Source organism: Camellia sinensis, chromosome 13, assembly GCF_055761805.1.
Source record: "Camellia sinensis isolate YWXY chromosome 13, ASM5576180v1, whole genome shotgun sequence".
Classification (NCBI taxonomy): domain Eukaryota; kingdom Viridiplantae; phylum Streptophyta; class Magnoliopsida; order Ericales; family Theaceae; genus Camellia; species Camellia sinensis.
The window spans coordinates 116,656,437-116,728,525 of NC_138973.1; the positions used below are offsets into that span (position 1 = coordinate 116,656,437).

At 37.1% G+C, this 72,089-nt stretch overlaps 1 protein-coding gene and 1 long non-coding RNA gene across 2 annotated transcripts in view; one reads left to right on the forward strand and one right to left on the reverse strand.

Annotated features, from left to right (window-relative positions):
* The window catches only part of LOC114303925 (uncharacterized), a 4,160-nt gene extending 3,767 nt beyond the window's left edge, over nucleotides 1-393 (forward strand). Inside the window, exons 7-8 of the long non-coding RNA XR_014349444.1 lie at nucleotides 1-32; nucleotides 128-393. The exon at nucleotides 1-32 is cut by the window's left edge and continues 208 nt beyond it. This is a non-coding gene — a long non-coding RNA (uncharacterized LOC114303925). The remainder of the gene's footprint in view (nucleotides 33-127) is intronic.
* Nucleotides 394-28,677: 28,284 nt separating this feature from the next.
* LOC145805975 (uncharacterized) lies at nucleotides 28,678-31,015 on the reverse strand. Its single transcript, XM_082901508.1, has 2 exons — nucleotides 29,851-31,015; nucleotides 28,678-28,842 (listed from the first exon to the last, which is right to left on the reverse strand). The coding sequence occupies exon 1, from the start codon at nucleotides 31,008-31,010 to the stop codon at nucleotides 30,342-30,344; it is 669 nt and encodes a 222-aa protein (XP_082757634.1). The 5' UTR covers nucleotides 31,011-31,015; the 3' UTR covers nucleotides 28,678-28,842; nucleotides 29,851-30,341.
* Between the last annotated feature and the right edge of the window lie 41,074 nt (nucleotides 31,016-72,089).

Genomic DNA, 72,089 nt, shown 5'->3' on the forward strand with positions numbered 1-72,089 from the left:
GAGTTCATGTTGCTTAGCCTGTTCCATTTGTGGTATATTTTTTTTCGTAAATACTAATTTCATTAACAAATTTATATTAACTTAATATAATTTCAATTACCTTTATATGTTTATCTTTTGGATGCAGATTTCGCAAGTTATGGATGCTAGCCGAGAATATTTATACAAGTGAGGTTGAGAATTTGGGAACTGATTTTATTTTGATAATTTGTTTCTCCGGAAGATAGATATCAGTATGGCTTTTCAGAACTTATTGTTGGAATAATTTTCTTTTAAATTTTTTTTGCTTTAACTTTGTTAGTGTGGTAAAATATTTTATAATTTTGGCAAGGGATTTTATTGCAATATAAATAAATTTATATTTCAATAATAAATAATTGATTGTGGTTTGAATTTTTTGTTGTTGATGTGATGATCCTATGGTGGTAATATTGTTTATTATTATGAAAATATTACAGGATGAATGGATGTCAAATTAATATAATTTGTGGTAGTTATAGTAGCTTTGCAAAGTGGCATTAAAATAAGTTTCAATAGCATTTATATCCATTTAATGGCACAAATGAATTGGATTTAGTAACATTTTTTGAATTTTTAAAAATCAATTGTGACATAACAAGCGTCATTAAAAATCCATATCGTGGCATTTTTTAGATTACAAATCTTTTTTAATGGCACTTGATAGTGTCATAAATAGTGTCTACCATGACATTAAAGTGTCACTAAAAGTTTTTAGCCTTGATGGTGTAATGACACTTACAAGTGTCACTGAAGTGCCACTAACTCTTTTTTTTAATGACACTTGATAGTGTCACGAATAATATCTATCATGACATCAAAATGTCATTGAAAGTTTTTAGCCATGATTGTGTAGTAACACTTGCAAGTATCTACTGTGGCACTAGTATTTACCGTGACATGGATATAAATGGCACTTGTTCAAAATGCCACAAGACTAAAAAATGGCATTAGAAAAATAGTTTTGTGACACTTTCAAATGTCAGTAAACTAAGAAAATGTTCATTACGTAATGAATTATTATCTTTTTGGAATCAAATTTTTTGTCTCAAAAAATAAACTATTTTGAGATCAAATTATTTTATCCTTAAAAGTCTATTTATTAGGGGCATTTTCAAAATTTTGTCGCTAAAAACCTTATTTTTTACTTTTTGAAACAATCTTTTAGCGACTATTCTGATGATAAAATTGGTTCTTAAATATCTTTTGTAACAAAATTTTTACTTTTAGAGACCAAAACATTTGATCTCTAAAACTTTTACTTATTGTAGTGATGTTTAGTGCTTACCTGATACCATGGTCTTTTGCTCAAATCACCAAGTATCTTTTGCTCAAATATCAGTAAATATTATCCCCATCATTCTGAAATTTGAAACCTAACTTTAAAAAAGTTATGTAGATGAGAGAATTGTTATGTACGATTTTTTAAATTGAATGCATACAGTGATATTAAATGATAGTTAAGAGAGGTGTTCATGCAATGAATAATCCCTTCAAGACTAACAATAAAAATTTACATTGGGTATTTGACATAGTCATGAAGGGTGATTTGAATATATGTAATTTCAAATGATGGGTATCGATTATTTTGAATGATAACATTAAGAGTTGAACTCAAGACGTCATTCGTCTCAAAGTTTGACATTAAGAGTTGAACTCAAAACATCGTTAGCTTTAAAGTTTGACTTTTTAACTATTTGACTATTAAATCTTTGCATTGATTTCAACCCTAATTCATTAACTTAATGTACAATTCATGTCGAGTAAAATATTCCCATGCCTCATATATTTGCTATTTAGATTACGAATTTAAAGTTACAAACGATAAACATTCAATACTAATCTGGAGAAGGTGAATATACGTGTATACTAATACAAAAATTTGGAAGAGAAATTGATATTATAAAACTTTTATTAATCTTTCTCTTTCTTCAAAAAAAATATTGTAATAAGTTGATATATCAATTATAGTGTATCATGTATAGACATAGAGAGTGAAAGGAAGAAAGAGATAATATCTAATTTTAAAATAAAAATCTAAAGAGGGCAAACCTACATAGTTTGGAGATAGTCAATAGTAATCCTTGGTTGGTATCATGTATCACGCTTTACCACCAGCTAAGTTGATACTTGGTTTTAATTCTAAGATGGTCATTACATTTTCTTTCTTGGGCTAGGATTATCAATGATGTTCTTACTGTGATAAATAAAAATAAATAAATAAATAAATAAAAAAGAAGTTCAACACATTTAAATGTATGAAAATAATAAAGTTGATATAAAAATTCAGAATATTAGGTAAGATGCCAAAACAAAATACTAGTTATTTAGCTAGCGTTTAGTAACGTTTACGTTTTTAATTTATGCTTACAAAATTTGTATAAACTAGTTTTTGTTTATTTTTAAAAAAAAACATAAATTACAAACACGTTTGGTTTGAACAAAATATTTAAAAAATTTTAAAAATATAAACTAAAAAATATGTTTGTTCATACTTAAAATATTTATATTTATTTTTTATTAGTTATGGCAATGGGATTACACACATTATAATTGAAAAAAAAAAATTAATTGGACAAAAAATAATTGAAAAAAAAAATTATTTGAAAAAAAAATTGTTAGACAAAATTTTAAATTTCTATTTAAAAACCAACGTAAACTCATTTTTTGAGTTTACGTTTTTTCCTTAAATTTACAAACTGAGACAACCATATATATATATATAAAAATTATCAAACAAGTCTTTATGACAGTTTTTAAAATTTTTGTAAATATAAACTGAAAACTGAAAATGAAATGATTACTAAACAGACCCTTAATATTTGTATTAACTAATTGAATAATCCATCAAAATTTTAAATAATTGACTAAAATTCGAACAAAAGATAATAAAAATTAAAAAATCGATTCTTCGCGAGGACGAGTTTGGTGAGTGAACTCAGCGATCCGAGACTCGGACTCGACGTCCCTTCTATGAGATTGTCCGAAACATCGACGAACTGGAGCGAAACAGGCTGATTCAAATCCTCCAGCAAGTTTCCGGCGATTGAGTTGTAGTGCTAATCGAGAAAAGTCAGATTTCGGCAACCGGAGATCTCCACCGGTATGACTCCGGTGAGCCGATTCGATCCGAGGTCCAGAAAACTCAGTGTAAGAGGAGCTAATTTAAGCCCACTAAATTATTTAGGCCCAATAGCCCAAGATTAGTGGGCCCGAATTTATCGCAAGTCCAAGATTGGTGGGCTTGGATTTATCGCCGTCAAACGGGCTGAATGGCTTTAAGCCTCGAAAGGGTTCGGATCCACGAACCTAGAGACTTACTCAAGCCCGGACTCGAAAGGGTTCGGATCCACGAACCTAGAGACTTACTCAAGCCCGGACTCGAAAGGGTTCGGATCCACGAACCTAGAGACTTACTCGGGCCCAGACTCGAAAGGGTATTAAGCAAGCCTAGAGATCCGAGGCACTCGGACTCGAAAGGGTTCGGATCCACGAACCTAGAGGTCCTAAACACTTGGCTTCGAACGGATTCAGACGCAATCTAGAAGTCGCTCCGTTAATGAGTCCCAGAACACTTGTGGGCTCGGAGCTTTCCGGGATCTACGCACCAGAACCATGGGCGTAATGGAGTTCGAACAAAGGACCCGATCCCGAGGACGGTGAGTGGAGATAAATTCACTCTTCGGTTAAACTAGCCTATACCCAGGTCGAGGTGGCACGACCACAGGGGGGTCCATGAGACTCGGCAATATTTTGCGGCAGGACGTCCTCTGGGACTACCCCTGACCCTTTGGGATGATTGGGGATCATTGGTTAGGTGTGGCTAAGAAGAAGGGTTCGCCGAGGGACTGATCTCCTCTTCGGGGTTTTCTCATCCTCGGAGAAGTCACCTCCTCGGAGAAGTCACCTCCTCGGAGAGGTCACCTCCTCGGACAAGGTGGTTAGAGAGAATATCCCCCATGTGCCTTGCACATGGGCTCCATCCTACATCATGAGGTGCCTATAAATAGCACCAACCCATAGCTTTACAAGGGATGGATTTTGGAGATTTTTAACTCTTGGGAAAGAACTAATTTCCCTTCTCCATTATCAACCTTGAGAGTGAAAGTGGGAGATCAATGGGAGAGCCTTGCCATTATTCTATTCTCTAGCCATTTTGCCTTCTTCTTCACCCAATCTCTTATCTCCATCATCTCCTTTGTTGTTGTGTTCCTAAGTTGAGATTATTGAAGAATCTAAGCCTCTCATCATATTCTAGAGAATTCGAAGTTGTTCTTCAAGGATCTTCGAAGATCTTCGAATTTTCCAACTCCTTTCTTGAACCCTCTCCTACATTTTGGCGACTCTGCTGGGGAGGCGGATTGGTTAATGGTCTCAACGAGATCTGGAATCCACACAACTCCAACAAGGATGGCGGGAGAAGATGAAGTTCACCAACAAGGATCCTCTAATGGTGGTGATGACAGAACCACGGCTCCAGATCAACCACTTTTGCTTGAAGCCATTCAAGGACTTCAAAATACTCAGCAGGAGATTCTTACCACTCTTCAGAATCTCACTCACACCATGTTGGTGATGAGTTCTAACTTTGCACCGGCGCCAAACGGAAATCAAACTGGTGGTGGAGTTATTCCCGCCGAAGCGCAAAATCAAATCCAAGGAGAAGTAAGCCCCAATCAACCTGTGGCTCATGGCAACACAGCCACAGTAACACATGCTCAAACCACAGTAGGCGGCAGCAGTTTGCCCATGCCCGGGCTCCATGGCGTGCCGAGCCAAGATCCAATGGTGACTAGGGGAGTTTCTGGTGTAATGAATGGCACTCCAACGACCGCTGGTGTCCAGGAAAACATAAGGAGCATGATGGCGCAAAAGGGAGCTATGCCCGTACCTAATCTTGTTACGCCACCAGTGAATGTTACCCAAGCACCAAGCGGGCCTCCTTTGGTGCCGACAACAAATCTGCAAGCACAACCCGGTATAGCGGCGCCGTGCGGTGGACTCTATGGGCCTCAATTCAATATCCCATCACCAACTGGCTTGTCTATAGGCGCTGATGGCCAGTATCGTCAAATGTCCTCACCAATGATGAATTCGCAGCACCAGAATGGCCAAGACGCCCCTAGCTCAGTCTTCGGGTACATAAGCCAAGTCCCGGGAATACCACCATCAAACTCTCTCCCTCAACAGTTTCTCACTCTCGCCGATGTGCAGGCTATGTTCGATCTCGAACGGGGCAAGAGGACCTTACCCTCTTTGCCTGATCCAGACGTCAAGCCGCCTTACCCCATTGAGATGCTAAGCTATCCATACCCTGAGGGGTATACAGTGCCGAAGTTCATCAAGTTCGACGGCAAACAAGGAAATGCCCGAGAACATGTTATGCGATTCATCGAGACTCTAGGTATTCATGGTTCAAACCACGTCCTCCGACTGAGAGAATTCTCTAAGTCCCTCACCGACCGAGCATATAGTTGGTATGTTAATTTGGCCCCAAACTCTGTCCGAAGTTGGGAGGAAATGGTTAACAAATTCCACTCCAAGTTCTTTCAAGTGGCGGAGAAGGTGACCACACTTACATTGTGTAAAGAGAAGCAACAAGAAAGTGAAGACATCCTTGACTACGTCAAAAGGTTTCAGGACAAGGCCGTAGATTGTCATGAAGCAGTCGAGGAGAGTTATCTGGTTCAAATCTGTCTAGAAGGGGCATTGAGCAGGTACAAAATGTTTCTAGTTAATCACAAGCTACCCACCTTCTCGGCATTAATGGAAGCAGCTCGGAACATTAGCATTCCTCAGGCTCAGGAGTCCGGATTTAAGGCCAGTTACAAGACTAGTTTCAAATCGTCTCGTGGACCTATTGTTGCTGCTGCCTCTGCCCCAGATACCCGAAATTCACAAGGAGGAAGTCATAGAGGCCAGAAGAGAAAGCAATATAATGGTGAAAAGGGGAATGTTTCTTATCCATGTGGAATCGAGGAAGTGAAAGCTCTAGTTAAGGAATGGGTGGCTGACGGAGAGCTAAAATTGCCTTATGTTGAAGAAATGCCATCAAAAAAGGACCGTGAGAGCCCTGAATTCTGTGTCTACCATCGTACATTGAAACATCCGACAGAGAAGTGTTGGACTCTCAGGAAAATCTTCAGAGATAAAGTCGAGGCAGACGAATTGAGGTTCAAAAAGCAAGGGACTCAAGACATCCGAGAACAACCATATCCTCAACACCGAGACAAGGGCAAGAATGTTGCTATGATAGCTTATGAAGGCCCGATGATCGAGGCTATCGCCAACCTCGATGACGATGATTGTTATCTGGACGACATCCTCGAGCCAGAGGGTGAGCAAGTTTACTATGGAAGTGCTCTCGATCCAGAGGGCAGAACATTTATGACTCATGGCGAAGATCCCTTTGATCCAGAAGGAGGAGAAGAGTACTACGGAAGAGGAGGACACCATGTTTATGTGGCATCTTATTTTGAAGAGATCGAGGAGATGGTTAACTACGAGCCTCCAAGAGTGGAAAAAGATCCGGATCACTATGCCAAAATCTTGCAAGACTGTGTAAAGTTCAAGCAGTTCTTTGACCAGCTTGGACTTTCCAAGGAGGCAAGAACAGAAATCACCAAGTCTATCATTAATATAGCCGAGGCACACCATGAGGAATGCATGTCGACTGAGGGATCTATCCCGAGGAAGGCAAAAGAGCAATCTAGTGCCATTACTTTCTCCGAGGTTGATCGGAAGTATCCTTTTTCTCACAATCGCCCGCTTTATGTGACTGCTTTTATTAACGGGGTTGAGTTCAAAAGGGCCTTTCTAGATAGTGGAGCCTCTATCAACATTATGACTCGCGCTACTCTAGAAAAGGCCGGAATCTCTGAAGAACGCATTGTGAAGCAGTCGATAGTCATCACTGGCTTCGGTGGAGAAAGGAGAGTTACTATCGGATGCGTAACAGTTGATTTAGCCGTTGGAGAGATTCGCTCGGCCACCAAGTTCCATATTATCGATTCTGAGGCAAATTATCACATCATTCTAGGGAGGACCTGGATGCATAGATATGGGGCTGTACCATCAAGTTATCATCAGTGCGTTAAGGCTAAATGGGGAAAGAAGACGGTGACAATTCAAGCTACAGAAAGGCCTTTTGAGATCCATGAAGCTCATTATTCTGATGCCATCTACTTTACTGAATTGGTTGTCGAAGAAGTTCCCACCACCTCTAAGCCTCGAGGGGTCAAAATTCCTCGTTGGGAAGATATCAAAGATGACAAGGAGCCGATGGCAGAGTCAAGTAAGCGGGCAATGTCTAGAACAGAAAGTCCGCCTATTCCTCGGAAGGTGATGAAAGTTCGAGAAGGAGGCAAGATGGTGTACTATTTATGAAGGTGCGGGGAGTCGGTTTCTTCAGTCACCGACTCCGAGTCAAAAGAAGAGCCTCCTGACAATGATATAGTAATAAAGCCTGAAGTGGCTCCAGAATGTATGCAAGATGGGCCGAAGCCTCAGCCCGAACAACTTATTGAAATAGATCTGAGTGATGGACAAGATGCACCGAGGCCGGTATTCGTAAGTTCGAGCCTTAGCCCAGAGAAGCGGGAACAGTTGTTAAAGTTGATAAGCCGATACTCAGATGTGTTTGCTTGGTCATATAAGGAAATGCCCGGATTAGATCCTGACCTAGTCTCCCACTATCTTGATGTGTTCCCAAACTCCAAGCCAATTAAGCAAGCTGCTCGAAAATATCATCCAGATCTCGAAGAGAAGATTAAGAAGGAGATTGAAAAACTTCAACAGGCTGGTTTCATCCGGCCAATACAGTACCCCACGTGGTTAGCAAACATCGTGCCAGTAAAGAAGAAGAATGGCCAAATCAGAGTATGTGTAGACTTTCGAGATTTGAACAAATCTTGCCCGAAGGATGAATTTCCTCTTCCTCACATCGACACCCTCGTGGATACTACCTCGGGACACCAGATGTTCTCATTCATGGATGGATTCAGTGGATACAATCAGATTAAGATGGCTGAAGAGGACGCAGAAAAGACTGCTTTTAGAACACCTCTCGGAAACTTCTTCTATACAGTCATGCCTTTCGGACTCAAGAATGCCGGTGCAACTTACCAAAGGGCTATGACTGCAATCTTTCATGACATGATCCATCATGAGGTGGAAGATTATGTTGATGATCTAGTGGTGAAATCCAAGAAAGAAGAAGACCATCTCCGAGACCTTGAGAAGGTATTCAAGAGGTGCCAGAAATTCAAAATGAGGATGAATCCTCTCAAATGTGCTTTCGAGGTGACGGCCGGGAAGTTCCTCGGGTTTCTTGTACATAGGCATGGTATCGAGGCAGATGAAGACAAGGTCAAATCTATCAGAGCAATGCCTCCCCCACATTCTCAGAAGAAGTTAAAGAAGTTCCTCGGGAAGGTGTCTTATATTCGGAGGTTTATCCCAGCACTGGCAGAGATCTCTGCACCTTTCGACTCTTTATTAAAAGAAGATGCCAAGTTCGAGTGGAACCAGGAGCACCAAAAGGCCTTCGAGAGAATCAAGGCAGCCTTGACCTCGCCTCAGACCATGATAGCCCCGCAGCCCGGGGTGCCTCTAATGTTGTACTTAACTTCAACCCCCAAGTCCATAGGGGCATTATTGGTCCAAGATGTAGATGGAGCAGAACGTCCGGTGTATTACATCAGTCGGAAGATTTGAGGAGCAGAAGTCCGATATACTCCAGTAGAGAGACATTGTTTAGCTTTGGTATTCACTGCCCAAAAGCTCAGACATTACTTCCTAGCACATCAGATTCAGATTGTTACTAGAAGTGATCCAATCCGATACCTCCTCAGCAAGCCTGCTCTAACCGGGAAGGTGGCAAGATGGTTGTTAGCATTGGGTGAATTCGAGATCACATGTGTAGCCCCCAAGGCGATCAAAAGCCAAGCCTTAGCTGATCTCCTTGCCCAATTTCCAAGTGGTGACTATGAACCAGTGAATGAAGAATTAAGAGGAGAGGTGCACGCAGCTATGGCTTCCGAGGAAAGCTTCTGGACATTGAGCTTTGACGGAGCAGCAGCCGGAGGGAAGGAAGGAACCGGGATAGTCCTTACAAGCAAAAGTGGGAAAAAGTTATATTTGTCTTATAAACTGGATTTCCATTGTTCGAATAACGAAGCCGAGTATGAGGCTCTTATTTTAGGCTTGATAGCAGCTGAGAAGCACAGTATCAAGAAGATTCGGATCCGGGGGGACTCAAAGCTGATAGTGAAGCAAGTTTCAGGACAGTTCGTCTTAAAGGAGCCTGCCTTGGCCACATATCGAACAACAGTCCAAAGGCTTCTTGACAAATTTCAGAAGGTCGAAATAGAGCATGTGCCTCGTTCCGACAACAAGTTTTCAGATGCCCTCGCAATATTAAGGGCAAGAGTTGACATTCCAGAGGAAGAGGCAACAATTGTTATCAAGAAGAGAACAGAACCTTCAATAATACCCGAAGACAAAGACCTTCCGGAGGACTGGAGAGGAGAAGTCCTCGAACAACTCAGAAGCAAAGTTTGAAAACTGACTATGGCCAAGCTTGCCCAATTCACAATTATTCAAGGTGAACTTTACTTCCGAGGAGGTACCGGATTCCTAGCCCGGTGTGTTGGCCAACAAGAAGCAAGCTTCCGACTACAACAGATTCATGAAAAAATCTGCGGGGATGGGGATATCAGTCTGTACAGAAAGATCCAAAGACATGGCTATGATGGTATATGACGACCACAACCCGAGCAGCTGGTGAAAGCTTTCCAAATGATCTTGCAACTCTAGGGGCAAATGTCAACATTCCGTAAAAGAAGTCTACCTATGACATTTACAGTTTGCATTTACTGCATTGTCCATGAAGTTCTATCTTTCTTATGTTATGAAGAAATTTATTTCCTCCATATTATGTATCTCCATTAAAAGTTATTTTCTCTACATTGTATATCTTCATTGTGTTATGTTGCTTGAAACAGTTTTTAATTTTTGTTGCCCCTCAAAGAAGAAAAAGGAATGGTAGACTCAGTTACCAACCTGAAGGGAGTTTTCTTGACACAGTAGAAGTATACTTCTACTCGGACCTCCGAAGAGCAGCCATGGCTTCCATCAATGCAAGCTTTGAGGGTCTTTCTTGCTGAAGTAGAGAGTGCGCATCCACTCGGACTTCCGAGAGACAGCCTTGTTTCTGCTCGGACTTCTGAGGGAGAGCCTTCCGAGGGACAACTCTTGCTCTCATTAGTGCGGGTCCGAAGAACAGCCCTTGATTTCATCAATACGAGCTCCGAGGATCTTTCTTTTCAAAGTAGAGTGGACTCTTACCCGAACTCCCAAGGGACAGCCTTTGCTTCCATTAGCTGCCAAAGTAGAAGTGCACATCCACTCGGACTTCCGAGGGACAGCCTTGTTTCTGCTCGGACTTCTGAGGGAGAGCCTTGTTTCTGCTCGAACTTCAGAGGGACAGCCTTGCTTCTGCTCGGACTTCTGGGAGACAATCTTTATTTCTGTTGGTGCAAGCTTGGTAGACTCGGTTATCTTCCAGAGGAATCTTTCTTGCCAAAGTAGGGTGTGTGCTACCTTCGGACTCCCGAGGGACAGTCTTGCTTCTGTTCAGACTTCCGAGGAATAGCCCTTGCTCTCATTAGTTCGGGTTCCAAGGGCCCCGAGGTCGTGGATTTCAATCAAGAATTCATTTGCCTGAAATAGCAAAGCCGACAACTGAGACAAACAATATTAATTTCAGATCATGATTCAGGCATTATCAGAATGGGGCAACATCAACAAATAATAATTATCTATTTAAGCTACAACAATTTTATTACTCTGAGCAAGTTCATGAAAATGCAACAATCAAGTTTTTGTCTCTCCGGGCTGGTTCTTCTCAAGCCGACGTAAAACTACAACGGTCACACAAAATTTTGGCATCAGCTATGTATTTCTCAAGCATCCACAAGTTAAACAAACAACAATATATCATCTTTATTATTCAACGAGGTATTTCATCATATCAACAAGTCCTACGATGAATTCTACATCAGGAGTTCGAGCATGATATCTAATATTCTTGGGGTTGCAACAATCAATCATTCGATAACAAAATTTATATTCAACAAGAGGAAGAGGGAGTCGAATTTCATACTCACAAATTTGGGACTGTTAGAGGGGTGAAGTCTGAAGCCGATGTTGGAATTCAAGTTGAAATCAGAAAGGTTTTATAGACTGTAATCAACAGGACTGAGCTAGGCTGGGCAAGACCACGCACGTTGCGTTGAGTGGGCGAACGTGCGTGGTCGGCGTTGGACAGTTGAGGACGAAGGCAGTGTTGAAGACGTAGCGGAGTCGGTGTCGATCAAGATCAACAAGACTGGGCTAGGCTTGGCAAGACCACACACGTTGCGTTGAGTGGGCGAACGTGCGTGGTCGGCGTCAGACAAGTTGAAGCCGGAAGCAACGCTGGTACCACAGAAGAGTCAGCAACCACACACGTTGCGTTGAGAGGGCGAACGTGTGTGGTTTGCATTGGACCGTCGAAGCCGGAGGAAGAGTTTCAGCAAAGAGAGGCCGATGGTAGGCTGGTTCGGTCTTGGCGCAAGGCATCAAGCGTGACATCATTCCTATCACATCTCCACCCTTGACATCAATATTTCAATGCAAGCATCAAATATTCTATTTATGTTAGATTTGTCAACATGAGTTCAAGATTTGGTAACAGTGGTTCAAACACATAAGTGAGCAGTATAGTTCAGATCCCAAGTGAGGATTCAAAATGTATTTTATCAAGCATTATCAACAGATATTTATGTTCAAACTCGGTGATTCAGCTACTCTGTAAAACAAAGATTAGCAAAATGCAATATCAGAGCATTTCTTTTCTCTCCATGACCAAGCACTAGCTATTTAGAAGTCAGGAACACAAATCCCAAATTTATTCTTTGCAAGCCCAGGTTCATGAGCAATAAAAAAAAAAAAAATACATATATACATATTTATGTATCAAAAAAGTCTACAAAAAAAAAAAAAAAGTTAAATTTGATTTCTTAATTCTTATTTCTTTTACTTGGAGAAATACTTGGAGAAGTGAAAATATAATTATCAATATTCTAAGTTGTTGTTAAAAAAAAAAAAAAAAAAAAAAAGTCTACAAAAAAAAAAAAAAAGTTATTTATTTTTTTTTTATTAGTTGTCAATTTTATCCGTAATTTACAGTGAGTCCTCAGTTTTTATCCATAGATTTTATCAAGGCTAAATATTCTCGAAGACATAATGTGAAGCATGGCTGATAAGGTGAAATTATGCATGTCCGAGAAAATTACAATTTCTCATACACGCAAGGGGCAAATGTAAGAGGAGCTAATTTAAGCCCACTAAATTATTTAGGCCCAATAGCCCAAGATTAGTGGGCCCGAATTTATCGCAAGTCCAAGATTGGTGGTCTTGGATTTATCGCCGTCAAACGGGCTGAATGGCTTTAAGCCTCGAAAGGGTTCGGATCCACGAACCTAGAGACTTACTCAAGCCCGGACTCGAAAGGGTTCGGATCCACGAACCTAGAGACTTACTCAAGCCCGGACTCGAAAGGGTTCGGATCCACGAACCTAGAGACTTACTCGGGCCCAGACTCGAAAGGGTATTAAGCAAGCCTAGAGATCCGAGGCACTCGGACTCGAAAGGGTTCGGATCCACGAACCTAGAGGTCCTAAACACTTGGCTTCGAACGGATTCAGACGCAATCTAGAAGTCGCTCCGTTAATGAGTCCCAGAACACTTGTGGGCTCGGAGCTTTCCGGGATCTACGCACCAGAACCATGGGCGTAATGGAGTTCGAACAAAGGACCCGATCCCGAGGACGGTGAGTGGAGATAAATTCACTCTTCGGTTAAACTAGCCTATACCCGGGTCGAGGTGGCACGACCACAGGGGGGTCCATGAGACTCGGCAATATTTTGCGGCAGGACGTCCTCTGGGACTACCCCTGACCCTTTGGGATGATTGGGGATCATTGGTTAGGTGTGGCTAAGAAGAAGGGTTCGCCGAGGGACTGATCTCCTCTTCGGGGTTTTCTCATCCTCGGAGAAGTCACCTCCTCGGAGAAGTCACCTCCTCGGAGAGGTCACCTCCTCGGACAAGGTGGTTAGAGAGAATATCCCCCATGTGCCTTGCACATGGGCTCCATCCTACATCATGAGGTGCCTATAAATAGCACCAACCCATAGCTTTACAAGGGATGGATTTTGGAGATTTTTAACTCTTGGGAAAGAACTAATTTCCCTTCTCCATTATCAACCTTGAGAGTGAAAGTGGGAGATCAATGGGAGAGCCTTGCCATTATTCTATTCTCTAGCCATTTTGCCTTCTTCTTCACCCAATCTCTTATCTCCATCATCTCCTTTGTTGTTGTGTTCCTAAGTTGAGATTATTGAAGAATCTAAGCCTCTCATCATATTCTAGAGAATTCGAAGTTGTTCTTCAAGGATCTTCGAAGATCTTCGAATTTTCCAACTCCTTTCTTGAACCCTCTCCTACACTCAGATTCGTCAAATTCGCAATCTGCGGTGGAATCGAACCAGCGAGTTTGTTTTCATGGGCTCAGCGACGAGCATTGCCGATCTCCGGCGGAATTTCGCCGGGAAAATTGTTGGAGAGAAGCAACAACTTGTTCAATTTCGGTGTAGGGATGAATTTATTATTATTTTTTTAAAAAAAATAAAATATTAATTCATTTTTTTTTTTTATTGAATTACACAGAATTTGAAGTTTAGAACCATAGACATTTATTTAGACCATAAATTTAGCCCAAGGCATTAGTAAAACAAATGATATTTTACATTTCTTTGTTTTTATTAGTTAGTTAATTGGGCACGAATCAGACAAAATCCAACCATTGTGTTTACTTTATGAGAAGTGTAGTGGTGGATATGGTGGTGGTGGTGGTGTGGTAAAGGTGGTGGTGGTGTGGTGTTCCTTTTTTATTTATTTATTTATCCAAACCCAACGAGGCTCATCTCTAATCCTTATATTTTCAATTTCAAATGGGTTTGTAAGACGCAATCCAATTGAAACACTACAGAATTGAATTAGTTAAAATGTGTTTCAAACATGTAAAATTGGACGGATTACAATTGCGAATTATGTGTGCCACCTCTACCCAACACTCAAGCCCGTTTGATCACATGAAGATGTAGAGTTCTATAAAATATTATCATAATATATAACAAGAGAAAGCCTATAAAAATTATCTGAATTATCTACTTGATCATGACATTTGGTTTAGTACTTGTGTAGTGTGAGATTTTGATTTCAACTCCTATGAAGAGGAGTTTGATACATGTTATTAGGCTTGTTGAGCTTCATGAATTGATTATTAGATTTTATTGACTTTCTAACTATTGTGAACTACTAATCTATCAAATGATATAAATATTTCTAATAATGTAATTTATTCTCCTCTCTATTGACAAAAAAAATAAAAATAAAAATAAAAAAGCTATCAACTAGACATCTATGCATTTTTTCTTTTTTCAATTAACAAAACAATTATTTACTTAAAAAAAGAGTTTACAAGTACATAAAAACACTATTATATCAATAAAAGGCCATTGCCATTACCGATCCTTGGGTTCTTTCAACTGTTGGGCCAAGAACAGGTCTGGTGGTATAATCACATAGTCATTCCTGTGTGAGAAAATTGGGCCTTTTGGCACCTTTTTCTTTTTAGGGGTAATTACCCACATGTCTTGCTATAAGGATCAGTGCACCATTAAATTTTATAAGTATTTGTATAGATAAAAAAATCATAATAATTACACTTAATTCTTATTTAGTCCTATCAATTCATGACTAAAAGTTGGTTCCATCAGAATCGTTGTTGAAAATATTTTTTTTGACAATTTTATGAATCTGTCACTAAAAATTGAAAATTAGTGACTTTTTCTTTAACAATTTTCTAAATCTATCACCAAAAAACAATAATTAGCGACTTTTTTATGACAATTTTTAAAATGTCGCTAAAAATAAAAATTAGTGACATTTTTTTATTATAAAAATCCAGCTAAAAAAAAATTAAAAACAAAACTTTTTAGTCAAAAGGACTTGTTAATACAACCATCTTCCTAAGCCTTCGTTTGGCAATGACTTTTTTAGTTGGTTTTTTGACTTTTTTAACCTGGGACTTTTCAGTCAGAAGTCAATTCTCGTTCTTTTTTTGAGTTGATGGGCCTTCTGGTACCTTTTTAAGGATGCTAACCCTGAATTTTCTATTTTTTGAATTTTGTGATAAATTAAAGTATTGCTATTATATCCCCTTGCTACTATTATTAGGGTTGTATAAAATACCATCTAATTTGTTAAAATCATCTAATTTGCATCGATTTATTCGCTAATTGTGGGCTGGTTTGATCAGCGGTTTGAAATTTATAATTTACCTTCGAAATAGTCCCGCCCTGCCATAGTTAATACGTATATCATTTTTTTTCCCCAATGAAATATCAAAATAAAAATCAGTGTAAAAGAGATGTGAGATATGTGAAATTAGTGTTATGTATATGAAAAATATTATGTAAAATCAGTTATGCAAATTAATGTTATATATTATGTAAATGTTTGATAATTGTTTAAAGTTATTCTTCATTCAACTAATAAGTTGAAACTGCTCAAACAATGGTTTGGTTACGGATAGTAAATTTGTCAATCCACCATCCACAGTATGGTTATAATTTTATGCTCAAACCATACCAAATCGCATCGGACACACCCATAATTGTTACCCTTTTTCACTTGTTTCTTTTTCTCTTTTATATACATAGTAAGTAGCATAAAACCCATACTATATACGGTCTTAGCAGTGATCCAAATTTTTATTTTAAAATTAAATTAAATTGAACTATTTTAATTTTTAATTTAACTAAAAAGAAAGGAAAAAAAATGTTGGTAAATTCAAGTTGAAGGGTGTGGTAGGCATTAGGTCCAAGTTTTGGTTTTTGCTAGTTATAAGGGCACACGCTTGTCATTTCCTCATTGTTTAGTCCAAACATGTAGTGATAAACATAATTTTTTTTTTATATTTTTACCTTTAATGTGTATTTTATGCTAAAAAAATTACAAAACAAATATGTTTTTAACAAAATTAATATATATAGATTTTTCTTTTCGACATCTTTCAAATAAAATCAATATTGAATATGAAATTTAAAAAAAAAAAGAAAAAGAAACTTAATAGATCGATTTTTGGCTTAAATAAAACAGCGAACAACATTTTTCATAAAGTACGCGCTCGAAATTGTTTTCAACAATTTTAAATAGATAAATCTTTCAAAAAAAAATACATGGAATAAAAAAAAAAAAAAAATCCATCCAACATGAATTGCCAAACATAAAATTATTAGTTATTGAAGTTTTAATACCACAAACGATTTGAATATATAATTACAAACAATTTGAAAGACGATTTAAATCGATAATATATGTTTAAAACTTCAATAGGTCATAAGTTTATATTTGGTAATCTATTTTGGACGAATTATTTTTTGATTCCATGTATTTTTTTGAGATATATCCAGTCAAAATTGTCAAAACGATTTCGAACCCTTACTCTTTGAAAAAAAATATTATTTTGCTGTTTTGATTAACTGAAAAATTAATTTATTAATTTTTTTAACTTCAATTCTACAAATTCATATCTATGAATTTGAATTTTCGAGATCTTTCAAATAAAATCAATATTTAGTATAAATTAAAAAGAAAAACAAAATTGATAGATTGATTTTTCGATTAATCAAAACAATGAAACTATATTTTTTCAGAAATTAAGCACTTGAAATCCTCTTCGACAATTTTAAATGGATAAATCACCCAAAAAATACATGGAATCAAAACCAAATTTGCTCAAAACAGACTACCAAGCATAAAATTATAACATATTGAAGTTTTAACCAGATAGATACATGTTTAAATCATTTGAACACATTTGTTATCTATTTAATCGTTTATGGTGTTAAAATTTCAATATATCATAACTCTATGCGCGGTAGTCTGTTTTGGACGAATTTTTTTTTATTCCATGTATTTTTAAAATTTTTTTTTTTTAAAGATTTGTCCATCTAAAATTTCTAAAGAATATTTCGAACGGTTATTTTTTGAAAAAATGTTGTTTCAATATTTTGATTAACCAAAAAATCAATCCATTCATTTTTTAACTTGAGTTATAAAAATCAATTTTTAACAAAATTAAAATCTACAAATTTATATTTTCGAGAACTTTCAAATCAAATCAATATTGAATGTGAGATTTTTTTTTTAAATTAATAGATCAAAATTTCGATTAATCAAAATAGTGAAATGATATTTTTTTTCAAAAATTAAGCGTTCGAAATCGTCTTTGACAATTTTAGATGGATATCTCAAAAAATTATATGGAATAAATTATTTGATCCAAAATGAACTACCAAGTCTAAAATCATGTCCTATTGAAGTTTTAAACAGATAGCAATATATTTAAATCGTTTGTAAATCTTGAGATAGCTGTTCAAATCGTTTATGGTGTTAAAATTTCAATAGGTCATAACTTTTTGTTCAGTAGTCTGTTTTGGACTAAGTTTTTGTTGATTTGAGATATATTCATCCAAAATTGCCAAAAAAAAAAAAAAAAAATTGAATGCTTGCTTTTTGAAAAAAAATGTCGTTTCATTGTTTTGATTAACCAAAAAATCAATCTATTAATTTTTTTAACTTGAGTTCTACAAATCCGTTTTGATTAACCAAGACGGACTATCGAACAACAAGTGATGACCTATTAAAGTTTTAAACAAAGATAGTTATCTGTTCAAATTATTTATGGTGTTAAAAATTCAATAGGTTATAACTTTCTGTTTAGTAGTCTATTTTGGATGAATTTTTTTTGAATCCATGTATTTTTTCAAGATCTATCCATCCAAAATTGTCGAAGACAATTTCAAATGCTTACTTTCTAAAAAATGTTGTTTCGTTGTTTTGATTAACCGAAAAATTAATCTATTAATATTTTTAACTTGAGTTTTACGTATCCATTTTGTTTCACTATTTTGATTTACCAAAAAATCAATCTATTAATTTTTTTCACTTGAGCTTTCATAACAATATTGATATATGTAAATTTGTATTTTTGAGATTTTTCAAATAAGATCGATATTGAATATGAAATTTAAAATAAAAAAAAAATTTAATAGATTGATTTTTTAGTTAATCAAAATAGTGAAACAATATTTTTTAGAAATTAAGTCCTCAAAATCATCTTCGGCAATTTTGGATAGATAGATCTTCAAAAAATAAATAGAATAAAAAAAAATCGTTCAAAATAGACTACCGAAAGTAAAGTTATGACTTATTGAAGTTTTAAATATATAGTTATCTATTCAAATCGTTTGTACATCTTTAGATAACTATGTGTTCATCATTTATATAGTATTAAAATTTCAATAGGTCATAAGTTTATGTTTGGTAGTCTGTTTTGGACGAATTATTTTTTGTTTCCATGTATTTTTTTTAGATTTATCCATCCAAAATTGATAAAGATGATTTTGAATGCTTACTTTTAAAAAAAGAAGTTGAAAAAATCAATTTATTAATTTTTTTAACATGACTTTTATCAATCCATTTTTAACAAAATTGATATATATGAATTTATATTTTTGAGATCTTTCAAATGAGATCAATATTGAACATGAAATTTTAAAAAAATAAAAAAAAATAAAATAAAAAAAAATAAAAAAAAAATTTAAGAAAATGATTTTTCGGTTAATCAAAACAGTGAAACAATATTTTTTCATAAATTAAGCTTTCAGAATCATATTTGACAATTTTGGATAAATCTAGAAAAGATACATAAAATGAAAAAATAAAAAAAATACTCTGTGGGCTCTAAATCGTCTACCGAACATAAGATGCATGAATAATACGATTTCGATGCTCTCCATTACATGTTTGTGAGACTATGGAAGCCATGAACACCCTGTACATGTTGGAAGAAAACTTGCAATTACCCAAAAATTAGTTGAGCAGGGTCCAAACACCCGTTATCAAAAAAATATTTTATCATATTTATTGTATATAAGTAAATCTGTGAGTCGTGAGTTGACATCTTGGAAGGTACCTTCTCCCCTATTTTTTTGAACTTCCAAACTTTCATTAAAGAGGCAAATGGGATACATCTGAAGACAGAACAGAAATTAAAGCAACAGGGGGTTTGGCAACCCAATTAAAGGGTAAAGAATTTGTGAACAAAGCCTTTGCTATCCAATGGGCAGCACCATTGTTGTGTCTGCTAGTCCAGGAGAATGAAAGGGAAGACAGAGCAGCATACTCAGAATGTCCAGAATTACAGCACTAGATTCCCATGCCAAACGCACTGCAGAAGCCTCAGCTTGCGGAGCAGACGTGGCTTTGATGAGTTTAGCACATCCGTCTATAAGGTTTCCTTTTGAATCTCTGAGGATCACAGCAATAGCAGCTGAAGAAGAAAGCTTGCAAAAAGCTGGATCACAATTGAACTTAGCTCTACCACCTGAAGCCTGTTGCCGTCCTGACATGTGATTATTATTAGAATCACTTGAGAACTGAGGGGGTGTAGTAGCATGGTGAAGAAGATCCCCTCTTTCCTTCCAAAAGCGATTGACTTTTTGAAGAGTGACATAAGGATCCACCAAGACATGATTTTTTGAAGAGTGACTCAACTCATTCTTGGACTTCTAGATAAACCAGGCAATAGTGGCAACTTGACTGATGAGTTGTTTGGCTTCTTCCTTAGTGATGGCGCGCTGCATTTGGACATTGGTCCATTGGGCCACGTTACGAATGAAGCCTGGATCCATTCTCATATTTAAATAGCCACCAAACCAAGCACTTCTAGTCCAGGGACAATCAAATAATAGATGCTCCACTGACTCATCATTCCTTCGACCAGGAATGGAATTAGAATTTCATCATCACAGGGGTCAAAAGAGAAATAATATTTTTTTACCGTATAGACAAACATGTTGGAAATTTCCTAAAAGTTTCAAAATTTTATTTGTATTTATTTATTATTTATTATATTATTTGTATTTATTTATGTATTTCTTTTAGCAACCATTTTGTTTGAATTTTAAATTTATATTTTATTTCAAAAGGAATTGGTGTATCTGTTTCTAACAGACACTATAGAGCCTATCTATATAGGACTCTAACTCAGGAAAAACACAACAACGTATTTTGTTTTGCTTTCTCTCTCTCTCTCTCTCTCTCTCTCTCTCTGCTCTTTACTGTATTTTTTATATTCTATGTTTTTGGACAATTGATACATACTTGACAAATCCTTCTAGTACAACTGTGCATTCTGCTAGATCCTGTGAAGTTTTGGGTTGTATCTTGGAGTCGTTTGTAATTGTTAAAACCTGCACTGAGGGAGCGCATAATTACTTTAGGACAACGTCTTTAATATGCCTCTCATAATTACATAGGCTATTTTCTGAAACATTTTTCTCATCATCTTGTTATTTTGTTATATATATATATATATATAGTTTTATCAAATGGTTAAAAACTTATTTTCAGAATCTGTTTTGATTAATGTTGTTATTCTGTTTAATATCAGTGTTTTGCAAAATTGATTTAGAATAATTATTGTTCAATTCTCACAACAATCTAAAGTCATTATTCTGTAACATATTTAATCTTTACATTATTTGTGTTTTACAATTTAATCAGTTGGTCTTTAAACCTGAAAAATTAATGGACAAAATTTTAAAAGATGACAAAAACAAACAAAATATTGGTTGACCGTATTGGGTTTCATGTCTAACATAGAAGATCAGGATTTTGTTAGATCCTAGTTGTCACTCGAACAAATTGAATTTCATTGTTACAACATAATCTTTAGTGTTTGTCCGACCATATGTATGTTGTGTATCAGTCAACCACCTCGGCTGCAAAAGAACTATGAAAAAGTTTAGAGGTCGAATATAGAATTGTAGATGCTGGTATAGACACCCCATTTTTGACCAACCTTGAGACTCAGACGTCACCAGTTGAGCACTTGGTGATATTGCATAATGTGCTCGTTCAGAAGTTTCAGAGTCTTGGCTGCGAGCCCTGCCTCCGGACTTCCGAACCCTCTTCTGTGCCTTGCCTCGGTTTGCGAACCAGACTCGGTTTTCTCTGTTTCTTTTCCTGAGGGGAGGGAGAGGTCCCGTAGACCATCTCTCAGTGGCCGTGGGCTACATTTTATGGCTGTAGGCCATTTTTCCCATTTCGGAGCCCGGTTCCCGGTTTTCGGGACCGTTGGCCGTGTGCCTCGATTCGGGACCGCTTAACCATCTCCATTTGCTCTGATTTTTGGCATACATCTTATTTTCTCCCTTTCAAGGGACACTGGGGTCGGAGAAACCCACTTCGTGGCCGAATGCCACTTTCGGTGCTTTAACAGCCCATTTTCGGGACCCTGAACTGCGTGTTTTGGCCCCCGGGCATTCGTTTTGCATCAGTTTTCGTTCATTTTTGGCAGGTGCCTCTGTTTTATCACCAGGAAGGTCACTGGAGGTTGGGAGGCCAGCAATTATCTTGGCAACCAGTTATATTCCATTTTCGCCCTCCGACACCCGTTTTTCTCGCTTCCGAGCCAATGTTGAACACCTTGGGGCCACTTTCTTCAAACCCAAGCCACATATTTGTGTTGTACACACATGGGAGGACCCTAAAAGTTCATGGCCGGCCACTAATTCCAATTGACCCTTTTGAACCCCTCCTTCCGAGCCAATGTTGAACACCTTGGGGCCACTTTCTTGAACTTTCAACCACATATTTGTGTTGTACACACATGGGAGGACCCTAAAAGTTCATGACCGGCCACTAATTCCAATTGACCCTTTTGAACCCCTCTTGAAAATGGCTTGTCCTCTCTCCTGTTTTGCAGTTTCCAAATTCGAACCACAGGGTTGTGATGAGGAGACCTGGGAGGCCACCTTTTTGTGGTGGCCGGCCATTAATTGTTCTTGGCCTTTTTGACCCTTGGCCGGCCGGCTAGGGGAGGTGGCCGGCCGGCCACCTGCAGCAAAATTACCTGGCCGGCCATGTTCCTCTCTCCTTCCACTTTACAGCTGTACAGTTGTTTCCCCTAGAAAATATCTATATCCGGGGGATATTTTGTGGGGGAACAAGGAGCTTGATTTTGGGCTCCACTCTTTCCTAGAGTCTTCTCTCCCTCTCTTGCGTATTGCTGGCCTCCCAACTCTAGAAAAGGGGTTACAAGAGTTGCTTGGAGGAGATAGATACATATCACCCCATTTCCTTCAAGTTTTGGGCTCCATTTCTTCATCATCTTCAAGCTCTACCATCACCACTCCATTCCAGCAGAAAAGGAGGGGATTCCAGCAGCTTAGAGTCACCAAATCTGGTCCAAGAAGCAACAAAAGTGTTGGTCTTCAAAGGTAAGTCCAATTGCCCTCTTTTCTAGCTCATTTTTGCACCATCTCTAAGCTATACATGCTTGCTGATTTGAGCTCCGACCAAAACTGAAAGTGGCCTTATTTTAAGCTCATTTTCTTGTTTCATTAAGGGCTCAACCCTGTTTGAGGCCCCCATATTGCACTTGCTTCAATATCCCCTTGTATGTCAATTTTCTTGCATGCTTTGGCAACCCATTATGCTTCCATTTTTGGGCGTTTTACAGAACTAAAAATAGGCTTATTTTGAGCCCCTCTTCAACATTGAAGAAGGGCTTATCACTGTTTGAGGTATATTTTATACACTTCATGTTATATCCCTCTTTTGGTCCCCATTCTTGCATGCTTTGGCAGCCCATTATGCTTCCATTTTTGGACGATTTACAGGCCTAGAGATGGCCTTATTTTGACCTTCTTAACATGTTTTATTAAGGGTCTTTGCTTGTTTGATGAATATTTTGCATACTTTGTGTTATAGCCTTTTTTGGGCCTCATTTTGCATTGCATTTCTAGCATGTTTGTATACTGTTTTTGGGTTTTTACAGTTCTGTAAATATGCTTATTTTTCGTCCCTCTTCAATGTTGTAGAAGGGAATTTTTCAGTTTGGGCATTTCATATATCACTTGCCTCTTTGGCTACCTTTTGGCCCTTTTTCTTGCATAAGAGCTTAGCCATATCTCTGTTTGTTTTTAGGGTTTTTACAGTTCTGTAAATGTGCATATTTTGGGCCCCTCTTCAATGTTGTTGAAGGGCCTTAACCTGTTTGGAGTTAGCAGCTGTGAGTTGCTTCATAACCTCATGTTTAGGGCCATTTTTTTGCATGCCATTGTTGCCCTATCCTTGCTTGCTGTTTTGGCCATGATTTGTACTGTAAAAATGCTTAGTTTGAGGCTGCCTTGCTTCTGTCTTTTCATCTCATGTACCAATTATGCACGCTTTGTATAGCTGTAGTTCATTCTATGCGCCTAACTTTGCATTTCGGGAGAGATTCCATGCATCAGGTGTGTTTTCGCCTCATTCCGGGGCTGTTTTCCCCCACATTTCAGTGCTAAAATTCACTTAACATGTTTATATGCTATTTCCATGCCATTGCATTGCATATGCCATTGCCTCGGTCTGCATGCCCGTGTGCATGCATTTCGAGGCACTTCATTTTCATCCATCGGCCTCTTACGTGAGTGTGGCTAAGGCTCTCTCATGTTAGTATAAGTCCATGTTGCATTCTATATGCCATTTTCCATGCCATTGCATTGCGTATGCCATTGCCTCGATTTGCGTGCCCGTGTGCACGCATTTCGAGGCACTTCATTTTCATCTATCGGCCTCTTACGTGAGTGCGGATGAGGCTCTCTCATGTTAGTATAAGTCCATGTTGCATTCTATATGCCGTTTCCATGCCATTGCATTGCATATGCCATTGCCTCGGTTTGCGTGCCCGCGTGCACGCATTTCGAGGCACTTTATTTTCATCCATCGGCCTCTTATGTGAGTGTGGCTGAGGCTCCCTCATGTTAGTGTAAGCCCATATCATATTTCCATGTCATTTGCATTGCGTATGTCATTTTCTCGGTTTGCGTGCCCGTGTGCACGCATTTCGAGGCATCTCATTTTCATAGCATTGTGCATGCTAGGCTGTATCTTAGTTGCATTCATGCATGTCATGCACATTGCATTGTGTTCGGAATAGGGGTTAGCCCGGGCGCGGGAAACGAGGTGCGTTTCGTACTCCGAGTGACGGAACGCGTCTCAATTCCCCAGTCACCGACACTCCGGATCATCCATGATGGAGTTAGGTTTTGTTGTGTTTTCATGTACATTCATTCTACATTGAATTGTGCAATTCGGCTCCTCAGCCATCATGCATCGATATGCGTGATTGGTGGCACAAGGATCGAGGCATGCATATATTTGTGAAATACATTGCTATGCCCCTTTCTTGCTCTCTGTTGCAGCAAAAATCAAGAATCAGTAACTTTTCAGAGTTTGGCGCGCATTTCAAGAAAAAGTGCAAACAGAGGCTAATCGGGGCATCGCCATGGATTTCCGCGCAAAGGCAACCTGCACATGCATCATTCATCACCCGGAGAAGAGTCAAGGCAGTCCCTGGCTTGCATGCCAGTTTATTTATTTTTTTAGTTAATTTGTTAATTAATTAGGAATTTGTACATTATTTGGACTGTACTATTCTTTTATTCGGGACTGTATATTTATTCGGACCTTCCGAGCGAGGGCATAATTGTAATAAGTGTGCGTGTGTGTGATGTATGTCTTCCAACCCCACGTCTTTCTTCCCTTTTATTTATCCGCTTATGATGGTTAGATTAGGGCATGTTTCAATTAGCATACAGTATGACAGCATGTTTGCATTCATTCATCTGTATTGCATGCACCGGGCTCGGCGCATCATACTAACTGCATTGTACTTTTAATTCCAAATTGAATGTATGATAGTTGTAGCATTTCATATGCCATCTTAGAATAGCCGAGCCTGCTATAGTTTGCATTTTTGCATGTGTTGCATTAGGCATTTCTGTATACTTAGGATCATGCATGATTTCTAATGTAGTTTCTGTTTTGGCTTGGAGTACTCGGTGAGTTTTTATGCTTTAGCATCCTTGCATGCGTGTGAGTGAATGCCATGAATAGCATGCTTACCATGAGGCTAATTGCTTATATGATATAACTACCTGAATGCCTGTGGGTGAAGGTTGGGTTATTTGAATTGGAATAATTCATCAAATGTTTGTTTTAAGCCCACTAGATAGTGGCAAAACCATCTTTTCTAAGCCCACCTGCGGGTGGCAAAATCTGTATTTTAAGCCTACTTGCGAGTAGCAAACCATCTTTCAAATAAACAAGCATGAAATGTTTTGTTCCAATTCGGGCGACCCAGTCTATACTTATATGCTGTGTGCATCACATAGTAACCTAGGCTAATAACCGGAATAAGAACACACAAAGTTTTTCAAAAATAGATATCACGGTTAGTAGAGGCCGATCTTTGATCGGGCGAGCGGGGGTGCTCACGAAGTGACCTTCCCCAATCGTACCCAAGTTCCCGAGCCGAGGCAACTTTGGTGATGACGGACACGTGGCCTTTGGCACCGAGTCAGGGTTTCCTAAATTTCCCATTAAAAAAACATTTAGGTGGCGACTCTGTATCTGGCAAAGCAGTCCATGTTTGGCACTTCTTTCAAAAATCTGTTTTTCTCAAAACGATTTACCGGATTTGGACTGGTTCAGACTTAGAACCGTGACGAATTTGAGAGTCCTGAGCTGTAGTGACCCCAATATGAACGGAACGGGAGCTCGTCCCTCCCGAGGCGTTTGGGGACGTCTACAGCTGGTATTGATAGATTCACTGTCTCTAAACTTAACGGGTATAAAATAAAAGATGACAAACTTGTAGGAGACCAAATACATGAGTTTCAAGAACTACTTAGAAAAGTAGAAAAGAAAGGGACAACTTTTGGTGAGGATTTTAAAGTGTCTTGCCTTATCGATAAACTACCTCCATCTTGGAATGACTTTTGATAAATGTCTTGGGCACAAACAAGGAGATTTGTCATGAACTCAACTAATCAATACACTTAGGGTGGAAGACAAGTATAGATCAAATCTAGAAACTGGAAAAGAGAAAACTCCTAAGGTAATTTGGTGGAGAATGAGAATAAGAATAGTTCTAACAATAGGAATAACTTTCGACCTAAAGGTAAAAATTTCAAAGAACAACCTTAAGTTTAAATCTAGAAGTCAAAATGGCAAACACCATAATAACAACTACCAAGCCAATACTAATAATTTTAAGGGAGTGGCAAAAGGTTGTACTAAATGTGTGGGAAATCCAATCACTATGCTAAGGATTGCTTCTTTAAGAAGACAAGGAATACAAACTAAGGTTTAACAAGAAGCAAACTACTAAAGGTCATAATGCTCAAGTAAATATGATTTTGAAAAAAAAAAAATTGCCAAACCATCTTTTAGGTATAATCCTGAAATTAATTCTATCAAGATTTGTGGTTAGATTCTGGGGCTAATATACATGTGTGCTTTGATTATGGTTATTTTAAAACTTTCTAAAAATCAAGTGCAGGAAGTGTAACTTTGGGGAATGGATCAGTCGCACTGATACTTGGCATTGGAGATATAAATTTAAAGATGACTTATGGAAAGATCTTAACTTTGAAAGATGTGCGATGTGTTCCTGGAGTTAGAAGAAATTTTATTAGTAGATCATAATTAGTACAGTTAGGTTACAAAGTTGTAATGGAATCAAATAAAATTTTAATAAGTAAAAATGATATTTTTATTGGAAAAGATTTTGTATGTGATGGTTTATTTAAATTAAATGTATCTTTTGAAGTTAATAATATCTCTCATAATATATTGAATATTGAAGTTTGTGATTTGTGGCATGGAAGACTTGGACATGTGAATTTAAGAAAAATTAGGAAAATGATGGATTTAGAATTAGTACCTAAATCACCTATTGATGTCAAATGCAAATGTGAAATATGTGTGCAAGCAAAATAACCTAAGAAATCTTATAAATCTGTAAAAAGAAATTCATAACTCCTGGACCTTATAAATAGTAACGTTTGTGATTCTAATAAACCACCAACTAGAGCAGGAAATAAATATTTTGTAACTTTTATAGATGATTGTTCTAAGTTTTGTTACTTACATTTAATTAAAACCAAAGATGAAGTGTTTAATAAATTTAAAATTTATAAAGCTGAAGTAGAAAATCAATTAGAAAAGAAGATTAAGAAACTTAGATCTGATAGAGGAGGCAAATATATTGTATATACCCTTAGTACTTTTTGTGTAGAACATGGAATTATTCATGAAGTAACCCCACCTTATTCTCCAGAATCTAATGTAATAGCTGAAAGGAAAAATAGAACTCCAATGGATATGACAAATGCAATGCTTATTAGTTCTAGTTTACCGCAGAGCTTGTGAGGGAAGCGATACTCACTGCTTGTGTTATTTTAAATAGAGTAATTGTGAATGACAATGATAAAACAACTTATGAAATTTTGAAAAAAACGAGTATCTAATCTTAAAATGTTGGAAGTGTGGAAGTGTCTAGCAAAAGTAGTAATTCCAGAACCTAAACGTAAGAAAATAGGACTCAAAACTGTTGATCCTGTTTTCTTAGGATATGCTCAAAATAGTAGTGCCAATAGATTTCTAGTAATAAATTTAGAAATTAGTGAAATTACTAATCATACAATAATTGAATGTTGTAAAGTTACATTTTTTGAAGATACTTTTCCATATAAAACTAGGATCTCAAATCAGGTTGTAGATAGAACTTTTAATACTAGTACTAGTGTTATTCCTTTGAGAAATGATTCTGAACATCTAGACATAGAATCTAGAAAGAGTAAGAGAAATAGAATAGAGAAAAACTTTGGAGATGATTTTTTATAGATTTTTAATTGAAGGAAAATCAAATACTTTTTATAGAAACTATGTGAACACACTACAACAAAAAACACATTTGGCGACCCAAAAATTGGTCACCAAAAGTACAAATTTCGTCGTCAAAAGAATCGACGACAAGTATATAATTGGTCGCCAAAGGCTTGTCACTAAAAGTATTGGCGACGAAATCAGAAATTGTCACCGTATGTAGACATTTAGCAACAAGCAAAATTGGTTGTCAAAAATTATATATTTTGTCGCTATAAAATTACAGTTTGTCGCTAAAAGGTTAAAATTTGGATAGGCTATGTAGTTTTAGCGACAAATAAATGCGTCGCCAAAAGTACTATTTAACGACAAAATTAATTTGGTCGGCAAAAATCACGTTTTTAGCGACGAGTAAGTTTTGGTTGCTAAAAGTTCTTGAAATAACCACAAACTTTTAGCGACAAAAACAATATGTTGTCGCCAAATATATTAACAGCGACCAAAATACCACCTGTCACTAAAAATTCACTACACAAATTTTGATTTCAATAATTTTCCTGTTCAAAATAATCCAAAACACCTGTTTTCCTGTGCATAATATATACACAAATGTAATGTAAATAATAATACACTTGTGCAAGACATTCATAATAATTCAAAATTAATAGCTATGAAAAATCCCAATAAACATAATTACAATTCTCTGACAATCTAAAACATAAATACCAAAGTACATACAAACTATTAACATCAAACCCATAAATACAATATCAAATCCTATGTCAAAATATTTTCAAAAACACAACCAAATATTTTGATGCTAAACATCTAATCAACAAGTCATTTACCAAAATCCTATGTCAAAATATTTCCAAAAACACAAAATCAAATCTTTTGATGCAACCCGAACTATTTTCCACCATTGCCAATCTGTCACATGAAAAAAGAAAAAATAATATTAGATTGACAAAAAAAAAAAAAAAACCTCGATATGAATTTCACAATTTTAATTTTAATTTTGTAACGGGAAGTCCAATCGAGTGCTGTTTGCTCATACAAGTTTGCTCATACAAGTCTATTTAGGCTTGAACAAGCTGCCCGTGCCAAGTTTCGGTGATTTCAGTGATCATTTTGCAATTTCGGCCCTCGAACGGGCCTTTTAAGTCTTGCGTTTTACATTTTTTCTTGTAATTTTCTAACCGGAAATCCAATCGAGGTCCCGTTTGTTCCCACAAGTCCATTTAGGTTTGAACAAGCTGTCCGTGGCAAGTTTTGGTGGTTTCGGTGGTCATTTCACAATTTCGGCTCTCGAACGGACCTTTTAAGTCTTGTGTATTACAATTTTCCTTCTAATTTTCTAGCTGGAGATCCAATAGAGGTCCCATTTGTTCCTACAAGTTTATTTAGGCTTGAAAAGGCTATCCATGCCAAGTTTCAGTAGTTTCGGTGGCCATTTCGAAATTTCAGCCCCCGAATGGGCCTTTTAAGTCTTGTGTTTTACATTTTTCCTTCTAATTTTTTAACCGAAAATCCAATCGAGGTCCTGTTTGTTCGTAGAAGTCTATTTAGGCTTGAACAAGCTGTCCGTGCCAAGATTTGGTGGTTTCGATGGTCATTTCGCAATTTTGACCCCCGAACGGGCCTTTTAAGTTTTGTGTTTTATAATTTTCCTTCTAATTTTCTAACCGGAGATTCAATCGAGGTCTCATTTGTTCCTACAAGTCTATTTAGGCTTGAAAAGGTTGTCCGTGCCAAGTTTCGGTGGTCATTTCGCAATTTCGGCCCCCGAACGGGCCTTTTAAGTCCTGTGTTTTACAATTTTCCTTCTAATTTTCTAATCGAAGATCCAATCGAGGTCCCGTTTGTTCCACACAACCAGACATATTAAATGAAATGCTTGTAGTGATTTGAAAAGTAAATTAGGAAAAATATACTTACAAAAGTGTTTGTCAATAAGATTCCTCTTATGGATAATTATTTTCATCAACCTGCATGCCTGCCCGATCCTTGGTCATCCTCATAAACTTCTCAATCTCTTCAAATCTTTTGTTTTGCATTTCAATCATTTTAGCTTGCTCTTGTGCTACCAGGTTCTGGGCTGCAATTTGTTCTTGCTGGACCTTGGACAAATTCTTCAATGACTCTAGTTCTTTTTGTAGGCTCGAAACCACCTCAGTATGTACTTGTGTAGTAACAGAAGATCTAGATGATGATGGTTTTGGACCAACTCCAAAGCCTTTTAAGTATCCCAATTTCTTTCCAAGAATCTCGATTGACAGTTGCTCCTGAGTTAAAGGTACTGCCCAGGCTCTAAAGACTCTTCACGTCGTTTTTTCAAAGCTTCCTATCAATTTGTAAACAACTTCAACAAATACCACCATTTACATAAATATGTAACTCTATTAATTGGCATACTTACATGTAATTGATCACATTTTGGCTTCATAAAGGGTCCATGAAATCACTTGATCACTTACCGGTAGAAGGTCTTTTAATATCCCCAACAACATGTTGAAAGACTTATTGCTCCACTTGTTCAACACCTTCACATGAAGCATCTTAACAACAAATGATAAAAGAGAAAACTTACGACACCCAGGGTACAACTCTCTTTGGGCATCATTCAACAATTTGTTAAAGTTGGGCACGTCCTCTTTTCCAACATTGTTAGCCACATCATCGTCATTGTCATTGTCATTGTCATCGTCCTCCTCATCCTCTTCATTTTCATCATCATTTATGGTAGTCCCCATGTAAACATCTTCTAACAAATTTAGAATTTCATCGTGATCTTCGCCTGTCTCTGCTTCCATTCTATCCCCAACACTTCCAAAGTCATTGTGGTTGTCATCATTCAATCCATGAGATTGATTCATGGGAACAGATTCTCCGTGATGCACCCAAGTCTTATAAGAAGGGGACATCCCTTTCACAACTAAATGATACTCCACAATTTTACAAGTATGTCGTTCACAATTCAAACAGTCCATACAAGGGCAACAAATCTTATCATTTGGCCCTACATTCATCATTGCAAATTGAACAAATGCCTTCACCCCATCTTGATACTGGGAACTCATCCTATTCTTAAGTAACATCCAACTCGTCCATATTTGGTCACCTACAAAGCCATGGTTCTGTGAAATTTCTTTGAATTAGAGAATTTACAAGATTATGGTTCCATATCTTTTGGTGACCCATAAGATTATGGTTCCACATCCCTTTCATGACCAAATGATGCATCATAATAGTAAGTGATAAACAAGAATTAATATTCAAGTAAAATATGCAATTTAGAGTAAAGGGTGCAAAAAAAATCATATAGTAAGTGATGAAATTGATATATAGATTACAATTGCTATATAAATTGTGGTCTTCAAATTGTTACATATTAGTTTAGTTATTCTTGGAAAAGCATATTCATCTATTTTAGCTATTTGACGTATTTCTTTGTTGAGTTAGACATGAAATTGAGATTTTGAAACCAAATATAGCAGCCATCCCTAATCATCGCACCTGGTCTTATTTTGTTTACATGTCAAATAGTTCCTTGAGTCATCTAAGTGTTTGTTATATCATGAATGCTCAAAACATTAAGTAAAAAATGTGAAGCTTTTAACAGCCGCATATTTAATATAAAAAAAAAGTGCCAAAATTCTCTAAATAAATTAAAAATGCCCTAAAATATAGTCAAGCTTACTTGATGTAGTAATTGCCCCCCAACGAATGATTGCAGCTTTTTTATCTCTTTACATTAGCCAATAACCTATAACATTTGAATTGTAAATCAAAGTTTAAATTAAAATTGCACTATACATGAAATTAATGGAGAGTGGGCATGAAATGAATGTTTTATGCCTCTACTAATGGCCCCGTTTTTAGCAGGATATGACAAGCATGGAGTATATTCAACAGTAATAAATCATGTGCATCTTGTCAAAGATTTGAGAAATTCAAATTCAACTCAATTACCTAAACAAGCTGAGGTTAAAGATCTGAGAAATTCAAATTCAACTCAATTACCTAAAGGTGCTGAGGTCAAGGACAAACTAGGGCTTTGAAAAACAATTAAACTTGAATTAATATGCACTTTTAGAGAGGGAGAGAGAGAGAGAGAAGATTACAAGCATAATATTAAAAAATGCTGATATTATTAACAATTTTCATATATTAAGCAGAGAGAGACAGAGAGAGTTGTTACAAATTGCTACAGTGACAAAATAAGTTAATTCGGCTTAATACATGGATCCTAATATATCCTAGCTCACAAATTTATCAGCAAGTAAATAAATGACATTAGACCAAACTCCAAGAAAGAAGAGGAAAAGCCAGTGCATGTTCAATAGATCTCTAAAATTCAGATTGAAACATGGACGTGCCATGTATGGAATTAGTACAATAAATGAAGAAAGTGTTATTATTAATAATAATATTTTTGCTTACATTTCTATTTTATTTTGTAAAAATATGTGTAATTAAATTTACTATAGATCCAATTCCACTCCCAAAACCAACAATCACATAGCCTTACTGCCGTAATTCAAAAAGAAAAAAAAGAAAAACATAGCCTTATTGCCAATAGTAGTTTTGTGAATTTAGTAGTTTGATTAGGTAATGTGTCATGATGATGTAGCAATTTTGTGAATTTAGCATCAAACGGCCTGTTTTCAGTCTTCAACTCAATATAAATTTCATAGCCTTACAAAATAATGATGCAATTAGCTATACAATGCGCTCTTCCAACTCCTCTTTGTAGCCTTTTGTTCTTGTTCTTGTACACAAGAATCTGGACAATAAGGTAAAAACAAAATAAATTAATTAATTAACAAACAAAAATAAAAACAAAAACAAAAAGGATAAGAACAGTGAAACATACTAAGATTATCACCTTTAATTAAGACACAACCAAGTGGATTAAAGAAACAGATAGACTCATAAAAGTGCAAATCTTAACACACTAGTTGCGTAATGAAAGAAAAAGAAATAAACAGATCATATTTCAAAGAATTCACCAACCAAAAAACACTTTTCAATAGTGAATCATTCTGTCATGTTGTGTTTGTAGTCAAATAACTTCAATTTTTTTAAGCTGTACAAAATTCAAAAAAGTAAATAAATAAACAAAAGTGCCATGAAGACCCTGCATGCTAAAGACATTATGCATCAATCGCTACAATGAATTTAACATTGTTGTCCAGGTTCCACATGTATTATATTTTGAACTAAAGAAATTAGCTTCTTCAAAAAAGTGCCAAAACCACAGGATCAGTAAGGATGTTGAACACTTAATCCCAGTTACTATGAAAAGCAAATATAGCATGCCTGATAAGAGAAAGAAAATACTCAAATACCACATTCATAACAAATTATTGATTCCACAATATTGTCAATGGATAAAATATTAATATATTGAATCTACTTCTTGGTGACAAAAGCATTAACTCAAACATACATGTACATGAAGAAATTTGTGCCAAAGGAGATGAAAGGAGAGTAATTACATAAGCTACCCAACTTTTAATAAAAAATCAAAATACAAGTACTTGATTTTATAAAAATCATTAATATTCTGTTTCTAACGAAGGAAACCATGCATAGATTTTTTATTAGTGAATATTATTTTAGGACAATAAATCTATGAAGAAAAAAAAAGAATTTTGAACACAAATCAATCCCAAAACCAAAATGAACAATGAAGTGTTGTCCTATGTTCCAAAATCAATCTCAAAATCAAAATATCAGCCCCAAAATCAGTCCCAAAATTATAATATCAGTCCCCAAAAAATACAAAATCAGAATATTAGTCCCGAAATCCAAAAATCAGTTCCAAAATCAGTCCGAAATTCAGAATATACCAGTCCTGAAAATCAGTTCCAAAATCAGTCCAAAAATTAGAATATCTCAGTCCCGAAAATCACAATATCAGTCCAAAAAATCAGAATATCAGTCCGAAAAATTAGATTGATGACAAAGAAGAAAAAGAGGAAGATGAGAGAGTGTGAGAGAGTGAGGGAAAAATCAGTCCCAATATCAATGTTGTGTTGTGCTTTGCCATGCCGAACAAGAGAATGAAATTGATGATAAAGAAGAAAGGGAGGAAGATGAGACAGTGTGAGAGAGTGAGAGTGAGAGAGTGAGAGGGAGAGGGAAAGAGAGACGAAGAAGAGGGAAAGAAGACATACCTCTTTGTCTTCTGTTGTGCCGCTTCAGGTTGTAGAATGAGATGAATATTAGGTCAATCTTGTTTATTCACCTAAAGGTCATTAAAAAAAAAAAAAAAGACAGATTCAAAACGACGTCGTTTTGACAAAATATTTATTGGCGACGAAAATCATTATGTTGCCATAAATATCATTCACCTTTCAGCGACTATTTTAATTCTGTCGCCAAAAAGTCACAATTGGCGACAAAAAGTTTCGTCGCCATATATTAATTTGGTCGCCAAAACATTTTTAGCGCTCCTGCGCAAAAAAATAAATTGGTGCCAACCATTTTTGGCGACCAATTGAGATATTTGTTGCTAATAGTGTATTTTTTGGCGACCAACACGTATATTGTCGCCAAAAACATACAATTGGCAACTAAATTCAATTTGGTTGCTAAAAAACGTCGCCAAAAATGCTTTTTGTTGTAGTGACATTAGATTCACCATTTTGGAAGGAAGCCATTAATAGTGAGATTGAATTAATACTTCAAAATAATATTTGGGAGTTGACCAATTTACCTCCTAGTAGTAAAGCTATCGTTTGCAAATGGATATTTAGAAAGAAATTAAAACCTGATGGAAGCATAGATAAATATAAGGCAAGATTAGTAGCCAAGGGATTTACACAAAAGAAAAGAATAGACTATTTTGACACATATTCACCTGCTTCTAGGATTACAACTATTAGAATCTTAATTGCTCTAGCATCCATTTATAATTTAGAAATTCATCAAATAGACGTTAAAACTGCTTTTTTGAATAGAGATTTAGAGGAAGAAATTTATATGGAGCAACTTGAAGGTTTTGTGATTAGAGGACAAGAACATAAAGTTTGCAAGTTAGTTAAGTCTTTGTACGGACTTAAGCAAACTCCTAGATAGTGGCATGAAAAGTTTGATAAGGTAATTTTAGAATATGGTTTTAAGATCAATGAACATGATAGATGTGTATACTTTAAAGAAGATAATGGATAATGTATTATTTTGTGTTTATATGATGATATCTTATTATTTGGAACAAATTTACAGATAATTAAAAATGTGAAATTCTTATTTATTTTCAAAATTTGGTATGAAAGATTTAGGAGAAACTTATCAGTGTGTTTGGTTTCAGCTTTTTGAATTCAGTTTTCTAAATATTGAGTTTTTTTTTTCGTGCTTTTTTTTTAGTGAATATTTTTAAAATTTTAAGCAACTTTTTTACTTTTTTAGATACACCTTACTTAGATGTGTCTAAATAGTAAAATATTTGTGAAAAAATATTTTAAAAAATTAATAAATACACAAAAAATATAAAAAAAAAGGGTACTAAATTTTTGTATTTGTGTTTGTATTTTTTGATATTTAGTAAATTTTTTGAAGATTTTTTTCACGAATATTATACTTTCTAAGTGTATTTATGTTAGGTGTGTCTAAAAAAATTTTAAAAAAATTATTTAAAATATTAAAAAATTCATTGAAAACATTAAAATGAAAAATAAAAAAGTTGAATTTTCTGAAAACCAAAACCAAACAAGCTATATATAATTTTAAGTATGAAATTAGAGAAAACAACCAAAGGTATTACATTAAATTAATCTGGAATCCTAGAGAAGATGTTAAAAACGTTAGATTATTATAATCGCAAACCTATTTCAACTTCTTTTGATCCTAGCATGAATTTAAAGGCAAATAAAGGTGCATCTGTATCTCAACTTAGATATTCTCAAATTATTGGATCACTTTTCTATATTGCTAATAAGACTAGAGTAGATATTGCCTATGCTGTTGGAAGATTAAGTAGACACACTCATAATCCTAGTAAAGATCATTGGGTTGCTGTGGAAAGAGTTTTTAAATATCTAAGAGGAACTCTAGATTATTCACTCTGCTTTAGTGGTTTTCCTGATGTGGTAGAAGGTTATAGTGATGCTAGTTGGATAACAGATAGTCTAGATGTTAAGTCTACTACTGGATATATATTTATGCTAGGTGGAGCATCAATATCTTGGAGTTCTAAAAATTATCTTTAGAAGTACAACATAATCAAAACTTATAGCTTTAGATGCTACATGTTTTGAAGCTGAGTGGATTAAAAATTTACTCCTTGATATTCCACTTGTGAAAAATCCTATTCATGCTTTTTCCATACATTGTGACAATAGAGCCATAATAGAACTTGTGAGGCAAGCACATACTAATGAAAAGATGAATATGCATATGCAAGTGAGGTATAATTCTTTAAGAAGTTTGGTGAATAAAAATGTTGTATATTTGAGTTTTTTGAAATCTGAAAAGAATATTGTTGATTAGTTAACAAAAGGTTTATCTAAGAATGTAGTCTTAGATTTATCGAGGGGGATGGGTCTAAGCCCATAGGGAGTCAACTAAGGAAGTAACCTGACTTCTGTGATTGGAGATCCCATGAAGGAAGTTCAACGGCTAGGAACAATCCTTATAGCATGACTCTTGTATTCCAACACTTTAATAAGGAGGCTTTATTAAATTGATTATTTATGTTCTCCTGCTCATCCATATGATATCAGTGCTAATGTGAATCTGATGGTTAAGGAAAAGTACTTACTCTAAATGAATTCAAGGCGGGCATACTCTCACAAGATAGACATCCGTCACTTCTATCTTTGGAGGATTCACCTAAGTGAGAGCGTCATGAAGCCACGACCGTGGAAATAGGGTTGTTCCCTAAAACTCTCATGAGAATCAAGATTGAGCACATGGCTGCTAATAGTGCTAACATGCACCACAATTATGTCTCATACCATAGATGTGACATGTTGAATTCTGGTAAAAAAGATTTAGTTCAAGACATGGTTCACTAAGATTCTTTTCAGAATGAAACTGTTAATACTAAGTGAGGTTCAAGTTTGAAAAACGCTTGCACCCTTTGTATTGTTTTAGTGTTACCCATATTATTATTATTATTATTATTCTGTATTTATTTGATGGTTTTACAAAGTTTTGAATCTTGTGGGGGATTGTTAGAGATTTCCTAAAAGTTTCAAAACTTTATTTGTACTTATTTATTATTTATTATATTATTTGTATTTATTTATGTATTTATTTTAACAGTCATAATTGTTTAAATTTTAAACTTATATTTGATTTCAAAAGGAATGGGTGTGTTTGTTCTTAACAGACACCATAGAGCCTATTTATACAGGACTCTAACTCAGGAAAAACACAACAACGTATTCTCTCTCTCTCTCTCTCTCTCTCTCTCTCTCTGCTCTTTACTGTATTCCTTATATTCTATGTTTCTAGGTAATTGATACATACTTGGCAAATCCTTCTGGTGCAATTGTGCATTGTGTCAAATCCTGTGAAGTTTTGCATTGCATCTTGGAGTGATTTGTGGTCGTTAAAACCTATATGCAGGGAGTGCATAACGACTTTAGGTATAGCGATTCTGGTTTTGACCCAACTCTTGTGGTATCCCAGACTCAGGTTTAATGCTTTCATATTGTCGTTTACCTCTTGTTTCCCTTTAGAATTGGCTTTCGGGTTGTGGTTGTGCGTTTGAAACAGGTTGGTTTCTTGTTTTTCCAAGCCTTTATTGCCCAAATTTTGGCTCTTCCGCTCGAGTGGGCATTCTTGAGCTCGAGCGGGATTTGTCAACTCTCAGTATTTCTTTTTGTAGGTCTACAAATATGGGAGAGTACATTGAACGCTCGAGCATCCAGTCCCATGCTCGAGTGGGGTCCTTCGTCTACAAATATACTAGAAGTGCGTATTCTACGCTCGAGCGCCACACTTCACGCTCAAGCGGACCTTTGTGTCTGATGCTCGAGCGTCACTTTCCACGCTCGAGCAGACTATGTGTATAATAGTCTGTGAAGATGATGTTTTGAATCACTTTTTCACTTCTCTCTCTCTAAAACTTTCCAAAAACCTTGATCTACACTTTCTCTCTCTAAAACTCACATTCTCTCTTAGATTTCATCTAGATCAGTCGATCTCTTCACCCTTGTGCCTCTGAGAAAAAGATAGAGCATCTCAAGATCTAAATTTTGATCCGAATAGAAGTAGGTTTCGGTGTTCTTGGAGTTTCTCTCTTGTTGGGCTTATCTTCTTCCTTTGAGGTAGAAATCTTTTCTACACCTTCATATGATATTTAGCTTAGTTATTTGTATCTTGTGTAACAATGATGTGATTTGAGGGTGTTATAAGCAAACCTAGGGGTTTGGGTATAATATGGAAAGAAGGATTGTTGTTGATTATGAAATAAATGAATGTATGTTGTGAAGATGAGATTATGATGGGTCAAAATGGTTGAGAATGTTATTTGGGTTGATATTTAAAAAAGGGGAATTTTTTCCCTAAAATGACTATCATAATTATTTGATATAAATATCTAAAATTGACATTGAAAATGTAAAATTGAGAGGGTATTGATATGAATGGTGGGATTGGTTATGTATTAACTCATTCTTTGGAAGTTGAATAAATTATCTATCATGAGATTAAATATCTGTTTAGAAATAATTGTATTGGGCTATCGGTGGAGGATAGCTATGAATGTTGTAGAAATTGCTTGAGGATTAGGAGAATTGAAACTAATCTCTTGTTGTTTGTCATTGAATATGACTATGTTTATATACATTGTACATGTATGATTATGTGGAAGTGGAAATGGGATGTACTCCATTGTTTGATTCTATGTTTTATTACATTGCATATGTATGAATGATTGTTTAGGAGGAGAAAGGAGATGGACTCCATTATAATTAAGTTGGCCGGAGTGTCCTGGGTGAAAGCCCCGAAATTATGCATGGGTGCCTAGCCTGCGGACGAAATATCCGTAAAATGGTAATTGTAGAGCTTGTATAGCCTACGTTTACATGGGTCTTGTTTGACGGTTGCCCACGAACGAAATATTCGTGAAAAAAAAGTTTGAAGCGCTTATATGTTGATGATGTGGTTATAGAATTAATCAGTTGCAGTCTCATTTGGATTGTTGAGAAATGATGAAATTGGTTTATGTAATGAAATGAATTAAAGGGAAATGGCTTAAGGATTGAGTTTGGTATCTTATGACTATAGAAAATGTGGATGTTTTTATCACTGACGTTGTATATGCATAGTGTACTTATACCTTTGCTAAATTTCATATATTGTGTTGGATGATTTCTACTGGGCTGTGACTCACCCTATTTGGGAATAACATTTTCAGGTAATGATGGCATGCCTCCACCAAGGCAATAGCATTGAAGGGACCTTTAGGAAGCAAGAGCTTCTTATTTTGTTTCATTTTGTATAGCCTAGGGCTAAAGTTTGTATTGAGCGAAGTTCATTTTGTTGTAACCAAGTCAAGGCTTGGAAAGGTGTAAGCCAATAGGGCATTTATTTACGTTAAACTCTTGTATTCGTTAACTTTATGTAATGAAAGGACTAAAACTTTGATTTATGCTATCATTTATATATGTTTGTGGATGTAATTATGATATTATTTTGGGGGTGTTACATTAGGACAACGTCTTTGATGTGCCTCTCACAATTACACTGCTTATTTTTTGAACCCTTTTTCTAATCTTCTTCTTATTCTGTTATATATATATATATATAAATAGTTTGATCAAATGGTAAAAAAACCTATTTTCAGAATCTATTTTGATTAATGTTTTATTCTGTTTAATATTAGTGTTTTACAAAATTGATTTAGAATAATTATTGTTCAATTCCCACAACAAAACATACATGTATGTACAATACGATATGTAAATTATATATATTTAGAACTGCTATGACAAATATAATTTTTTTTACAAAAGTAAGGGGGGCCATGGCCCCCCATAGTTTTCTCCTAATTCAATCCATGCCTCAATAGATAGGGCATTCTCCAGAAGGTGCACATTTATGTCTATATAAGCCCACTTTGGTAGCAAACATATTGTGGCACACCCTCCACCAAAAGTGATGGATTTTGCAAGGGACCTCAAGACTCCAAATAACTTTCTAGAAGTTTGAGTCAAGGTTGAGGTATCCTGAAGGCCTGTTGGTAAAGTTAGGAGCACTAAGTTGCGTGGCTAGATAGTAACTCAATTTAATTGTGTAGATTCCGGAGGAAATTGGGTGCCACACCAAATGGTCATCTTTGTTACTAGTTGCAATGGGAATGGCTAGGACAACCTCCAAATCCTCTCTAGACAACCAAGTTTTGAGTTCATTTTGCTTCTAAGTCTTAAAAAAAAAGATCAATAGCATCAGAAACTTTATGGATACTACACTCGTCAGGTTTATGTGAAGCAATGATGAAGCCTTTAGAAGAAGAGACCCACTTGTCCTCCCAAAAATTTGGTTGCCATTGTGGATTTTCCATCGTAGCTCATTTTGGAGGAGCTTTCTCATTTTCAAAAGACTAGACCAAGCCCACGAGGCTTGAGGGCCTTTAGAAGCTTGCAAGAAATTAGAATAGGGAAAATAAAGGCCCTTGTACATACGAGCCCAGAAAGAGTTGGGATTCATAAGAAGTCTCCATCCCTGTTTGGCAAAGGAGGGCTAGGTTGAAAGCTTTGAAATCTCTAAAACCCATACCACCTTGAGATTTAGGGTTGTCATTGTTGCCCAATTTACCCACAGAATACCTCTAACTTGGGGTCCCTTTTCCACCAATAATTTATAATGAGAAAATTTAGTTTGGAACAAAAAGATTGCGGCAAATCAAAACAAGACATGCTATATGAAGGTAGGGCCTGAACAATAACTTTAATTAAAGTCTACTTACTAGCTTGTGATAGTAGTTTGGACTTCTACCCTTGCATTTTAGCTAATGCTTTTTCGATCAAACTCCTAAAAGCCTCCGATTTAGATTTTCCCCATGAAGATGGAATGGCCAAATATTTTGCTCTAGGATTGGTTTGTGAAACACCTAATAAAGCATAAATGGAGCTTCGAACCTGTGTCGTGGCATTAGAAGAAAACATGATTCCAAACTTGTCAAGATTGAGAAGTTGACCAGATGCCTCACTATAAATTTTCAAAAACATCCTTAATCCGCCTGCACTCATTCAGATTCACCTTTAGGAAGAGGATGGCATCATTGGCAAAGAAGATATGAGATAGAATCGGGCATGATCTTCGCATCTTGAAACTTGAAATTTCCATATCAGAGATATCATGAGTAATAAGATTTGATAAGACATCAGCCACCAAAAGAAACAAGTATGGCGAGAGTAGGTCGCCTTGCCACAAACCACATGAAGGAATGAAAGAAGTACGTTTTGCCCCATTAGCATAAACTACAAACCTCACTGTAGTGACAAATTCCATAATTAAATTCACCTAGTTCGTATGGAACCCCAACTAAAGTAAAATTGATTTCAAAAAATCCCATTGGATCCTATCATTGGTTTTGTTGAAATCTAACTTGAGGGCCATATCTGCTTGCTTTCCTTTCTTATTCTTTTTAAAAAAATGAAAAGCCTCATGAGCCACGAGAATGCTATCTTGAATGAGCCTACCAGGGACAAAGGCAACTTGCCGTGGGGAAATGAGGTGATTCAATATCCCTTTCAGTTTGTTGGCGATGACTTTAATGATGACTTTAATGTTGAATTTTCTTAGACTCGTAGGGTGATACTGGTTAAGGCTTGTTGGAGCAGCCACTTTAGGGATTAAAATGAGGTTGGTATGATTAAGGTCTCTAAGAAGGTACCCCACTAGTAAAGAAGTTCTGAATTGCAGCACACAGCGCTGGTCCCATTTCTTCCCAATTCTTGTGATAGAAGATCCCTGGAAAACCATCTGGCCCCGGGGCCTTTAAAGACCCTAATTGGAAGGTGGCACATTTAATGTCCTCATCGGTGACTGGTCTAAGCAATCTATCATTCATCTGAGTTGAAATCTTTGGACTAACTACTGAGAGGGCTTCATCGATTAGCCCTAGGCCCAAAGCTTTCAATAAATTAGTAAAGTAAGAATGAAGATGAATGCTGATTTCATGATCTGTGTCCAATCACACACCTTTATCATCTCTTATTTTGACCAACTGATTTCTTTGGTGTTATTGGGCAGCTGTGGCATGGAAGAAGGTTGAATTATGGTCATTGACGTTAATACATCTCTTCTGGAAATAAAATTATTTTCATCTTTTCTTGGATTAACCGAATATGAGAATCACTTTCAAGTGAATAAGGGAGTTGTTGAGCGAGAAGTAGCTTGGTTTTAACTCAATTAGTTTGATTCGGTGATTTCCAAAAGTAGTCATATTCCAAGAAGGAAGTCCCTATTAACAAGAGACCAAATGATACATGGGTGATCCTTGTTGATGTAAGCGCCAATTAGATTTGATGATCTCAGCACATTTCAGCTTAGTGGTCCACAGCAACTCAAATTTGAATTGTCGCAGTATCTTCTTGAGTGGCACTATACAATGGGCAATGGTCAGAGCCCACAAAAGCCTCATGGCAGAGTTGAGCATAAGGAAATTTCATACGTCAGTCAGTGATTACAAAGGTTTTATTAAGTCTTTCTCACAAGTAAGCATCTCCCATTTGATTATTGGTCCAAGTGTGTGGGGCCTCTTTAAATTCATGATCCATCAATGAGATAAGTTGTTGGAACTTCTCCATTCTGAGTTTATTACAGGCCACTGATCCTTGTGTTTCCCATGACATACCCATCTCATTAAGGTCCCCAATGCATAACCAACGGTACTAATTTTCTGAAGTTATCTTACACAAATAATTCCAAAAAACTTGTCGCTCTGCCCATCTAAGGGGGGGGGGGGGGGGGGCATAAATGAAAGTAGCAAGCCAATCATCTGAAATTACCCCATTAGAAATAATACATCCCAAAATATTTGACGATTTGAAATGAATTTGGAGACTCACCTCATCAAACCACCATAGAACTAAACCTCTTGACATACCAAGAGGTTCTACATAGCATTTGTTGGGAAAGCGAAGACTTCTACGATTACCCTCTAGCTTTACAGCCTTTTTTTTTTTTTTTTTGTCTCCATAGGAAATTATTGTAGGGCAATGGATATTACATAGCCCTTGCAGGATTTGGAATGTCAGGGGTCGCCCTATCCCCTGACAATTCCAACATAAAATCAATATGGCTTTAGTGGTTGTTTAGGGCCAACTACCACCGCCTAATCAAGGGGTTCCAAACATGGAAAAGTGCTAGGGACTTGGGATGCATAAACATCGGACTTGAGCACAAGTTGGCTTACCTCAATGGGTTCAAAAAAATCAACACCCCTTTTCTCCTCTTCTTATTGAACATTGACATCTGTAGACACCCCAATTTTGACGGACCCTAAGACTTTGGGTGCTTGTAAGCTTCTCGATGATGAAATGGCAATTTTTTATTCATTAGCAATGCTTAAGGCTAGTAAGAGCTACTGTGTAATCCCGTTTTCGCCAAAAATCATATTTTTTGTAAAAATGATTATTTTGCCCCTGAACCTGTTTTCATCCAAAATTAAATTTTTGGTCTCTGCCAAGGAAGTAGAGGTCTGGTTGAGCTTGAAATGATAGATATTTTCAAAATTATTTCACACAAAAACATCAATTGGAAGTCAAACAGACCTACTTAGGAGAAATGAAGGTCCAAAAGCCTAGAATCATGTACTTGTGCATGCATAGAGAACATGCGCGCCCGCGTTTGGAGGCAAGACTATATGACTGGCCGCATAAGGATTGTATACACTACATAAACAAGTCGTGCGACAGGACGTCCTATCGGTGGTGTTGAGTGTGTTTTAGCTCCGATTTGATCGGGAGATGCAAGGAGAAAATGATGGACAACCCTAGGGTGACCTAAGGCATTCTAGAACCTTCTCCCTCAGCCTATATGTACCCCCTTCCCCCCCTTCTTTGGAGAGGACCAAGTTTTCACTAATTGTTATGAGTTTAAGAGAGCACACTTCCTTTTTTCAACCCTCAACCCTAAGTCGGAAATTCTAAACCCTAGAATTAGCTTTTGACAACACTAAAGTTCATCTAAGATCTGAAACAAAGTAACTAAAGTGAAACCGAAGCCTGTGGGAAGTTTCATACAAGGATTCTCTCTTCCAATGCTCCAAACTCCATCATTGTTTCAAAATGTACGTTTCCCGAGCCACAGTGGTTAGTCTCAGTACTCAAGCTAATTTCAAAGTCAGCCCATGTCAGTTTGTTTTACCCATTCACTTCTTCTTTACCCGTCTTCTTCAAACAAAAACCATTCCTCGTCCATTTCTGTTTGATTTTCTTTCTCCTTATTCTTCCTATAGTGCCTCATAACAGTGAACTTAAGAGTATAATAGACTTCAGCCCAGCATCCCTCCATTTTAGCGTTTCCTTTTCAATATAGTAGTCAAGGGTTAGAAATTTCCTTTTCCCAGCATCCCAAATGGACTCTCGGAAGTTAGTTACTTCCCACTCTTCTAACTCCAGATAGACTTCAGTTTCCTCCTCCTATTGTTCACTTTTCTCCTCCCCCTCCTTATTGTCATTTTTCTCTTCATCGAACTCGCTTCCCCATTCTTGGTTTCCTATATGTTGGAAAACATCAAGATCATCGGGGTAGTCTAGAATGCTAGAGTTCTCAAGAGTTGAAAGGTTTTTTTCTTATGAGGTCCACCCCTAAGAAGCTGACGTCCATGGATTCAGGGAGTACCACTTTTGGTTTTGACTCACTAGTAGGTACAATGTACTTAGTAGGACCATATGACTCCGCAGGGAAGCTTTGCTCACTTGTTGTGGAGATTATTGGTACCTCCTCTGCCAACTCCATTTTTCCAAACACGAAGTTTAACCATTCATCTTTAGTGAAGCCCACACCTTATTTTGACAGCCCTAGCTTGTTCAACTCTTCTTCTTTTATGATTAGTGCTTTCGTTTGCATGAGGAAAGTCACTATTAGGTTAGGCCGACATGATGTATTGGCTAGGGTTGAATGTTGTCAAGGTGGTTTGTATGGCGTTGACATTAGGTGGATGAGGGACGGTTTTGTTGTGTTTAGGCAAAGGGTTGGTGGTTAGACACAGCTTAGGTTCCTATGGCGTGAATTTCAGTGGGCTTGGTATTCGAAGACGTGGTTGGTCCGTTTCTAGTGAAGGCCTTTTTTTGAGGTTGTATAGCAGTGTTGTGGGCGCTGTGCCTTTTTCGAGTCTAAGGCATTGCTTCCCATACTGATTTGCTATGACCAACAAAGAGTCGCCACTTAATTTTTAAAGGCGAATTAAAAAAAAAAAAAAGCTTTTAACGATGAAAACTAAGTTAAGGCCTACTCCGTCATAATCAAGAAAAATTCGAGTTCAGGAGCTTAGGTACAAAAGGGAAAGGCCATTTACATGGAAACCCCTTTTTGCCCAATCCAACGATTGACCTCTACTCACTTTCTATTTTATGATTTCAGTGGTTAATTATTTACATAAATTCATTTTTAGACCTAAAACCTTTAACTAACCTAGACTATGTGATTTGAAGAAAATAAATATCGTATATTTTAGATTTAAATTATAAAGCCACGTTCCTTGTAAAATAATGATTTTTCATAATAAAAAAAAGATTTTGGCATAATGTGACTATAATAAACAATATTCATAAAAACATACAAAACACACAACTTTGCATAGAAAAACAATTAACTTGCATAATTGAAAAACAATGCAAGAAACAACCATATGCGAAGAAGGAAAAGAGGACTTACCCGGTCACCCACTTTCAGCGTCTTACATGAATGCATAAAGTAAATATGTCCTAATATGCAAATAATACACATAATGATGGTCCTAGACCTGGTTTGAGGCTACTAATGATGAATATGCACAAAGATACAACTAACAAATAAAAAAGAAAAAAAAAAGAGCATAAATATAAATCAAACTACATGATAATCAAACCAGCCAATGGATGATTATTATATAGCTAAATAAGACCTAAAACATGTTGTTCTAATGACATAGAAGAAACATGCATAGAAAGAGGCGAGAAAGTTAATGAAGTAAAGGAGCTACATGATGGAATGATGAACTAACAACCTAGCATGGATAAGCATTGAAAAATAAAGCAAGAAAGTATTGAAATATAGAAAGTAAAGAGTTTTAACTGTTGGTTTGATTAAACTGAAGAACACATTAAGAAATAGCAAGAAAAGTCTAGTTTCTTACTTGCAAGCCTTCCTCAAGCTTAGGTTTCTGAAGTAGTTCAGGTTTTTCATATCCTAGGATGATTGCCAAAAGTTCAAAGCTGTTGTGAGTGTAGGAGTTTAGTGGCTTAGGCTAAGGGAGAGGGGGAGAGGAGTGTTTGACTTTTAAAACTTTCTAAAAGCTCAAGATTTCTTAACCCCTTGAAAGGGAGGGGGAAGGGCTTTATTTATAGGTATGGTGGAAGGTTTTGAAACTCTTTCTAGGGATCCATTGCTTTCTCCCTCTGCCTTCCACAAAAAATGCACCAAGATTGAGTTTCCATACCTTGGCTCTACAACGCTTGGACGTGCACATGTGCAACAATTGTGCGCATGCATAGATAAGGTGTGCACACACTTGGCACATGTGCATGTACCCTTTTCCATGGTACACGTGTCATCCCTATATGCATTCCATGTTCTTGGCTTGCTTGTAGCTCAAGTAAGTCCGAATTGTTTTTTTATCAATGTTTTTGACAAAATTGGTCATTAATTTTGAAAATTACATTTGATCAAAGCACAATCAGGCTTATCTCTCTTTCTTATGGTTAAAAATTTGGTTTTTTTTTCTCCCTAAAAACGGTTTCAAGGGTAAAATGGTTACAAAAAGTCAAATTTTGGCCAAAACGGGTTTACACAGCAACTCCAAACACCTTTAAATAGTCTAAAGATGAAGTAAGTACTGTTTCATTATCGGGACACTTACAAGCGCCTAAAGTCTTGGGATCACTCAAAATGGGATGCCTATAGTTGCCCCTCTTTGACAGAGCTCAAACAATCATGAAGTGTTGAGAAGCGAATGTCAATATTCGAGACTATCCCAGTTGACATGACCCTAAGGCTTAAGGCAGTGCCATATATTCTTTCAAGTGATCGAATTCACAGGTTGTCTACATATCCTTGGTGCAAGGAATCAAATCATTGTAGTTTGGGGGCGATTGTGCAACAATTCACACGTGAGTGAGTGTGTGTAACAAGCACTCAAACATTCGTCCAAGCATGCAAAAGAGGAAAGCGGGCGATGCCTGCCATGCTTACTTTGTTGTGCCAGTGCCTATGCCTAGTTCCTTTTTGTTCCTTTCGAAGTGTGGGCTAGTCCTGCAAATTTGTTTCTAAAGAGAGCTATTCCAAATAATACACACTGTAGTGTGGTTAGAGTAATGCCATTTTGATGCCAATGTATTCTCTTTTATGCTCGTATCAATGAGGCAACAGTGTGCCAATATATACCATTCCATACTCGTATCAACGAGTCATGGGTTCATTAAGAGCCAAGTGGTGCTATTCTACTCTTGTATCAACGAGTCATGGGGTTCAATAGTTTGCCAAGTGGTGTCATCCCATGTTGGTATCGATAAGTCATGGGATTTAAGAAATGTTATTCCATGCTTGCATCAGCAAGACATGGGGTTTATTAGATGCAAAGTGATATCTTTCCATACTCGTATCAACGAGACATGGGGGTTTATTAGGTGCCATTCCACGCTCGCATCGACAAGACGTGAGGGTTTATTTGATGCCAAGTTGTGCCTTTCCATGCTCGTATTGAAGAGACACAGGGGTTTATTAGGTTCCGTTCTACGCTTGCATTGGCAAAACGTTGGGGTTTATTATTCCAAGTGGTGCGAAGTGGTTCTAAATTTGCTAAGTGTTTGCCAAAATGTATTGAATGTGTGCTAGGATTTACCAAGTGGATGCCAAGTATTTGCTAGAATTTACCAAGTGATGCCAAGTGCTTTGTCAAAATTTGCCAATGTGTGCCATACTGGAAAGTGTGATTTTGAAAACATTTTACCATTCTAGTTAGCAACCAAGCTAAGGGAAGTTAAGGGTTCACTTCCCATGCGGATACCAAATGATTCATGTGCCAGTGTAATGCCATGCAATAGATTATTGAATTCAGAATTAAAAATGTTGTGCCTCGAAAGGCATGCCAATGTTTGAGCTTGAGTTTAGAATGTATTTGTGCCTTATGAGGTCACCCGTAGGTGAAATAATTTTCCACACGTGTGGGAAATATGGGCCATACATGTGCGAACTTAAGAAGTGCTTGCAAGTGATGACCACCACTGTTTTGATGATGGTGCCAGCTAGTGGCACAGTGATAGTGGTCACTCTTGAGCCAGCCATAGTACCTTTCCATCTACCTACTAGAGTCGAGCAGATGCTTCTTCATTTTTTTTAGGTCTTTGTATCTTGTTTTTGCCTTGTAATTGTACTGATCATGATCCTCATTTCTAATACAGGTCTATTGTGAGCATGCCAAGAGCTGCTATAGGACACTATCAGGCATGATGGTACTAATTCGAGAGTATGCTACATATGTCTAGGGCCTGATTCAAGTAACTTACTCTTCATTTTATCTGATGATTCGAACCATTTTCTAATCCTGGCAAATTCAGACTTCTTTCTGATTATTTGTAGGGTGCTGGCCCTTCGTGTATCTGCATCCCATGCGGCTTGGAGAGGTGGTTTGAATGATGACTATAAGTCCAGCAACAGTAGCTTGGATGATGATGAAGATGATCCCCCAGGTTTTGACTAGATTCCACTTGCCATAGCCTTAGGATTTTTGCTTTTCACTTTTGTATTTTTCTTCCTTTTCGATAAACCAGTGTATAGGATGCTTTGGGGGATGTCCTCGTATTTTTGTAAAACTTTTGTACAATTTAGAATTCATAACGTATGTAACGAAATCCATCTTTTTGTCCAATTTTCCAATCCATTTTCGTTAAACACATGCTTGACTATTAAATTTGACAATCACTATAAATTCAAAAAAGAAAAGTGAAACTTACAACTCGAAAAAGCTATACAAACATCCTAGCCACCTAAAATAAAAAAAGCAAGACTCTAAAACTGATGTCAGAATTCCCCATTGCTCTTGAAGCACTGTGTCGTTCCCAGGCTTAAACTGCCAAACTGTCAGGCCAAGCATTCGTGTCTTCCGATAAGAACTTTGCCTCCACTTTCAAGGAATTCAAAACTCTTCTAGAATGTCCTCCACAGGCTAATTTGGTGCGGCCGACTTCCTTGGTAGGCTATCCCAAGTTGCTCGGAGATATCTGTAGGTTGTTTCCGGGTGAAGCCAAGGCTTCCATTCAGAATGATGTGCTATCAGTCATCACTTTGATTGATAAATTCACCTGTAGGCGAGATCGGAGGTTCTAGGAGTGTAGGCAGATTGCTCTATGTATTTGCTCGCTTGCCCACTTCTTGTTGATACCGAGTAACGAGATAGTTAGCCCTATTTTGGTTAATGTGGTTTGGATGAAGTTCATGCTGGTAGGACCGCGGACTTTGCTGATAGCCCATTTGTTACTTCAGGTACCACCTAACTCACTTGGTTTCTCACATTTCCCCTCTTTATTCTTTATCTCTCTTTTATGTTTTTGCACACCCTAACTCACTTTTTCCTTTTATCTCAAGCATCTGTATTCTTTGGTGTCTCTTTTCTTTTTCTCTCTTTCCCCAAATGTGGCTTATGGACAAGTTGAAGGAGTAGATAGCTCCTACTTGTTACTCGGCAATCTTATACCATACATGTGCCCAATTGGTAAAGATGGACACTACTGATGGTTGGCATGACTAGATGTGCATTCAGACTTGCAGAGACTTTACTTGGCATAGTTTCTGGTTAACTCTTTCGGCCATGACTTAAAAGATGCCCCCATTTGCTAGTATAGAGGTAGTAAGGTTGACTCACATGACCTACTACTTTTTGCATTGAATTTCGTGACAACTTGGGCAAAGACAGGTGGCCTACTCGAGGGTAAACTCATATCATTTTTCCTTTACCTTCCAAGTTTCTCACTTGAAGGCAAATGTATGGGCTTAACAGGACAAGATGCTCATGGTGCCGGAAGAAGGTTTCAATTGCAAACTTTCTAGTGAGTACATTCGATGGCTAGAGGGCGAGATTTAGTGGGTCAAAATACACACACATACACACACAGAACGAGAGAGAGAGAGAGAGAGAGAGAGAGAGAGAGAGAGAGTAGGAATAAAGACTAAGTGATTCTTGACTCACGGTGCCCCTAATTTAGAGTTTTTTCTTTCATTTGATATATCTGAGACGATTATCAATAAAACAGTGCAATGAAGTTTATTCATTTATTTTTTGAAATTCTTGTGCAATTGGTCAATCAAAAAGGAACATAAATCACTCACACTTCTCATTGGAAATAATTCAAAGTACATTTTGTAAGTTCACTAATCAAACATTTCCATAATTGAATCCATGAGTTGTATAGCTAAAAATCCCCTCCCCCAATACTTAGTAAACCGATGCTAGATGTCGATGACTGGTGCTGACAAGCTGATGGAATCTAGATGCGATATGGCCGAACTTCAAGAGGAACTTGCCTATGTATCCTAAGCGTGGAAATCAGGCCATTCATAGTTCAGGCTGAGGTTCAGTTGGGTGTTAACTTTCTCCTTTTGTACTCTTATGTTTGCCAAGGCCGCATTTTGAAGTTTTCAACATTGTGAGCTTCAATTCTTTTTATTTATTTATTTATTTATTTTGTAGTATTTACATTTTGAGTAGGTCACCCTTTCAGGTTTTCAGCCTAACGAGCTCTCTTAAGTATAGTACTTCTTTAGCTTGCCCAAGTTAATAGGTTGTGTAAATTCTAACCCATCTAGATCCATTAGTATAACTACTTCCCCCACCCTCCCCCCTCCCATCTTTTTTGATAATATATGGTTCCATCCAATTTGGCTTGAATTTTCCCCTTGGGTCATGCACCAGAGGTCGGTTCCTTTTTGAGTGCTAGATCCACATCTTTCAGATTCTTGTTCTTCATCTTCTTGTTAAATGTACGGACAATTCTGTACTGATAAGCTCGGACATGATACAATGCTTGAAGCCTTATTTCATCTAATAGCTTGTCTGGCCAATCTTTGTATTTTGCAGAATGGATGGCCCTCTTATTCTTCTTCATTGCCCTTTATAGATAGACCTCTTTCTCTATGAAATTCCAGATGTTGTAATACCAAGGATGTCCATCTTGGGCTTCTTTCACTGCAACAATCTACTCGCAGGCTGGTACATACCTCTGTTTTATGATGGTTGGTCTCATTTTAATGCCTTCAAGGATGTCGATAATAGAAGTCAAGGTAGCCGAGGCATCGGCAACCCGGTTGTTCTTCCTCAACATGTAAGTGAATGTGACTTTCTTAAATCCAGGTAACAGACAATCCAGAGTCTGTAGATATGCTTTCATCATCTTTTCTTTGACTTTTCAATCTCCTCTGGCTTGTGAGACCACGAAATTCGAGTCACTGACAACATTCCACCACTTTGCCCCTAGTTCAAGGGCTGCTTTAATCCAACAATCGAGCTTCGTACTCTGCCTGATTGTTTGAAAATTCAAAGTGAAGCTTGAAAGACAAAGGCACATGGGATTCACCGAGGCAATAAGGAGGACCCTATTCCGTAGCTGATTTGGTTTGAAACTCCATCAAAGTACAATTTTCAAGTTTCCTTCACTATCTGCATAATTGCTTGATCTAAGAATAGGTATTACAAACTACCTTCTCCACTGATTGTTTAATCTGTTAGGAACTTTGTCACTGATCTGGCTTTCATCGATTTTCTGGTGATGTGCTTCAAGTCAAACTCAGCCATAAGTAACAACTAACATGCTAACTATAGACACCCCATTTTGACCGGTCTTAAGACTTAGGCGCTTTATACCAAACACCAAATGATAAAAGTCGCAATGTGTAGTTTTTTGAATCCCTTAGCAGGAAAACCAAAATCCAAGCTTTAATCCCAACTATCCTAACCTATACCTATTCTAGCCAAAACCATTTTTCAAAGTGTTTTAGGTTATGTGGTTCTAAACATTTCCATAATATTCTAAGGCTCACATTTTAAAACTGCAATCGTTGTCTTTCTTAGTGGACTGAGCAAAGGATAGAGTGAGAGTGAATAGAGGGGTGGAATTCTCTAAAAATACTTGTGTGTCCTGTCCAATTATGCTAGCTTTACACTATTGATCCAGTAGTACATTTTTCTCACTAGCCATATAACTACATATGTCTGGATGAAAAATATGGTCAACCAAATGAATAATGGTACGACTAGACGAATGTCTGGGTATAGAGTATTTTCAGGAATTTTGGCATTTTTTGAAAATTTTTCACAAATATCTTAGATATTTTAATCCCAAAACTATATATGTAGATGACTCAGCTCCATTGTTTAGGGCTACAAAATTTCCTAAGAGCCAAGAGACTAGTTTCAGAACCAAACACTCCTACATTCCTCAAGTCATCTTCGAGCTCTTACCTCTTTCTTACACCACCTAAACACTATCAAACCTTGGATTTGGATACCTAGCTAAGGATTCTAAGCTATACTAAAGCATCTTGAGGGTGCTAGAAGGAGTTTGATAACCAAGAGCTTATCCTCAAGAGGTGAAGTTTTGAACTTTTCATCAATTTCTTACTCTCTTTCTTTGTTTCAAGCTTTGAATCTTGTTGTTTTGTGTTGTAATCTCATGGTGGGTCCTCATAGATGTGGTTGGGTTTAGGATGTAGCCATCCATCCATTGAGTTGATTGAATTTCTTACTTTCGTGCACTCTTACATGTTTTTCCTTGCTTTGTAGTGCTATAATCCATTGTTGTTGTATATGGATATGTAAAATGGACCCTTGTGGATGTGGTTGGGAGTTAGAAAGTGGCCACTTATCCACAAGTTTGATTATGTATTGTTAGTTCTTCCATTTTTCGTACAATTTTCTCATCAGCTTTCTCATCATTCAAGTATGTTGGTTAATGTATTTCAATCCATGCTCAATTCCAATGAGTAGTTGTGGTTGTTTCATGGGACTAGTTAGATGATTCTTGAGGTTTGGTGTTGAGAAAGTTGTTGATTTCCTTTGTTTGGTTATTTTCTTATAAGTAAAGTAAGAGATTTTGGGTCAAAGATGTTGAAAACTCTCTTCTTAACCCAAATTGAGCATGGTCATATCGTTATTCCATGAGTAGGAAGAGCAGTCTTCAATCATCTTTGATGAATCTCTTACTTTCAAAGCAAAGCTTCCACTAAGAAAGAGTGGCAATCTACTCTCGCCAATGATAGCATGGATTTGGGTATTAATTTACCCTTATCTACAAAGAGATGAATATAGGTTTTCATTTATTTCTTGTGCTTGATTTCTCTCAACGTCAATCTCTATTTCATTTGTTAAATTGTTGTAATTATCATGTTGTACATGGCTTTTTATATTGTTAATTACGGGTTAAGGCCTATTCATTTCTTTCTTGAGTGTATCTGTTAGAGGAAGAGGTGGAAATGATGACCAGGCTTTGGAAGGTGTCACTGTTCTATTTTGGCTCTGCTACACAAAATAGATTTTCCCTCGGATCTTTCATCCGGTCGACCAAGAAACCATCTGCCCAGCAAATTCTTCATCTGCCTGGCTAACATTTCCCCAGGCAGAACAAAAAAGAACAGTGTAACTTCTGGAGGGTGATATCATGGGTTCTTAATGTAACACCCCAAATTTCTAGCCTAAATGATAATACAACAATCATGGCTTTGTCAAGGAAAACCGAATATAAATCTTCAAACTTACATTACATGATACAATAGTTCTTCATGCAACAATACATTAATCCAACAACAAGTAAATCAACAAATAAATACCCCCAAGGGTTTACAAGTTTCCAAGGCTTGAGCGTGGTTACACAAAACGGTTATTCAAACCCACACACATATAGCCCTTGGCTTACACACAGAGTCACAACAAAATGAGAGTCTCATACTCTCAACACATATTTCCTCGCCTTTAGTTAGGCACCATCACCATATCTTTTCCTGCACAAAAATCCCATACGGTGAGCATAAAGCCCAGTAGGAAATTCTTAACAAAGTATCTACATTTTATACAAATCTCAAGAGATGAAATGCACATGCCATGCTATGCTCTTTTGAAAGAAAATCACATCTTCATCTTTGAAAACCCTCATGCTCAATGATGTCATGCAATTTCAATTCTTCAAAACTTAACAATTCATTTCAAGAGCGGTAAATATGACTCTGGTAATCCCTAGGTTGGTGTCTGCAAGTAGACTATACAAGTACTATCAATTTGTCATTTTTACCGGTATTAATCGGAAGGCTCGACACCTATCCGCGCGGGTTTTCAATCTTTCACCCCGGACTCTCAAGCTAACGTATTCAATATCATATACACCACCTATCAAGGCTTACCAACGTATTTACCTCAAAACCATTTTATGAAAACTTTTTTCTCAACATTCTTTTCTCAACGCAAGTTTTCAAATCAACTTTCAAAGTTTAATGTAATCAAGTGAATTGTTATGCCAATAACACAAGATGAATATAAATATTGTTATTCCAATTCATCATCCAAGGAATAACACAATTCCCTCTTCTCAAGTATCCTCAACAATTAGTCATTTCAATACTATTTCAACGTTTTGAACAATAATTTCCAAAATGAACAATAATTCTCATATTCCCTGAAATTCATCATTTATATAAATAGAAATAAGAAATTTTCTAAACAACTATTTATTTTGACACACAAAATAAATATAACAATATCATTCATGGATTTTCAGCCTCTAAAAAAAAAATCTCCCAAATTTTAGGTTTTCTCACCAAAACTATACAACTCAAATCTTTTGAAAGAAAACTTTCCAAAATCATATTTTCTTCAATCAACGAAGATCAAAACCCATAATATCATTTTAAAAGAACAAAAGACAAACCCACTTTCAAAATCGCTCAACTTCTTGAATCAACAATCAATTTTCAAAGCTATCGAAAGATAATTTCGAAAATCATATAGATCTTGCGAAAATATATATATAACTCTAAGAAAATCCCTACCTCAAGTTTTGAAGAAGAAATGAGATGAAACCCTCAAAATCAACGGTGTCGAAACTTGATCTTCACCGCACACAACGAAGCCCTTGACGAGCTAACCAACTTTAATGAAGAAGTTATGTCCAAATCCCAAAGGATTTGAAGAAATCAAAGATCTTGTGAGGTTTTTGGTAAGAAATGTAGAGAGAAAGGAGAGGAAATGTTTTTAGAGAGAGATATATACAAAAGTGATTCAACTTCAGCCCAAAGAGAAAAGAAAAGGGAAAAAATTTCGGATCTCACCAACCCACCGCACCTCACTCCTGCACCTGCCTTCTTAGCAGTGTACAGGCTGCTCTTCCCTAAAATCCGCACGTGCGGCTTGCTCTCCCGCTCGAGCGAACAAGCAACTTCGAATGCATTTTGCATTTTTGTTTCGGGGGCGTTGCCCCTCAACCCCGCCAAAGGGTGCTATCCCCTAGACCCTCGCGAGCTGACTGGGCAGCTCTATCCCTGCCAGGGCGCTACCTTTGGACGCACCAAGGGGCGCTGCACCCTAGACCCTCGCGAGCTGACCGGGCAACTCGATCCCCGACATTCTCAGCGAAGTGGCAAAACTGGGATTGCTACAACCTTCCCCCCTTAAAGAATTTTGTCCTCGAAATTTCAAATCAAACTACCCAAACAAAGAGTTTCTAGCGATCAAAACCACGCTATTTCATTTTAAAATCACAATACTAACTCTCAACCAAATTTCACCATTTCCACCATGGTTTTCTCATTAACAACAACCTCCCAAATACGCATAAACATGAAATTTCCCAAAAAGTAATGGCAACTCTAAACAACCTTATGCTTAAAAAAACAACGCACATATCAACATGTGGTTAACAACTTTAAATACATTTCCCTCAACGCTAGGGAATATTACAAAGAAAAGCAACTTAAGCATTTTCAAATAAATCTGGATATTTGGAGCGGACTTTCTCCTCCCATTTCCATGTCGCTTCATTAACCCCATGGTGTCTCCACGACACCTTTACCAACGGTGTAGTTTTGCCCCATAGCACTTGCTCCCAGGTATCTAATATTTGAACCGATCGTTCTTCGTAAGAGGCATCCTCATCTACCTCCAAGTCAACCCAATCAATAACATGAGAAGGGTCGGATTCATACTTCCTAAGCATAGATACATGAAATACGTTGTGAACTCCTAAAAGTTGTGGCGGTAAAGCCAACCGGTATGCCACTTCCCCAATTCACTCTAAGATCTCAAAAGGCCCAATGAACCTTAGAGATAATTTGCCACTCTTACCAAATCTCATCAAACCCCGCCTTGGTGAGATTTTTAGAAACACATGGTTACCAACTTCCAAAGATGAAGGTCGTCTTCTCTTATTGGCATAACTCTTTTGTCGGCTTTGGGCCGTAGCTAACCTCTTCCGAATGAGAACAACTTTCTCGGTTGTCTCTCTAACAATTTTTGGACCCAGTAACGGTGCATCACCCACTTCGGCCCAACAAACCGGTGATCTACAAGGTCAGCCATACAAGGCCTTAAATGGTGCCATCTCAATACCAACTTGGTAACTATTGTTGTAAGCAAACTCAATCAATGGTAAGTGCCTTTCCCAAGGCCCCTTAAAATCAAGGACACAAGCTCTAAGCATGTCCTCCAAAATCAGAATGGTACGTTCTGACTGTCCATCGGTTTGAGGATGATAAGCGGTGCTAAGAGTCAGCTTAGTTCCCAACGCCTCTTTAAGGCTTTGCCATAACTGGGCAATAAAACAAGGATCCTTATCCAACACAATAGTCACAGGGACTCCATGAAGTCGAACTATCTCTCTAATGTACAACTCTGCCAAGCGTTCAACTGAGTCGCTGGTGCACATCGGAATGAAATGGGTAGACTTAGTCAACCTATCAATAATCACCCAAACGGCGTTATTGCCTCGTTGTGTTCTCGGAAGCCTAACTACAAAATCCATGGTAACACGTTCCCATTTCCACTTGGCTATCGGTAAGGGTTGTAACAAACTCGCTGCTCTTTGGTTTCGGCCTTCACTTGTTGACAAGTAAGGCATTTCGATACAAATAAAGCGACATCCTGTCTTATACCCCTCCACCAAAACTGACGACTAAGATCATGATACATTTTAGTGCTTCCTGGGTGTACCGCAAGGAGTGAGTCATGGAACTCCCGAAGTACTTCCTCTCTACAAGATTCTGGTACAAACAAACGGTCTAGGTAACGTACACTTAGATCCGAGTGAACGTTCAAACCTTTCTCTTCTTTCCCATTGGAAATCTTAACACGGATCGATTCCACATCACAGTCTCCTCGTTGTGCCTCTATGACCTTACTAACCAAGGTAGGTTGAGCATTCAAAGTAAACAAGATAGCACTCTCTCCAGACTCACCTAAGTGCAAATCAAACTTGCCAATAACATCTAGCATATCCCATTCCCAAATGGCCACACTTGCCAAACTACTCACAGATTTTCGACTCAAAACATCGACCATTACATTGGCCTTTCCCAAATGATAGTGTAACTCAAAGTCATAATCCTCCATAAATTCCATTCACCTCCGTTGTCGTAAATTCAAGTCTTTTTGAGAAAACAAATACTTTAGACTCTTATGATCGGAGAAAACCTCAAACTTCTCACCATACAAGTAATGCCTCTAAATTTTCAAAGCAAAAATCATCGTTGCTAATTCTAGAACATGGGTGGGGTAATTTTTCTCATGAGTTTTCAATTGTCGTGAACTGTAGGCCACAACATTTCCCTCTTGCATCAAGACACAACCAAGTCCATCCCCGGACGCATCACAATAGACAGTGTAATTTAAACCCCTTTCCAGAATTATCAAAATCGGTGCGGTAGTCAATCTAGTCTTAAGCTCTTGGAATGACTTTTCACAAGCCTCACTCTACACAAATTTGATACCTTTTCTAGTCAACCTAGTCAAATGTGCAGCTAGTCTAGAGAAGTCCCTTACAAAACATCGATAATACCCCGCAAATCCCAAGAAACTCCGAATTTCAAAAACATTCTTGGGTTGTTCCCAATCCTATACAGTATCTATCTTTGAGGAGTCCACAGTCACTCCCTCTCTAGACATTACATGCCCCAAAAACTTCACCTCTGTTAACCAAAACTAGTATTTTTCAAATTTGGCATACAATTGGTGCTCACTAAGTAAACCCAGCACTACTCGCAAGTGAGTCTCGTGTTCCTTTTCAGAGGTTGAATAAATCAAGATGTCGTCCACAAAGACGACCACAAAACGGTCCAAGTATTCTCGAAAAATTATGTTCATCAAATCCATAAAGGAAGCCGGTGCATTGGTCAACCCAAAAGGCATTACAAGGAATTCATAACGAGTACAAAAGGCCGTCTTTTGAATGTCTTCTTCCCGGACTCTTAACTGATGGTACCCCGACCTCAAATCTATTTTTGAGAAGCAACGAGACCCTCTAAGTTGGTCAAACAAATCATTTATTCTAGGTAGAGGATACTTGTTCTTAACTGTAACTCTATTCAACTTGCAGTAATCAATACACAACCGCAATGACCTATCATTCTTCTTCGCAAAGAGAGCCGGCGCTCCCCAAGGTGGTGTACTAGGGCGAATGAAGCCCTTGTCTAAAATTTCTTGGAGTTGAATCTTCAACTCATGAAATTCGACGAGTGCAAATCTATACAGTGACATGGAAATTGGTGCCGTGCTAGACACTAATTCAATAGAGAACTTGATCTCCCGGTGAGGTGGTAAACTAGTAAGATCTTCTAGAAAGACATCCGGGTATTCACAAACTACCCTTTGTAACTTAACATGAGCCCCGTCACTCTCACTATCAAAGAGAGTTGCAAGAAGGTCACTAAGCTTGCTCCTACTACGAGGGCCAACAACTGGCGACAAGGCTCTGCCAACTCAGCTCCCGAGAAAATAGAAACGATCACCACCCGAAGTGCACACCGTAACTCTTTGACGATAACAATCAATCACAGCTTGATAAGAACACAACCAGTCCATGCCTAAAATGACATCAAAACTTCACATATCTAGCAACACAAAGCAAACGGAAGTCGACGCTCGGCAACTTCTATTTCACAATCACGACAATCCCGGTCTAAATTAACTATACCCCTAACAGGTGACTCTACTCTGAGTGGAGACACTAACAGTGCTACCTCTAACCCCAATACAGAAGCAAATGCAGTAGATATAAATCAACGAGACGCACCCGTGTCTATCAATACATTAGCCAAAGAATTACACACAATAAAAATACCTCTCACAACTGAGGATTCTGGTAACTACTCTGGCACGGTAACAACATACATGCACCCCTGTGGCCCCTGATTAACTTGCTCCCCTCTCGGAGCATAGGCCTGTTGTACTGACTGAGCCGAAGTGACTCCTTGATTAACTCGCAAAGCTTGGACTGATTGAGCCTGCTGGTGGCTCTGAGTCTACCTCGACCTTGATGCGCCTCCTAACTGTGGGCAAGTTCTCTTTATATGCCCCGGTTAACCACACTGATAACAATTAAACCCTTGACCTTTATTCTGAGATTGAGACTGACTTTGAGATCGGTTAGGTGGTGGTAACATTAACTTCCCTCCTTCCTTCTATAGGCATGAGAAGGCTTTGTAACCCGGTTGGCCACACTTGAAACACGAGAAGCTACTCGATGCACTTTTTCCAGGACCCGCACTAGGCAAAGGAAAAGTGGATCTAGACTACTGTTGTTGGGATTGGGATGGATAGGTGTTCCTGTTCTTCTTGTTCTGTCTATAATCTTCTTAAGACTCTTGGCCCCTAGACCTCGAACTCCGAAGCCTCTCCTCCTCGGCTTGTATGGAAATTTTTACGTGTGTCACCATCTCCACAAGACGGTCATATTCCCGATCATATTTCCAACAAGCTTGACCATAATTTTTGTTTTCAATTTCTTTTCAAATTCACTGTAATGGCGCTCTTCCGTTACCACCAACTCTGGTGCAAATCTGGACAAACTAGAGAAGACAGCCTCAAACTCGGCCACGAGCATGTCGAGTTGTTTGAGGTCTTTAAACTCTTGCCTCAATCTCTCCCTAGTAGTAGGAGGTATGTACTTATCTTGGAAAGCAATCGCAAAGGCTTCCCATGTCAGCTCCACTCTACCCTTGGCATATTTCCGCCATTGACCCGCGTCTCCCTTAAGGTAGTAACTCGCTAGAGTCACTCTTAGTTCACTATCTTCGATGTGAAGCATTTCAAATGTCTTCACAGTTTGTTTGAGCCAGTCATCCGCTTTCTTGGGCTCGGGACCACCATGAAACTCATCCGGTTTGGCCCGCAAGAACTCTCTAGTAAGGAAACTCGCCCTTGACTCCGCGGTGTTTTCTCGGGCTTGATTCTCCACCCTCAACAAGTTCATTGACTCTCTTAAAGCCCCTACCATTTCTCGAGCTAGGGCCCCCATTGTGGTTTGACTGGCTTGTCCCACCTGCTCGGCCATATTTGTTTGGCCTGCTTGCTTGGCCATATTAGCTTGGTCAAACCCTTCTTCTTGCACCGAAACCCTATGGACCGGTACCTCATGCACACCTTGGCGAGCCTTACCACACCTCCCGCCTCTACCACCACGGACTTGACCCATTCCTGACATCCTGACCCATTCCTAACATCCTAATAAATGACATAAGAGAAATAATTTAGCACATTAACTCATATGTGCTCATAACTTGACTCACACGTTCGACTACAACAATTCTATATATTTCTCTACCATATACACAATTCAATTTCACTCCACATAAGCACTTAGTCATGTAAACACATACAAATTATACTCTTATGATGAGATTTGTCCCACGAAAACCAAGAATTCTTAGTAGAATGAGTATTGATCAAGCACCCTTCAAATAAGACCTCAAGGAATTTAACAGCGCAAACAACATCCCAAAAGTCCAATTCCATACCCATTTAGTCATATAAGCATGTTATCACATAGTCACAAAATGTATAACACTTCCTAAGCATGCTAAATGAACCCATTGTGGTTAAAAAACTACTTCCCACGAGCTCCAAGTATTTAAACCCGGTAGCTCAGATACCAAGTTGTCACTGATGATGGGTACACCATGTCACCCAACAACTGGACCTATCAGCCTACTCGGCCACCGACGCCAACGGTACACCGTCACCCCATGGGCGGAGAGTCTTGCTTCGGTGACACAGTCAACAACGAGAGTTCCCATGTGTGATACGCCTGCACTCAAGTGACAGGTCAACTAGCTCTGATACCAAGTTGTAACGTCCCAAATTTCTAGCCCAAATGATAATACAACAATCATGGCTCTTTCAAGGAAAACCTAATATAAATCTCCAAACTTACATTACATGATACAATAGTTCTTCATGCAACAATACATCAATTCAACAACAAGTAAATAAACAAATAAATACCCCCAAGGGTTTACAGGTTTCCAAGGCTTGAGCTTGGTTACACAAAATGGTTATTCAAACCCATACACATACAGCCCTTGGCTTACACACAGAGTCACAACAAAATGAGAGTCTCGTACTCTCAACACACATTTCCTTGCCTTTAGTTTGGTGGCATCACAACATCTTTTCTTGCACAAAAATCTCGTAGGGTAAGCATAAAGCCCAGTAGGAAATCCTTAACAAAATATGTACATTTTATACAAGTCTCAAGAGATGAAATGCACAGGCCATGCTATGCTCTTTTGAAAGAAAATCACATCTTCATCTTTGAAAACCCTCATGCTCAATGATGTCATGCAATTTCAATTCTTCAAAACTTAACAATTCATTTCAAGAGCGGTAAATATGACTCTGGTAATCGCTAGGTCGGTGTCTGCAAGTAGACTATACAAGTACTACTAATTTGTCATTTTCACCGGTATTAACCGGAAGGCTCGACACCTATCCGCACAGATTTTCGGTCTTTCACCACGGACTCTCAGGCCAACTTATTCAATATCATCTACACCATCTATCAAGACTTACCAACGCATTTACCTCAAAACCATTTCAGGAAAACTTTTTTCTCAACATTCTTTTCTCAATGCAAGTTTTCAAATCAACTTTCAAAGTTTAATGTAATCAAATGAATTGTTATGCCAATAACACAAGATGAATATAAATACTGTTATTCCAATTCATTATCCAAGGAATAACACAATTCCCTCTTCTCAAGTATCCTCAGCAATTAGTCATTTCAAGACTATTTCAATGTTTTGAACAATAATTTCCAAAATGAACAATAATTCTCATATTCCCTGAAATTCATCATTTATATAAATATAAATAAGAAATTTTCCAAACATCCATTTATTTTGACACACAAAATAAATATAACAATGTCATTCATGGATTTTCAGTCTCTAAAAAAAATTCTCCCAAATTTTAGGTTTTCTCACCAAAACTATACAACTCAAATCTTTTGAAAGAAAACTTTCCAAAATCATATTTTCTTCAATCAACGAAGATCAAAACCCATAAGATCACTTTAAAAGAACAAGAGACAAACCCGCTTTCAAAATCGCTCAACTTATTGAATCAACAATCAATTTTCAAAGCTATCGAAAGATGATTTCGAAAATCATATAGATCTTGCAAATATATATATATATATATATATATATAACTCTAAGAAAATCCCTACCTCAAGTTTTAAAGAACAAATGAGATGAAACCCCTAAAATCAACGGTGTCGAAACTCGATCTTCACCGCACACAACGATGCCCTCGAGGAGCTAACCAACTTTGATGAATAAGTTAGGTCCAAATCCTAAAGGATTTGAAGAACTCACAGATCTTGTGAGGTTTTTGGTAGGATATGTAGAGAGAAGGGAGAGGAAATGTTTTTAGAGAGAGATATATACAAAAGTGATTCAACTTCAGCCCAAAAAGAGAAGAAAAGGGAAAAAATTTTGGATCTCAACAACGCACTACACCTCACTCCCGCACCTGCCTTTTCAGCAGTGTGCAAGCTGCTCTCCCCTGAAATCCACACGTACGGCTTGCTCTCCCGCTCGAGCAGACAAGAAACTTCAAATGCATTTTGCATTTTTGCTTTGGGGTGCTGCCTCTCAACCCCGCCAGGGCGCTGCCCTAAGACCCACCAAGGGGCGCTACCCCCTAGACCCTCGCGAGCTGACCGGGTAGCTCAATCCCCGCCAAAGCGCTGCCCTTAGACCCGCTAAGGGGCGCTACCCTTGGACCCCCGCGAGTTGACTGGGCAGCTTGATCCCCGACATTCTCAGCAAAGTGGCAAAACTGGGATCGCTACACTTGAGGCTATTATTGGTCATTCATTTGTTTTATGATTTGTTAAATTCAGCTTAATTTGGCTAACTTAATTCATTGTTGTAATAACCTCTAGCCTCATGTCTTCAATTTATTCATTGTCGTAATAATTCCCGACCCCATGTATTCTTTTCATTCATTTTTGCAATAACTCCCAAGCCCACGTTTTTCTACTCGTTTTATTTCTATGCTTTGCATATATGTTGTTAAGCATCATGTTTTATTTATCATATCCATGCCTTGCATCCATTTTTCATACATACGAATTGGGTGCATATGCATTTGTGGGATTTATCAGCTGATATGTGATTTTGTGTGCTACCTCATGCCTTGGGATGATTCACATGTCACATGTTAGTAGCCGAATCCGTAGTTGAATTTTTATTTCATTTTTATTTTTTTGTACTGCATTAGCTATTTATGTATAGGATTATGCATATGTATATAGCATATTATTTTTGACTTGCCATACATGAACGCTAGGTGAGCATTTACAGTTTTAGCATACTGATTGTGTATGTTATTTAACTATGTCTAGCATCCTGCCATGCGGTTACATGCTTGAGTAATATACCTCCTTGAATGCTAGTGGATAAAATTCATGTTTCTTAGATTGGAATGATGTTGATTGATATGCATGCGAGCTTAATTTTCTTTGAGTTTTACATTTCTTCAAAAGAACCTTCCAAAATGCATGAGATCAAAGTATAACCAAAATGAGCAACCCAATCTATAATTGCTTGCTTCACATAGTAATGTTAGAATTATTAAATAACCAGAACATAAGCATATGGAGACTATAAAACTCATATCATGACTTCGTAGAGGTTGATCTTTTGATATGGTGAACGAGGGCACTTAATTCATGACCTTTCCCCTTCATACCTAAATTCTTGAGCTGAGACACTTTCCTTATGACAGATAGTGGCATTTTGCATGAGTCATGGTTTCCTAATTTTCCTAAAAGATTAGGTGGCAACTCTAAGATCTGGTGATGTAGTCCACTTCTGGAAAAGGTTTTGCAATAAGATAAATTTTCTATAAAAGTTTTCAGATCTTGAATTTCATTTTCGTTCACTTTGCACTCGTGAAACTAGATCAGGATATCGGGAGTCCAAACTGTTGGGTGCGCTTTGGTATTCCCCAAAAGCATCCTACACTAACCTAGCAGTTAGTTCTGGTTTCTCAAAGAGATACTTGATGGGGTCTAATCTTGAAACCAACACCACTGAGTGGGTGAGCATGTAATGTTCTAACTTTTGAGTGGCCCACACTACTAGTGTTGTGCGCCGATCTTCATAGTCTGACATCTTGTTGACGTAGTAAATGGCATTTTCTGCCTTTTGCTTCTGACTCTTGTGCTAGCACACATCCTATGGTGTGGTGAATACTGTTTTCCCTCTATTTTTTGTTGCCATAATAATTTGATTGTAGCCCAAAAAACCCATCCACAAATGATAGAAGTGCATGTCCTGCCGTGAAATGTACTAACTCATCAACATGTGGTAATGGAAAGTACTTCTTCGAAGTAGCCTTGCTCAAATCCCAAAAGTCAACACAGACTCTGATTTTTTCATATTTCTAAGGGACTGGAACTATGTTTGCTAACCACGCTAGATATTCTGACACCATTAAGAACCCGACACTGATTTGTTTAGTTACTTCTTCTTTTATTTATTATTATTATTATTATTATTATTATTATTATTTTAAGTGCCCAATCGGGGCGAACTCCTCAATTTTCAGGGCTTGGATTCGAGGTCTAGGGGACTTTATGATATACAATCTCAATATTGATTCCAGGCATGTCTTCATAAGACTACGCAAAAACATATTTGAGTTCTTTCAAAAGAGTGACTAAGTGCTTACATTCCTCTAAAGACAGCTTGAATCCAATCTAGATCATTCGAGAATTTTCCTCATTGCCTAGATTTATTGAAATTATCTCATCGATTATAGGTTTAGCTCGTCTTTCCTATTCCCATTGAATTAAGTCTTTTATGCTTTGAGGAATTTTTTCCTTGAAATCATTTTCATTTTCCTTTTCAAAATCAGTGGGATCAAAACTGTTAATTATTGGCACCGCGAAGTATTTAGAATCACTCATACTCCATGAAGTTGGGGGGCTTACATCTGACTCAAACTCAAAATAGACGATCACTCGATTCTTACTCCTGGATTCATAAGCTCCAGGACACTCAAATTTTGACGACGCATCAGAATTCAATAGGTCGGATTCTTACTCACTGAACTCAGACTCATAGTTAGATTCATAGACAAGACGTTTTTCAATGGACCAATTTTGAGGTTGGTTGTTCATTGCATCAACTATGTACTTGGTGACATCCTCTTCTAATGCTCCGTTTTCTAGTATTATCACAAAAATGAAATTTCTCAAACCAATATGTCTAGTCTCAGTACTCAAGCCAATCTCAAAGTTAGCCCATGTTGGTCAGTCTTGCCCATTTTCTGATTTAGTTGGACTTGGCTTTGTTTTTTCTGAATTGGATAGGCTCTATTCTTTATTTCTTTTTTCTTTCTTCTTCTTCTTCTTCTTCTTCTTCTTCTTCTTCTTTTTTTTTTTTTTTTGAGATGACTGAGCTTTTTGTGAGTTAGATAGACTGCTTAGATGGGCTTGGGCTGTAGGTTGCAGATTTTGTGTGTGTGTGTGTGTGTATATGTGTGCGTGTGTGTGTGTGAGTGTGTGTGTGTGTGTGTGTGTGTGTGTGTGTGTGAGAGAGAGAGAGAGAGAGAGAGAGACAGACAAAATTGAGTGAGACTAACACAGGCTTTCCATCAATAATATCTTGAGTACAAGACAATCGACTGAGTCTGGCCCACTTAGCTTGGGAAACTTCTTTTCTAGGAGCGATGTTTGCAACAAATCTACGAATATGTGAATGGACCAAGTCAATATTGTTTAACACTTACCACTGGACCCTTATAATCATCATTACCATCAATTAGGTTGTAGTTTCCCAATCAAGAGAGTTTGAGGAATTTTTAGAATTTCCACCAGAGTGATCGTCTAAATAATTGCCTTTCCATTATTCATTATTTCATTAGAAAGTGCCACAATTTAATTTCGAAAGTATATGATCAAATTTCAACTTCTTCCTTTGTTTATTTATTTATATTTTAAACTTTAAAAACCAAAATTTTATTTTCAAAAGTTTTGAGGAGTTTGGATTTTATTCTAAGGAATCAATCAAACAATCGTCCTTTAGCCAAATATCTTATAGACGAATCAAAATTTTATTCAAAATGGAAGACTCGGGCATCACTTCCTTGTCTAATGTTTTTCCATAAAATTGAGATTCCTCCAAAGTTAATAGCCTAGAGATTTTACTTGATGAAAAGAACTTTCAATAATTTCCAAACTCTACTCAAATTTTATTTTCAAATTTTTTCAAGGAATTTCATATTTTGTTCTAGGAAATCAATCAAACAATTATGTTCTACTGAAAATGTCTTCTAAAAAGATTCAAAATTTTATTTCAAAGGGAAAGATTAGGTCATCACCTCCTTATCTAATACTTTTCCATAAAATCAAAATTCCTTTTAAAGTTAACAACTTAAAGATTTTCATCGAATCGAAAACCTTTCATAATTTACAAAATTCTACTCAGATTTTTTTCTTTTTCAAAATTCTTTCTTCCCAAGGAGTTTTGGATTTCATTCCAAGTATTTAATCAAACAATTGTCTCCTTAGTCAAATAACTTTTAAGGGAATTAGAATTTTATTCAAAATGGAAGATTTGGTTACCACTTCCTTATCTATCATCTTTCATAAAATTCGAAATTCCCCCTAAAGTCAATGGCTTAAAGATTCTTATTCAATCAAACCCCTTCCATAATCTCCAAGGCTCTATTTAAGTTGGAAAGTTTTTATTTTTTTATTTTAGAAGTTATTCTTTGATCACATGTTTTCTTGGGGATTTATATTTTGGAAAGACAATCATTCTCACTTGATCACTAAGGTAAGAATTTAAATTCAAGCTCAAACCCTTTAAACCGGGAAACTACCCCCTAATTTACAACTGATTGATAGAATCAAAATCGAATCAAATCACTACCTAATATAACTTCTCAAATTTTTGGAATTGAATCACTGCCCAGAATAACTCAGATTGTCCAAGAATCAAATCATTGCCATATCAGACTCCCCTGATATTTTGAAATGAAATCGCTACCTTTCTGATTGTTGATCCCCGGAATCAAATCAAATCATTTTCGGAATATTACATAAGCACATAATTTGCATTCATGCCTATTTGGGGTAGGGTGCCCTGTCCTAATTTGGAAATGAGATTTATGATTCACTAAATGAGGGTATCATGTCCAAATTTGGAAAGTTTTTATACTCTCTATATGCAAAAGGTAGGTTTGGTCACAAAAGGGTACATATCAATATACCTCATCCTACAAGGAAATGATCAAACAGTACTAGTAGCATAATTTGATGCTTGCCTTATTTACATAACATAGACTTATTTATATAACATAGTCGGCAAATAGAGTCTGGCATATTATGCAACAAGGCAAGTTTTCCTTAATCTAAAATGATACAATGCAATTAACAATTAACCACTAATCTCATAAAATATAAATTTTCAAGTCAAATTAACTTAATTCCCTAGTGAAGTCATCAACTATGAGCGCCTTGCCTTTTTCGAGTCTAAGGCATTACTTCTCACACGGACTTGCTTTGACCAACAAAGAGTCACCACTTAATTTTTATTGGGGAATTAAGAAACCTTTAAGATGAAAACTAAGTTAAGGCCAAGTCCATGACAACTAAGAAAATTTTAGGTTCAAGAGCTTAGGTATAAAAGGGGAAGGCCATTTACATGGAATCACCCCCTTTGGCCTAATTCGAAGATTGGCCTCTACTCACTTTCTATATTATGATTTTAGTGGCTAATTATTCACACAAATTCATTTTTAAGCCTAAAACCTTTAACTAATCTAGACTAAGTGATTTGAAGAAAATAAATACTGCCTATTTTAGATTTAAAGAATAAAGTCATGTTCTTTGTAAAATAATAAATTTTCATTAAAAAAAAAAGATTTTTAACAAAGCGTGGCCATAAACTTAATCCAAAATAAGTAATATTCATAAAAACATACAAAACACATAATTTTGCATAGAAAAGCAATTAACTTGCATAATTGAAAAATAATGCAACAAACAATTATATGCCAAGGAGGAAAATAGGACTTACTCGGGTGCCCACTTTCAGCATCTTACATGCGTGCATCGATTAACTATATCATAATATGAAACTAATATACACAATGATAGTCATAGACTCGGTTGAAGGCTTCTAATGATGAATATGCACAAAGATACAACTAACAAATAAATAATAAAAAAAGACAGCATAAATGTAAACTAAACTACGTGATAATCATACCGACCCATGTGTGATTATTATATGGCTAAGTAAGACCTAAAACATGTTGTTCTAATGACATAGAAAAAACATGCATAGAAAGAGGCGATAAATTTAATGAAATAAAGGAACTACATGATGGAATGATGAACTAACAACCTAGCACGGATAAGCGTTGAAAAATAAAGCAAGAAAGTACTGAAATGTAGAAAGGTAAAGGAGTTTTTCTTGCTGGTTTGATTAAACTGAAGAACACACCAAGAAATAGTAAGAAAAGTTAAGTTTCTTACTTACAAGCCTCCCTCAAGCTTAGGTTTTTGAAGTAGTTTAGATTCTTCACACATCAGGATGATTTTCAAAGTTCACAGCTGCTATGAGTGTAGGAATTTTGTGGCTAAGGCTAAGGAAGAGGTGGTGGGGAGTGTTTGGCTCTTAAAACTTTCTAAAAGCTCAAAATTTTTTAACCCTTTGGGAGGGAGGGGAAGGGATTTTTTTATAGGTATGGGGGAAGGTTCTTGAACCTTTTTAGGTTCCATTGCTTTCTTCCTCCACCTCCTACCAAAAATACACCAAGATTGAATTTCCATACCTGGCTTTGTCACACTTTGATGTATGCATGCACAACGATTATGAGTACGCATAGATAAGGTTCACACGCACAAGGAACTTGCGTACACACCTTTTTCCATGGTACACGTGTCATCCCCACATGCATTCTATGTTCTTAGCTTGCTTGTGGCCTGAGTAAGTTCGAATTGTCTTCTTATCAATGTTTTTGATAAAATCAATCACTAATTTTGGAAAATATGTTTGATCAAAGCGCAATCAATCTTATCTCTCTTTCTCGGGGTTAAAAGTTTTTTTTTTTTTTTTGTGGCTAAAAATGGGTTTAGGGGTAAAATGGTCATTGCCGCAAAAAGTCAATTTTTGGCCAAAACGGGTTTACACAGTAACTCCAAACACCCTTAAACATTTTAAAGATGAAGTAAGTATTGTTTCATTATCAGAAGGCTTGCAAGCTCCTAAAGTCTTGGTGTTAGTCAAAAGTGGCTTCTAATTTGATGATACCTTATTTGATTCCATCTTTGATTTGGTTCCCGGTGTCAAACATTTCTCAGAAACTAAATAGAGGCAAAGGCAACATGATGCCAAGTAGAGATGGATGTAGGTTTTTCATAATGGTCCTCACTTTGTCCTTCTCATCGGGCCGATTGGTCATTCTTGCCGCTTTAGCTCTCCATCTCATAACAAAGTCGCTAAAGCTTTTGTTGGCCTCTTGGTGGTTTCAAGTTTCCTCATGTTTACCTCCAGTTGGGTGTTGTAAGAGTACTAGGTGACAAATACCTCAACTAACTCATCCTACTTTCATTTGATCTCATTCTTGGCATACAAATTGGCTGCCACTCCAGACAAGGTTCGGCTAAACAAAGACAAGGTTTGCTGGCAGGTGATTTCCATGGTTCTTAGAATGTCGACAAAAAGTTAGACATGTACCATGGGGTCTCCCGAGCAATCAAACTTATCTATGTGTGGCATTTTAAATTTCTTAGGAAGATAGGCGGTCACTTCTCCTAATCTCGCATCTAGGCCCGGAATGTAGTCAAAGCCCTTAGTCATTTTTGTGGCTTTCTCCAACTTGGTTATTCTGTCAGCATTGATGTTGAGTTTCGACACTTCAATCTTAGGCTCATCCTTTGGCTGATCTAGGGGTGGAATGAGGACAACCAACACTTCCTCCCTCAGAACTTGTTGTGGTTTCGATGGTGGTGGTAGTGGTGCAGCCACTTGGGCTTGCAGCTGGTTCAAAGTCTGGGCTTAGGTGTCCACGATCACAGATAGGGTATCTACGGACCTTTCACAGATAAAATCAGTCAAATCTTGGACTTGGGCCATCAAAATTTTTAGGTATGGACTCGGAGACCTGAAGTGCTCTGGGCTACGATAAAGTGACAAATACGGTCTGGCTTATTCTGTATCCACTAATTCTGAATCGGGCCAAACTGTTCAAATGGGCTTGGGCTTGGACTTGCGAATCTTCTTTACTGGTGGCTTAAGTGAGACTAACACGGGTTTTCCATAAACTATGTCTTGAGTACAAGACAAACAACTGAGTCTAGCCTACCTAGCTTGGGAAACCTCCTATCTAGGAGCGATGGTTGCAACAAACCTGAGAATAGGCGAATGGTCCCAGTCAAATTCTGATCAAGACTTACCATGGCTCCTCAAAATCATCATCACTATCAGTTAGATTGTGGTTTCCCAATCAAGGAAGCTTGAGGAATTTTTAGAATTCTTACTAGAGCGATCAATCAAACAATTGCCTTTCCATTGTTTATTGCTTATCAAAGGAGAATGTCTCATTTTTATTTAAAAGTATATGATCAAATTACAACTTCTTTTTTTCAAAATTATTTTTCAAAATAATTTTTTTTTTCTCTGAGTAGTTCAAATTTTATTTGAAGGAATCAATCAAAAAACCATCTTTTAGTTAAATATCTCATTGAGGAACCATAATTTTATTCAAAATGGCAATCTTGGTCACCACTTCCTTGTCTACCATTCTTTCAATAAAATAAGGTTCCTCCATGTCATAGCCAACAAATTTTTATTTAACTAGACCACTTTCCACAATTTCCAAACTCTACTCAAATTTTATTTCAAAATTTTTCAAGGAATCTCAGATTTTATTCAAAGAAATCAATCAAACAATTATCTTCTAGTCAAATGCCTTAGAAAGAAATTCAAAGTGAAAGATTTGGTCATCACCGCCTTGTCTAACACTTTTCCATGAAATCAAATTCCTTCTAAAGTCAATAACTTAAATATTTTTGTCTAATAAAAAACTTTCCATAATTTTTAAAATTCTACTTGGAAATTTCTTTTTATTATAAAAATTCTTTCCTCATAAGGAGTTTTGGATTTTATTTCCAATATCTAATCAAACAATTATCTTCTAGTCAAATATCTTTTAGAAGAACTGGAATTTGGTCATCACTTCCTAATTTATCATTTTTCCATAAAATTTGAAATTCTCCCAAAGTCAATAACTTAAAGACTCTCATTCAATCGAACACCTTCCATAATCTCTAATGCTCTACTTAAGTTGGAAAGTTTTTTTTTAGAAGTTATTCTTTCATTATATATTTTCTTAGGGATTTTTACTTAAATTTTTAAAAAGGCAATCATTTTCAATTGATCACTAAGATAGGAATTCAAATTCAAAATTCATAACCCAAATCATTTAAATTGGGAAACTACCCCCTAATTTGCTACTA

Bases quoted from the DNA above. Each gene is read 5' to 3' on its own strand.
- LOC145805975 (XM_082901508.1), bottom strand. From the start codon at position 31,010: ATGTTACTTAAGAATAGGATGAGTTCCCAGTATCAAGATGGGGTGAAG.